At 40.1% G+C, this 70,943-nt stretch overlaps 6 protein-coding genes across 7 annotated transcripts; 4 read left to right on the top strand and 2 right to left on the bottom strand.

Moving 5' to 3' along the window:
* The first annotated feature begins 19,601 nt into the window (after positions 1–19,601).
* On the top strand, positions 19,602–23,453 carry LOC117466332 (protocadherin-8). The gene is made up of 3 exons (XM_034109533.1): positions 19,602–22,168; positions 22,274–22,472; positions 22,783–23,453. The coding sequence occupies exons 1-3, from the start codon at positions 19,712–19,714 to the stop codon at positions 23,094–23,096; spliced, it is 2,970 nt and encodes a 989-aa protein (XP_033965424.1). The 5' UTR covers positions 19,602–19,711; the 3' UTR covers positions 23,097–23,453.
* Positions 23,454–24,496: 1,043 nt separating this feature from the next.
* cnmd (chondromodulin) lies at positions 24,497–27,508 on the top strand. The gene is made up of 7 exons (XM_034109304.1): positions 24,497–24,576; positions 24,720–24,854; positions 25,395–25,535; positions 25,653–25,766; positions 25,876–26,029; positions 26,470–26,657; positions 27,281–27,508. The coding sequence occupies exons 1-7, from the start codon at positions 24,517–24,519 to the stop codon at positions 27,506–27,508; spliced, it is 1,020 nt and encodes a 339-aa protein (XP_033965195.1). The 5' UTR covers positions 24,497–24,516.
* Positions 27,509–34,567: 7,059 nt separating this feature from the next.
* Positions 34,568–37,737, bottom strand: ednrbb (endothelin receptor type Bb). Its single transcript, XM_034110460.1, has 8 exons — positions 37,658–37,737; positions 37,036–37,496; positions 36,760–36,872; positions 36,372–36,576; positions 35,930–36,070; positions 35,699–35,832; positions 35,494–35,602; positions 34,568–34,735 (listed from the first exon to the last, which is right to left on the bottom strand). Exons 1-8 carry the CDS (start codon positions 37,671–37,673, stop codon positions 34,568–34,570), a joined length of 1,347 nt encoding a protein of 448 aa, XP_033966351.1. The 5' UTR covers positions 37,674–37,737.
* A 503-nt stretch (positions 37,738–38,240) lies between these two features.
* Positions 38,241–45,160, top strand: LOC117467022 (glutamate-rich protein 6-like). The gene is made up of 13 exons (XM_034110578.1): positions 38,241–38,574; positions 38,659–38,710; positions 39,648–39,769; positions 39,879–39,955; positions 41,724–41,834; positions 41,991–42,107; positions 42,278–42,438; positions 42,700–42,752; positions 42,857–42,954; positions 43,876–43,955; positions 44,077–44,232; positions 44,524–44,746; positions 44,895–45,160. Exons 1-13 carry the CDS (start codon positions 38,304–38,306, stop codon positions 45,129–45,131), a joined length of 1,758 nt encoding a protein of 585 aa, XP_033966469.1. The 5' UTR covers positions 38,241–38,303; the 3' UTR covers positions 45,132–45,160.
* A 1,942-nt stretch (positions 45,161–47,102) lies between these two features.
* LOC117466876 (glutamate-rich protein 6-like) lies at positions 47,103–51,039 on the top strand. The gene is made up of 12 exons (XM_034110364.2): positions 47,103–47,218; positions 47,540–47,649; positions 47,741–47,808; positions 48,220–48,357; positions 48,620–48,757; positions 49,331–49,386; positions 49,484–49,533; positions 49,681–49,790; positions 49,874–49,953; positions 50,036–50,194; positions 50,391–50,619; positions 50,722–51,039. The coding sequence occupies exons 1-12, from the start codon at positions 47,115–47,117 to the stop codon at positions 51,022–51,024; spliced, it is 1,545 nt and encodes a 514-aa protein (XP_033966255.1). The 5' UTR covers positions 47,103–47,114; the 3' UTR covers positions 51,025–51,039.
* A 21-nt stretch (positions 51,040–51,060) lies between these two features.
* Positions 51,061–63,272, bottom strand: cog3 (component of oligomeric golgi complex 3). Of its 2 annotated transcripts, none has more exons than XM_034110361.1 (23): positions 63,077–63,272; positions 62,656–62,802; positions 62,492–62,553; positions 61,769–61,934; positions 59,963–60,037; positions 59,536–59,628; positions 59,129–59,254; positions 58,950–59,030; positions 58,825–58,868; positions 58,596–58,722; positions 57,866–57,957; positions 57,389–57,528; positions 56,479–56,639; positions 55,592–55,700; positions 55,376–55,494; positions 55,158–55,247; positions 54,433–54,553; positions 54,055–54,143; positions 53,811–53,945; positions 53,251–53,326; positions 52,991–53,118; positions 52,293–52,391; positions 51,061–52,127 (listed from the first exon to the last, which is right to left on the bottom strand). In XM_034110361.1, exons 1-23 carry the CDS (start codon positions 63,242–63,244, stop codon positions 52,098–52,100), a joined length of 2,478 nt encoding a protein of 825 aa, XP_033966252.1. In that variant the 5' UTR covers positions 63,245–63,272; the 3' UTR covers positions 51,061–52,097. The 2 variants fall into 2 exon arrangements, with proteins under 2 accessions (XP_033966252.1, XP_033966253.1); XM_034110362.1 differs by having other exon boundaries at positions 55,601–55,700.
* Positions 63,273–70,943: the final 7,671 nt, after the last annotated feature.

Here is a 70,943-nt window from a genome sequence, read left to right as displayed (position 1 = left end):
GATGCTTCTGTGTTACATGACGGTTGTGGCATGGAAATGTTCTAACATCAGGTTTCCTCACAGATGCTGCATCTTTAAATAATAAAGAAATTCACTCAACAGGGTTATTTGCATGATACACAGGTTTTTACACCATGATGAAATCTGAAAATCATCCAAGACTTACTTCTCTCATGTCTATGCTGAGGTTCTGGTTAAAAAGCTGTAATTATTCCGGTACTTGACCCTTTAATAATTGAGCAATCATTGCTGCTCAATAACTAAATAAACTCTTTTGATAACAATACAACCTTGAAAAGAGATTGACTTGTATTCCATGCACAGCATTTATTACATTTAGATAGGTAAAGCCTTTTTGCTTTGAGACTAGAAAGCCATTTCAGGCCAGGACCTTATCAGTTTCCTCATCTCACTTTAACCTTAGGTGCTCCAATAAACTGGGGGTATACATGTCACTGCTCTAAGCGTGAGGGTCATGTGGAGGGTTTAATCTCAGCCATTTGGGCTGTCTGAAAGGCAGATAAAACAAGATTATCCTGTGCTTGGTATTCGCCTTTGGTAAAACGAGGGTGGAAGCATGTGAGCAGCAGCTGTGGAGGTGCCAAATGCGCAGACTGGCTAGTGGTCTCTGTTTCCTTTGGCACCTCCTGCGGCGCTTCAGGCAGATAACCCCCCAACCACAGCTCATCCTCACAGCCCTCCAACTGATTACAACTGGCCAAATGTTTAACATACTGTCCCTAATCACACCTCACATTCTGTCACAATATGCCTCTAAATAGCTTTAAAGGCCATAAAACACAAAGGTGCTTGTAGCCTTGATGTTATTAGGTCTAATTGTCTTTTTCTTTCTGTGAGTTTCCTTTTTTTGTTTTGCTCCAGCTCTGTAATTAATGCATTCGGATCATTTCAGGAGGGATTAAATCTCTTTTGCACAGCTACTGAATTTAGGACATGTGGGGAGCAACTTGAAAATATTTATTTGTAAAACAAGGGACTAATATGGAAATAAATGCATGACACAAGAATGTCATAAAACCGGCTTTCTATTTTATTATAAATTAATTAGTCTATTAGGGCAAAGCATGAATAATAAAGGGTTTCCCTGTAATAAGATCTCAGTGGACTCTACATGTTTAAAACAAATCCAGAACATTAATATGGATGCCGTGTAAACATGTTTCTAAGATTTTTTTCATGGCCACAAAAGGCTATTACGAAATTTGGAAAGACACATTTTGTTGTTTAAATCTCCTAAAAGCCGAGGCAGATCAAAAGAGGCATTAGTATTCAGAGACAAATCATGTTTGGCTGAGGTTCCTCTACCCCCACTCAACTCCAACCATTCCCCACTGTGTAACTAGTGCTCGCTGCCTGAGAACGATTGGAACAACAGTTGCTAGCTGCTCTTCATTATGCATAAGCATTTTTAAATAAGCTTTGACCATATCACCACATCAGGTATGCAACTGTTGCACACGCATTTCTGTGATAACAAATGATGCCTTGATTAAAAAAACCTAAATTCCTGTCAAACGGTATGACAAATACCTGCTAAAGGACCATAATGACAAACAAAGCTAAATAGATGTTGGTGTTGAGACGAGTCGTTTAAAAATAGGGAGTCAACCCTAAAGGGGTGGATTAAACCCAGGGATGATAGTGCCATCTACAGGTTGAAATGTTGCCATGTTGACATGAGATGACTTGCAAGCAATAATAAATCCTGAAAGCATGCACATGTTTTTTACAAACACAGACACACATCATTAAGGCTCTAGGTGATAAATGCGTGTTTTAACCACCTGTTTGATGGACAACCTCAAAGTCCTGACAGAGCATCTATCAGGCTAATTAGAGCAGAGACTAGCAACCTCAAAATAGTGCATCAAAGAAAAGCATTCTTCTAAAAACCAGCCCCCTCCTGTTAGTGTGAAGTGTGGCCTTGGTGTGGGCTTTTATACTTTGTGTTGGTAAAGGATCCACTGCGGGTTTCAATCCAATTATGACGACTACTTCACATGTCATGCTTCATATTGAGTTTCACTGCCTAAAGCTACATGGATGAGGGCCCCAAAAGATCAGCACGTTAACCTTCAGTAGTGATATTCGGTGTGAGACGATTGCAGGCACATATTTGACTTGGCATATCCCTATCCAACTTTCACTTTGATTTTCATTTTCCACGTCACAGCTGAACTGGTCATTGTACTGCGCTGAACATCTCCTTGTTTCAGTGCGTCTGCAGCGAGGATGTATACACTTGCAATCCATATTCCTGTGGCATGTTAGCTGTTCCAATATCAGGTAAATGTGTTCGGTATACCAGGCTGTGAATACATTAGGTTCTCTCTTGGACGGTTGTAGTATTCAAAGCAAGATTAAGTATAGCCTCCTTGCTCCTTGTGTGTGTGTGTGTGTGTGTGTGTGTGTGTGTGTGTGTGTGTGTGTGTGTGTGTGTGTGTGTGTGTGTGTGTGTGTGTGTGTGTGTGTGTGTGTGTGTGTGTGTGTGTGTGTGTGTGTGTGTGTGTGTGTGTGTGTGTGTGTGTGTGTGTGTGTGTGTGTGTGTGTGTGTGTGTGTGTGTGTGTGTGTGTGTGTGTGTGGTGTGTGTGTGTGTGTGTGTGTGTGTGTGTGTGTGTGTGTGTGTGTGTGTGTGTGTGTGTGTGTGTGTGTGTGTGTGTGTGTGCATACGTATATTTGTATTTGCCTCCAAGTGTGTGTGTTTGTGTGTGTCTGTAGGAGTTTATGTGTGAGTCAATGCTAATTTGTGGTCCAGGTCCCCTCTCCTCGCCTTTCTTGAATATTTCATATCTCCATATTGCCATGCCATCCTAGGATGTCGCCTCCTTGAAGCAATTTCCTCCTCGCCATTATCTGATGGGTGAGAACCGCTTCCTATTGGCAGGTGCAGATGACACTTGGGCTGAGCAGGAGCTGGCTGTTAAACGTGGGACTGGCTCCTAACCAAGCTCCAGTCTGCCTGGTCCTGACAGCCCCCACAGGGCTGGCCACTGGGGGCGGACTGTTGGGCCAACTGGCCGCTGAGGGGTATAATCACTCCCTATGACATATTTGGCACAAGCTATCCATTTGCTCCACAAAAAGCAGAAGCCTGCCCGCGTGAACGTCTTGCTTAATACTGTTGGACCAGGAGATGGCAACATTGAGGTGAGAGATAAACATTTGAAACACATCCACCCTGTGAAGGTTCACATCACACGAGGCTGAAGACAGGAAGGAGGGATTGAAGTGTGATGACAGTTTAGGGAAAATCAGATAAAATAACCAACACAATAGTTTTCCTCTTAACGGTCCTCTATATGATTGTATTTCTTTGAATGTTATATTTTCACCTTTTAGAGGAAATTGTGTATTAACTGGAGAAAGAGAACAAAAACAACAATTAATATAATAGTCAATTCAACACAAAATAAGACTCATATGTTACAGCAGTAAGTACATTGAGAGTTAGGCTTTACAAGTATAAAGCCTAATTTAGGACTATTACATTAACATTAGTGGTGCACACTGTACTGTTTCATAGACAAGAAAAGCTTCTTAGATGGGGATGGTTAAATATGCAGAACGCTCCCTTATTTTTCAGCCTTTATTTCACAATTAGGAATGCAAAATTGCAACAAAGGCACTGAAAAGGAGCCTACGGTGTCTAATGTGTGCGTGCATGTGCACAAGTGCATGAGTGGAGCAGAGAGATAGATTAATGTTGAGGGGCATCAGCTTAGAGGATGTTTTGTTTCCCCACTGTGTGCCGAGTGCAGAGGGGAGTTAAGGGATTCCAATCTGGTCGTCTAGTCTTGCGGTGCGAAGAATGTTTAGAGTGTGCTTGGTGATAGCGGACTCCATTACGGGGCTGAGTCTCAGGGTAGCCTGCCATTGTGCCGGCAAGCGAGGAGGTTAATCAGATCCCAGCGCCATTATGAATGCTTGCTATTTCTAAAGGGCTCTATGAATAGAATACTGTAAGCTCTCGTAAAAATGAATCTGGGCTCTATGCTTTTAGGGAACAAGGCCTGATAAAGAATAGTGTTGGTGTACATTTGAAGAGATTTCACATTCTCTGGAGCAAAACCAGATGAGTGTTTTATGGGGGCCTCGTTATTAATTATCTGAGATTAGGGGAAAAAACTATTTCCAGCTTTGCAGCAATGTTCCCCATGTTAGCTTAGTTTTCTATAAAGGGCAGATTATCTTAATTGATTTTTAAAAGTATTAAATTAATTTCATATTGTGAGTCAATGACATCTACTGGCACAACTTAGCTAGTATGTTATCAGTCTCTACGCATAAAACGGGGGAACACATACATATACTTTTTAGGGATTTCTTTTGTTTTAGCTAATTAAAATTGTTTTAAATTACCCCTTTCAATATATCTGTTATGTAGTAGCTCAATTAATTAGCTTTATTGAATGACTTTGCTTAATTGGCAGATCCTTACTTGTAAACCTCGACACGTATGGTAGGCAGTGTTATTATCGAACATGGTTGTGTCTTTCCAGATTGCTCTCATTGGTTCTCTTTAGAGCTGCTTTGAGCATAAAGCAACAAAGCATCAGTAAAGGCAAGCGCCTACTTGATAACACTACTGACGTGCCTCTACTCAAACACTCAGCTGTAAATCTTATAGATTAGGAGGCTGGTGAATGGTGCTATTTGTCTGATGGTCCTGCAGATTTATGACAGCTGATGTCCTGTATCTGAAGGTTTTAAACCTGACGATTGTCCTGGAGTCTGGACTGTGGTCAGGCTTTCTATTGTTTTATTGCTTTTTCCACTTTGTTTATTTGTTTTGGGTCATTTTTCCATGGTAGCTCTTGTCTTTTTGTCTATTTCATTTATCTGGTAAATCACTTTAAAGTACAATTTGAAGAGTGCAATATAAATAAAAGGGCATTAGGAAGGATACAGTGACATAATGGGCTTTTGGGACCGAAAATATGAACTATGAATCACAACCCACGACCTCACAATGTAGCATGTCTGAGTAGATGAGTGAATGAAGACGACAATAAGACACGACTCGGGGGAATAATGCAAACAGGAGATTCAGCAGTCTGCCATCGAGCAACTCACACTAACTGGGATGTACAGAGCAATACACGTATGCCTAATAGGACAGTTCCCATTTCACACTATTTGTGGAAAATCTAATTTATTTGAAGGCAGAAGCTAAAATTCAACTAAGCTTTGCTGAACAACGGCAGTCTTATATGGGAGGAAATGTGTTAACAGGCTAGACAGTCCTATTCTCAGCAAAGAGGTATTTAAGTACTGAAGATGAAGTGAGATGGAAAATCTCATTTCCATAAGAGAACAGGGAAAACAGTCTGGCAGAAGGTGGCTTTTTTTCACTGTTGAATTGTCAGAGCAATCATGGTGGAGCCACAGCCAGGGCAGTAGACTAAAAGGAATGGGGGTCGGGTCGGGGAAGGGATGGGAGGGGAGGGGGCTGAGCCCTCTTTCTCAAAACACATACAAATGAACTTGAACAATCTGAGGTTTGCACATGCACACGCACCATGCAAGCGTGCATGCACCCAAGCGTACACACACTCATACACGCACACACACACACACACACACACACACACACACACACACACACACACACACACACACACACACACGCACGCACACACACACACACACACCCTCACACAGCAGTAGAGGCACATAGATGCAGGGATGCACAAACAGTGCTTAGTCTCAGAGGAGCAGACAGTGAGCACATTATGCAAACAGAGGCTTTGTGTGTATGCCGCTGTACGTGCCTGTGTGTTGGAGAGAGAAATTAGACTGATTAAAAATCAGGGGAAAATCACAAACTGTTAGATGGATCTCCTAGGGGCTAATTAGTATGTTGAATCTCGAGCCAGAAACACAATGTTTTACAAATCTGGAAATGTAGATGTATTCATGATCTATTTTCTCAACTCCATTTTATACGTTGGACATGTTTACATTTGAAATGTAAGCCTTGGCTGCATACGAGCAATATAAATGAGCAATGCATTTCCACACCATCTCACCCCCCCCCCCCCCCCACACAATATTGCTGTTGCTGTGCCGAGGCTGAATATGTAATGCAATGCGTCTGTTTTCCTTTGGGCTAAGAGTTATAGGAGTTACCAGTGAAGCATAGTGTGGACGAAGAGCAGGACTCACTCAGAATGCAAGACCGTGATATCAACTTTCATGAAACTCAGGTAACGGCGAGAATAACTTATGGTGCTTCAGGAGCAGGAAATAAACGATTGTTAGCGTTTCCATTGTGAGTTATGTAATAGAACGACTAGACGAGCCTGCAGGAGCAAAATTGAAATGACCCTTCTCACAAAACAGAATAAATATTTAATTGAAACCGAAGAATAGAATATCCCACAATGCTTTGTCCATAAGCTGAGGCCTGGAGATATTAGTTCAAGGGCGAGAGCAATAATCAGTGCACAAGCTGAATCGGTTCGCCTTATAAAAGAGAAATCGAATGGCTCCCTGCTCTTCTATCTATCATTTATAAAGTTGAGCTTTTTAATTCACCTGCTATCAGCACAGTCAGCGAGCCCATATGAATATATTCAACAACACACAGAGACAGCTAACAGAGGGAGATCTGTTTTATGCTTTGAGTACGGCTGGTTTAATATTTAAACCTTTTCTACAGTCTGGAGCTTTCAGTATATTAATTTGGCTTGTCAATGCCTACTCCTCATGTTAACAGAGCAACGGTACGGCAGGTTGAATAGTCACGACATGACAATCAATTGCATATCTGAAGCTCAGATGAGAAAAGCTATCGTCTTCCATACATAATGCATTCAAATACTGTGAACAGTACAGTGTTTCAGACTAGAAATATTAAGAATTAATAATACACACTCATTTTAGTTTTGCAGCAACAGTTCCAGCTGTTAGTTCACAGGTCTCCAGCATGCATGGCAGGATAAAAGAACACTGTATGTTGGAGAGCACTAATAATTCTCCAGTGCTGTGGTGGAAATGCAGTGGGTCATTTCATTGGCTGCCTGAGTCTCTGCTGGGAGCTGGTGTCTCTAGTTAAAGCTGTCTGGCCACCAGGGCACACAATGAGCCTCGAAAAGAGCCACGAGAAATCCAGCAGGTCAACGAAACACACCTGTGCATAATTAACAGCACGCCTGTGTGTGTGAGTTGGAGTAGAAACAGACAGGACCAAACAAAGAGCATACACCACTACACAAAGCTGCCACGACAACACCCTTAACCAAGCATGTGGATCATGTAGTTAAAAACAAATAATGTATGAGAGCAATGATTTAAACATTGGTACCTTTGGCCTTATACCCCTTAATATAAAGGATTGTTTCATAAATGTATACAAAATCAGATATTTAACTAAAGTGCTGTTCCAAGCTGTTTTATTGATTGAGCAGAGAGTCTGCAGGTACTGCAAGAAAAGAGAGACACTGACTAGATGTGTACCACGGTGAATCAAAGCACTTATCCTACGTGAGACCACATTTCCCACGTCACACCGCTCCTCAGTAAATGTCATGTGCCACGCCTAAATGGGAACTGTCCCCAGTGCCCCCGCAGTCTGCCACCAGGAAAAACCCTGCAGAAGAAGCAGCCTTCAAATATTAAAAACCAACAGTGCTAAAAACAATCTAGCAGATAATAATCCACGCTTCACTGGGAATAAAAGACAGTGACAGTTCGACAGGAGTACAGCATAAAAGTAAATTATTTCACATGCCCTCTGGCTTGTACATACTGTCTGTTTGGCAGATATTCACCCTGCCCCGCCAGCTGCAGGTCGGCATGTCCTCGAGGCACAGTCAAACGCTACACAAGTAACAAGACATTCAGCCAGCCCTCGTTCACATTTGCAACATATTAACTAATACTTCATGTCGTTTCTCCACAACATATGCTACCACGAGATAGCTGTCACTGATTTGTAATTGCTATATATATTCCTCTCAGTCCTCTTACAAATAATTAGTATCCGTTTAAAATAGTTTTTTCACCTGAGGCTTATTTAGGGAATGACTTGCCTGCCAAGGTTAACGCTCACTATGCACTATGAGTGTTTTGGACAGATGTATGAATTATGCAGAGTAACTATAGGCACTGTCTCTGGGAAGAAACGTTTCCATGGAAATTAAATGTTTCCATTCTGATTGCACAAGTGAAAGTGGATGTTTGAAAACATGAAGCCGAATATGTCTGTATGTCTAGAATCACTGGATATTAAACAATAAGGCTGCCGATGTGCGCCCATGCTGTTTTGGGAGATTACTTGTTCCATTTTGTTGACCTGTTTACACAAATGTGTGTCTGTAGCGGGAACAAATTAGCTTGTTGCAGAGCGCCATAGACACAGTCGAGACACGGACTAACGCACTGATAGTTCTTGTATTTTCATTGGATTGTTGGCAAAAAATATCTTTTTTTTGGTTTGGTTTATAATTTTGATGATCCAAACTATTTAATCCTTTCCGTTCATGTGTGGCTACGGGGATACTTTGTACAAATACCCGAGGCAGATCTCTCCACGGTTGTTTCGTCACAAAAATCACAAAAATCGTCACAAAAATCAAGCAGAGAACACTCTTGTCAGCCCAAATCACTTCCTCTGATGCTCCCTCATGTTCAGCGTCGCTCTCGCTCCCATACAAACTGCTGTTCACAGCTAGATATCGTGGAATCTCTGCGGTTTTGCTTCGGCTTTGTGGACACACTGTCAGAAGTGTTGAATCAAACTGACAGTTCAGAAATTCAATAAAAACACCCCAAGATTTTGTGGATAAGGACTGATCATCTTCAAATCCAACTGTGTAAGTGTGTATTAAGCAATCTAACCAGTAGGGGTGTTAGTCAAAAACTCACATTTGAGGGCCTTCCTGTCCCCCCCCCCCCCCCCCCCCATAGCTGTTTGAAGAGCACGTAAATCTTCTCAACACCACAAGACATTTCAAATAAATTCTTCATTGACCTGTCAAAATGCTTTTCCTCTCCCTTCCACACCAGCAAGAGACTACCGTGATGTACTATGAAATGGCCTCATTGTGCAGGGCATCAACGATTTCTACAGCTCCATCTGCGGGTGTGCTCTGAACTGTGAATTTCAGATTCAGACAACCCAAGGCCCAAGGCCATGAGCCGCCAGCGCTGCTGAAGCACTCTGTTGCTTCGCACGTCTGAAATTGGCTGACATGTTTAAGTTAGCCGCACCTTTGCTCAATCTTCGAGTGATTGCTCTCAGGGAACCAAGTGACTCAAGACCTACATGTGTCAGGGCAATGAAGTTCTCCCTTCTCTAATTTTAGTCTGCATTTCCAGAACTGCTATATACGCGCTTTTTTGATAAGACTTCTGGTACATACAGACACATCAGCATGTAACTTGGTAATCTGAGAGAGGATATTTGACAGATAGTTTTCCATTTGGTTTTAGTGGTGCTTTAATCCCTTAATATCTTACCAATAACTATTAAGGATTTAATGTCACTCGTACTCTGTTGGGGTGTCATTTGATTTCCTGAGCCCGGGACACAGCTGACTGACTGAGCCCATGACATCTTTAATGTCTCCATTCATGGGTCACAGAATAAGCCTTGTAGGGACAACATTTTCAGAGGCTGTATAACAGGATGTCAAGATGACCATTTCAACCTGAGTCAATACATCCATGTCAAGTTAGCCTCCTTTGAGTCTCCCTTCTGTTGAATATGATAATAAGACATGGGGTATAATCACATTTTAACAAAGTAAATGAAAGAAAATGATTACTTTATCTTGACTTTTTTATTTCCACTTGTTTAAGTTACTACTGAGTTAAACTATATCCTGTGGAAACATGTAGATCACCCCAGCCGAGATGGATGGTGAAAAAAATACTCCACATTTGTGGGTCTCCTGAAAAACCGTGCAGTTAATTTTTCATGGCCGTACCTTTTAAGAGACTTGTCAGTTTGATTTAATGTTCGGCTGACAGTTATTGGTTTTCGGTGTTTACCTCTTATCACTTCAGAAAACTGGGGAGGCCAATTTATACTCTGGATGCACATAAAGCGGCATCAAAAATGAAGATCTTGACGCCCTGCAAACATTATAAAAGCTTTCTATATTTCTCCTCGGTGTGTAATTGTGTGATGCTTTTCTTGTGTTTGTGTTGTGTGTGTTTTAAGAGGATGGCAGCTGTTAGAAATGTTATCAGTATTTTCTCTTTTCTCCGTTTGGACTGACTTATCCCAATATACCGTAGAGACATTTCTAATGCTCGTTTTTTTCTCCACAAACGCATCATCTGCAGCTTCACTCACACACACACTCTTCCGTGGACAGTTTGCATCTGAGTGATGGTGTACTCAGATGCTGTATGTTATTTATTATTTTACTCCCATTACCACTTCCCTGAGTTTCCTCATGTCAAGTTATGATTTTACACAATAAACAGCCGAGCTGCCATAAGTGTTCATCGACGCATATGCTGGTGCATTTGATAAAGAAAATCTTTTAAAGGGGGGCTTAGAAAATTGTCTCAAGAGGTTCAAAGGATTTGAAGTGGAAGAAGAGAGGATTGATGTTTGCGCTGCGAGCCCCTGAGTAGAACTGGCCCAAGGTCTAATCAGAGACCAACAACGCACCCCCCCCCCCCCCTCCCCCTCCCTTCGCACAGCCATAGGATTTTCTCTCACTATTCAGAGGCTGATAGATGAGCCTCTCTTTGTATTTCAGCCATGCACTTTCTTAAATCTGAAAAGCCATCTTGAGCAAACGCAGGAGGAGGGGGGAATAAACGAGAAAACTTCAAAAGTCATTTTTTCACTCATTGCCCACACTCAAGTGTCATTCAGGAGCTCTCTAAGCACTTTGTCTTTCCTTCATTAATTGTCCCTGTGCTTTACCCACGTCACGTGCCCTGAATACCACCGAAGCTGAGGAGATCGCACTGTAACTTGGCTATTCCCCTCTTGTTCTCCAAGTGCACAAGGCAAGGAGCTGTTTGCACCTACTCATTCATCGGGGGAAAGATATCTGCACAATAAGGAGGGAAATATGTTTATGTTTCGTGATTAATCTTTGCTTTTCAGGTATGCGCTTTCCAGATAATCGGGCACGCTAGTTTATATACGCTTGCTGTCAAATATAATTCAAGCATTTAGAGGGCCAGACGAATAAGCGTTGTAATAAATCGTGCTTTTTTGTGTAGCAGGGATTCATAGAGGCAGAGAGGCTTTTTGAAGTTCTGGCACTTTCATTACACACATGTCAACAACACGTACACAGTTTAATGGTTCTGTCGTGAACTCTGTTGCAATATTTTTACACTTCAACTGGCTAAATGAAAGAGCCAGCTATACAATATACATCACCAGAGTATATATTTTTAAATCCCACAAATGTTTCACTGAGCCCATGTGTTGAGAGAAACGGTGTCATGTTTAATTAGCAAACTCTCACAGCGAATGTGGACACCTTGTTGACACATCCATTCCACATGAGCTATTGCTGATTCCTTTGAATGTAATTTACATAATTATACCTCTTCCAGTCCTGTGGAGCACATGCCTCAAACACCGTGTTGCTTGCAGCATAACGGCACGAGGAGAAACTGCCATATTAAAGCTTGTGGCATGAAAACACTAAATGTTGAAGCCGCCTCCTCCATCTGCATTGTATGAGGCATGAGGGTCTCGCTGCATTACAGATATGACCCCCAACCCCCCATATGTGTACACACTTAACACCGCCTCCTCTTAAAACGTACACACAAAAAGAGAAAATCTCACTGCCAGAGAAAGAAATGATGACCTACATTTCGACAATGCTTTTCACTTACTGTACATATTTAACTTGATCTGCAATATGCAAAACCCATAGTGTATCACCTCATTCTGAAACATAAATTATAATTGACTTGCACAAGGTTGCAATACGTGGCTCACCACCAATGAGTCTATAAGCTCCATGGTAACATTCAAAGTCAAACAACACCCATCCTCCCCACAGAACAATGAGGCATGACAGTCTGAATTGCCCAAACGTGCTGTCAGAGGGCTCCTCTAAAGCTCTCAGCATTGAATTTCCCTCTAAATCTTGTCTTTCTCATCTAATAACTTTGTTTATGTCTGCTGCGGGACATGTCTGGAGAGACACCTTGAACACTGGGATGCGGCACTCAGTCCAAACATAAAGGGAGAAATGAAATATTCACCCGCCTGATTGTCTCCAAACTCCAGCAGAAGAATCAATAAAACATAACATTGGCTTCTTTCTGAGTTTAAGGCTTTCGATGGGTTTTGAAACCCCCTGGTGACGTTCCGAGGCTTTACTCCCGCATATGAAAACACCAGAGTTTTATTTTGATGTTTGAATTAATCAGCTGAGAGCATCTTCAGAACAAAAAGATCTGATGTTGCCTTTGGGATCTTTGGCCACCTGAGATTTCACAGCCTGTATTTAAAAGCATGTTTTGAAGAATGTATTTCAACAGCCCATAATAAGACGATCTATACTCCCTTTCATATCTGTTCTATAAAACTCAGCCAATCTTTGTATCCTTACGTTGGCACACCACAGATTTTTGATGTCCTGATTTATCGCTTTGGTGAGTAAAGCTGACTTCAAAAACGTGAGTTGAAAATGATTGTTGACTCGATAACCCCACAGCATATAAGGTTAAAACACAACGTGCATGCCAAGGTGAAGCCCTTGTGAAGTGTGTCACTTGTGTCAACACAATGGGGCAATTATGCAAACCGGGTCAACATATGTACCAATGGAACACAATGGACAGAAAACAGGAGGGGACTGTGACCCCATTACCATGTTATCTCAGAGCTAAAATAAATCCTTTCAGATTAAGATGTATTTATTCTAGACTGAGGGTGTCACGATATAGGCGGCCCTGATATTTAAAAAGAAGAATATATGATAAGATCGTGTACATAATAAATCACATCTTAAACCATTTCTGCTTTGTCTCCCATCCCCAACCAAGATGCAGACTCTCTTAAAGGTCCCATGTCATGGCCATTTCTACTGATCATAATTCCATTGTTGAGGTCTACTAAAATAGATTTATATTGTGCAATTTTACAAACTCACATTGGTTTCTCATACAGCATCTCTGTATAGTATGTGTATTCACTCTCTGTCCTAAACGGCTTGTTGGAGCTCCTGCCCCCCCCCCCCCCCCCCTGTGAGCCAGTGTGCTCTGATTGGTCGGGACGTTGCGAGGCTCGCTGCTGAATGATCTGGCTTACTGGTGTGGTTTCCGGGTGGGCGATACAGCGAAAACTCATCCTGAGCACACACAAACACTCACAGCCGAAGTAAAAAATTAATATATTATTATTAAAAACAATAAGTGTGGCTTGATATTGAGTAAGAAAAAGGTTTATAAACGCTGTGAGAATGGGTCTGCGGAGAGCATTTCTCCGCGATCCCAACTCGTCTATTACCAACCAGGGACTCCCTGTTAGTTGAAAATGTACTGGTGTGTGAGGAGCTCCGCGGATTGGTCCATTTTGGTTACCGGAAGAAACAAATGGAAAAAGAGAAATCTCCAACGAGGCGTTCTGGGGCAGCACAGACAGGTCTTTTCTGTGTTAGAGTTGTACTCGCTACAGGGTGTACTTTGCGGGCTTTTGACTCTGCAGACCGTTGACATGCAGATACACCTTCATAACTCACAAGGGGACGGGTAAGAACCAGAAAAGCATGACATGGGACCTTTAAACTCACTGCATTGTTTTTGTAAAAACGGAGTACAAACATTGAACAAAACAGAATTACAAATAATTGGTAAACAACAAGAAGATCTTTCGCACAATCTTAGCAATTTAAACAGGCAGAACATTAATAAAAAAGCATCAACTGTATTTTAAGTATAACTATGGCTTGTCTTTCTGCAATTATAATGTAAATTGAAAACTAGATTGGATGGTTTACAAAGTGTTTTGGCAAGTATTTCTCCTTTTTTCACCAATGTTTGTGTTTTTAATTAAAGCACAACATTATATTCATCCCCAAGGCATTGTCAATACATAAATTACCAACGTTACAAAACCTTTTATTCCTTTCCAGACCTTTTCATCTTCCTGTTATTTTAGGAATTCTGCTAATAGAGACCTTATGAGTACAAAAAGCTCAAGCATAATGCCTGTTTTCACGTAGATACCTTTACAACTAAAAAGCCATTTTTAAATTCATAATATCAGTCACAAGATAACTATGGAGCTCATAGTTCCACCTCGACTCATCTGCTAGCTTAAGCTCTATCATATTATCACACCTTCTAACCAAAGATTTCACCACATTCATCTCAAATATACTGAACAGATGTCATCGATATGTTCAAGTGAAATACAGATCTTATAAATAACTCCATAAATAACATTTCCACAAAGAGAGACAACAGAGTAGAAAAATACCTCTCTACTATCTGTACCCTGAATTTGAAGGCACCCGGCCCCCGCATTTGAAACCACCAGAACAACATTTCTTGTTTAAAAACTAAACAATACACCTAAATATTTCTGAAGACATTTAAGCGAAGAAATAGTCAATGCAGTGAGTGAGCTTTGATTCATATTTGATCAGCGCTGCCTAGTTTAACAGCTTGATCCGAGTTCACTAGCAGAGATTAACACTGCGTATGAGACTCCGCTGCTATGGATGTGTTTCCTTATGGGGGAGGTGGAATCCATTAGAAGCAACAGGAGGAGGCAGATGAATGATTTATCAAAGACTATGAGTCTCACGCACAGCTGTCAGAATATAGTGAGAGTTTGAGAAAATATTATTATATAAATCTATTTTTATAAAAGTTAATGAATCTTTAATGCAGCTTATTATATGAACATAGTGTTGTTGGCTTACGTCTCAAATATGCTTTTAACTATTCCTTCTAAGCAGGGACTTGCAACTAATTTTGCTTATAACTATTGATGGTTCGTCAGAAGGCCCACTAAAACTCAATGTAACTCACATTTTATAAGCTGAACAACAAAGAGTTTGATGGGCAGACGGAAAGAGGAGAGTGTCTCAGAGACGTGGAATATTCAGTTCTTTAAGGGAAGTGATCTCCAGCTAGAGAGAAACCGAGTTGAGCTGAGCTCCACCACAGTAGCCTATAATTTGCCTCTGATTTCTAATCTTTATGAAAGAATGCAAGGCTAAGTGCCTTCCACAAATGTAGACTATCAGGGCATTTCTTCAGGCACATTATGGACCAGAGTGATTAGAGAACTTAAAATGCAAAGGCACCCCTTGAAACTGAATGCATTTACAATCCCATTAAATATGGAATTGTGTCTGTGGGCCAACAGTACATTTGAAATATCTTTCCCTGCTACAGTTTTTTTCTTCCTCTCATACATTTTCCGCGTGCCGCTTGCTTCCTTCGCTCTGTTGGTGAATCTGTTGGAGGCTGTGAATAATTTGCCAGTAACTTTCATGGAAATAGACACTCGACACAATTACAGTATAAGATAAACCAGGAAAATGCTATCATGCTTTTCCATCAGCATCATGCAGACGTTTTTCTGATGATTGTGATAGTTGGTTGCTTTCACCCTGAATACCAGAAAAGGTATAGAGATTGCCACAAATAAATAAAGTAAACATATTAATGTGAAATGAAGCTTGAATGCAGTGCCTTGGATGCAGTATTAAATCTTCCTGGGAAAGTAACTTTGAGCATATATATATATATTTTTTCAGAATAATATTCAGCTGTCTGTGTTGCTTTCCTTTTTAACTATGCAGCATTGCTTATCTTAAAGTTAGACATCCGTGCAGCTTGAATATCTGAGTGGTCATAATGAGCAGAAAATCAATCCCTGCAAAAGAAATTCCATATATTTTATGTTTCCAATTGTCCCCCAATTCACTTTTATGTTACAAGTAAATAAAAGCGCTATAGCCAACTGTGGAATTTGCCCACCACAATAAAAACAACCATCTGCTAAATAACCTTCTCAACCATAAACAATCATTTACTTAACATAAATGCACATAAACTCCTCCGCGTCCCAGTTCAAACTAATGCTGTATTGTAGTATAATAATCCATCTATCACCGAAGCCATTTGACCCGGTTTAATGTAATCCAAAGAGAGTCGCCCACGCTGAGTCTATGATCACCTCTATTCTCATTAAAGGGAAAATCAGCCTACATAACGCGTGGATCTAAATTGAGCTGAATAGAAAAAAATGAAACAAGTGTTTAAACTATTTAATGATTTTCAATGCTTTCCACTTATTTCCTTCCTGCGATAAATGTTCATATTGTTATTTTTTGCCACGTTGGCATTAAATCTATGACAACAGTTGTACATATTTCTCCGGGCGTACAAGACTGAGTGGAATATTATCACAGCTATGCAGATATGTCTCCCTTATCCATTATGTTGATGAAGATGATATGTAAACAGCTTTCCGCTATGATATAAACTCCAAAGAGAGTTGTCTTTGGAAAATGTTTGTTCTTGCTATTTCAACTAAATGTAAAAACAACACTGACTAGACCTTACAAAGTTGCTATGGCTAACGTGTTGCCTACTTACACATCCAGCAGATATGCAGCCGCATTGACCTTGACTTGGAGCCATGTACTTGTGTCCACCTGATGAATGTAAGATCAATATTCACTCTCCTTTAGGCTCTGTTTTGATCTTCACCAACTCCTTAAAAAAACCTCTGGCTCTTTAGCGGCCAAACACTCCGCTGTGTTGACCAGTTTCTAACTTGGTCTGTCTGCTGTTTGGTGCTTTTTGCTCAAAATAGCTGCCTGCTGCAAATGGAAACGACACTGGTGAGAGCAAAAAAACAAAACACTCCAGGAGATAATTATCTGCCTTGTCACTGCCAGCGACACCTTGCATTGCACATGAACATGTGATAGATTCTACTTTGAAAATACTGCTAGGTCTTAATTGTAACCAGTTTTCTCACAAAATCACCCCAAGTGTGCCGTTAACAACGCACATGTGTTCTCAATTTCACCCTCAGATTTAGCCTCTTAATGAGACCACAAGTTCAATATAAGAGATCTCATCAGGACACGTGGGAATTTGGACCTTTACAGAACTGTAAAACCCAGTAAAAAAAATGACTATGTCTTACCTTTCACTGATTGATTGGGTATTACATTTGCTGCTTAAACCTATACCGAGTGTTTTTTCTGCATGGGAAGAAGTGCATCAAAGGATGAACCAAAAAAAGGATCTCACGTTCCTTTTTTAGCATATGTTCACCTCTGAACTCGAGCTATACTGTACCCGATACAATATGTTTGAAATCTGGAAATGGTAAGGGTTAATTTGTAAAGTTTTGTTTCACTACATTTGAATATAATTAAACTGCCTTATTTACAGCAATTGAAATATTACCCTATTCTCAAACATGATCAGAGTTTATTTGCAAATGTGATAAACGCTGCTGAAAGTTGTTGTTCTCTCAATTAGCTGGAAGCTTATAATATAACATTGCCAACCTACCTGTTTTGTTTACTGCAGCCTTTTCCCTTTCCTTGTGTCTCTGTGGGCTTTTCACATCGTTTCAGATCATTATTGCTATATTGTTAGTATTTCAGATGATTGTAAGTGCACAGCACGCTGTGCACTGTAGCCTATGGCTGACTAACACATTGTTATGAGCAAAATAAACACAAACTGCTTACAACTCTCCTCCACGCCCCATTAGGATATATGGTCGCCAAGATGGGGAAGTTAGAAGTAAATAGTCAGAGATAAATTGTAAGCAGAGGCCAATAACAAGAGACTATCCAGATGCTGGGTACAAGAACAATTATTCTCCGTTTATATCCAATGTGCTCTCCACAGCAGAAGAACAAAGAAACGCAAACTAAACAAACACTTGTGTTGGAATAAAAAAAGACTCTAGCAAATCTAATAAACTCTTCTAGAGTTTGGACAGCATATCTAAACAGGAGTGTTGCACATTGAGACACAAAAGAGAAATCCATGCGTGCATACGTTTACAATGAATTGCACTTAATTTCATTCTGGAACTACAGAAACACATGCACCTCAATGCAACGTTGCTGCATAGGTTATTATTGGCTATCTAATGAATGATGCCTATGAACATTCCTAAACACTCTTAAACTTGCATTAAAGAAAAAATATCGAAATGTCTGCATTTTAATCCGCAAAACACACTAACTGACAATACTCTGCATTGAACTGAAATCCAGAACAGTTAATGGTGTTTACTGTGTCCATGAAAAGCAGTTTAATAAAGAGCTTACATGGCTAAAAGTTTGTGAACAACCTAGCATTAGATCAATTAGTGAACGCAATTCGAACACAGCTGTTGAACTTTAATACAAAATAAATGTTCGCTTATTTTTAGCCACAAGAGCATTAGTGAGGTCTGCTGCTGATTGGGCAATGAGACCTGCAGTGGTTTTGGACTGGGACTGTGATCAGGGCTCTATCACGTTCTTTACCACCACACTCTGAAACACATCTCTTTGTTGACTTTCGCTTTGTGCACTGGGATATGGTCATGTTGAAACAGTAAATCCCTGCCAGGAAGGTGGTAGCACACTATTGTTTTAAACCAAACCAAAGGGCTAAGCTCCAAACAGCCTCAAACCAAAAATGAAGAATCAAAGCCTAATAATCATCACAGGTCCACCTACTTTTGTTGATAATGTGTTTCTGTTCAATACTGTTCTGTTCTTTGTAGACTACATGAACACATGCAAAGATCATGGTGTTCATAATGTAAATTCAAGGAGATCTAAACAGACATTTGGAGGTTCAGAGATGTTATAGTCAAAACCCAGGAGTTAAACATATTGGCTTTGAAAAATAAAATAAAATAAAAAAAGGAGCCCAAATATGTTTCCTATAATCCAGGAAATAAACAGGATATATTTGGAAAAACAAACCTCTTGATCTCATGAGATAAGGTTCTTATAGAGACTAATGATTTGTTGTTTCAGATAAGGCTACAAGCAGATGGTGTCTAGTGATATTTTAATTTAGTAAAACCTCAAAGAATGCAACTGCCACCACAGCTCCTCCAGAAGTGTTCTGGATGTTTTTACTCTCAGAATTTATTTTGTTAATTTACTTTTCTAATGCGCTAAGCTTCACCCCGAACAAAACGTCGCTCAGTTTACTAAAAAACAAAACAATTGAGCTTGCCTTGTACGCATGCACGCACACATGTGCACACGCGCGCGCACCTACACACACATTGTCGTGCCGAGGCACGCTTAATAGACAATAAACTGAACATCAGAAGAAGAAGAAATAGGCTCTTGCTAAATAAAACCATCACCCGGTAATGGCTGTAAAAAGACGATAAACAGATCATGGACTATCTTCAAGCAATGCCATATCTTTCTGCCCTTTTCTTCTATTTTGCAACTTCCTTCAGCGTAGGCTATACGCTCTCAAAAACAGGCTTAGAGCTTTTTTTCACAAGGGGGTATTTTTAATTCTTAGCAAGGGATTGGTCACACTTAGCTCATTAGCATGAGGAGCTGTATAAACCCCGCCACTGCAGAATTGTGAGCTGTGTTGAAGGGGAGGCAACAAGCGTATCTGCTGGCTGCGCACAAGGAGCGAGCAACTTTCACTTTCAACACTCTTCAGTTCAGAAAAGCGGGAGCTGTATGGAGAGCTCACGCAGGAGGTGAACTGGTCTCATCTTTTCAGCTAACAATGAAGCTGCTTACCAAGGGAAACATTACTACGGAGATGATACGAGGAAAATGTATAACTTATTGTCACCGGTGGATTTTCTTATTTTTAATCCATCCATTTTTATTTGCCTCACTGGTTCAGTCCGAGGGAAATACTATTCGTTACCAGAGCTATGAAGAGGACGCACCAGGTACTGTCATCGGAAACCTTGCCAAGGATATGTCCTTGAGTCTGTCTCATTCCTCCAAGACCAATTTCAGGATGATGAAACAATTCAATGATTCATTCATCAGGGTAAGAGAAAGCGACGGGGAACTCACTGTCGGGGAACGAATTGACAGGGAAAGAATCTGCAGGCACACTCCACAGTGTCTCATCACTTTTGACGTTGTACATTTCTCCAAAGAGCGATATAGATTGATTCACGTTGAGGTAGAAATAAAGGATATCAATGACAACTCTCCGGAGTTTCCAAACAAGGAATCTGTAGTGGAGATCTCGGAGAATGCAGCAGTGGGGTCCCGTATCCCTTTAGACCCAGCCGCAGACGCTGATGTTGGGTCAAACTACATCCAAAGCTATCAAATTTCTGTCAACAGTCATTTCACCATTGATGTGCTCCTGAGAGCGGATGGGGTTAAATATGCGGAATTGGTGCTAATGAAAGAGCTAGACAGGGAGACTCAGTCATCATACACTGTGGAGCTGGTCGCTACAGACGGTGGAAACCCTTACAGATCGGGGTCAACAAAGATAACTATCAAAGTCACTGACTTTAATGATAATAGTCCCGTTTTTGACCAGAATAGTTTTTCAGTCAGTTTGCCAGAGGACGCACCGGTTGGCGCAGTTATACTGGACTTGAACGCAGTTGATGCAGATGAGGGTTTAAACGGAGAGGTCGCCTACGGGTTCGGGAAACAGGTTTCTCATGAGATACGAGAACTTTTTCAAGTGGATAATAAATCAGGTCGGCTGACGCTCCGGAGCCCTGTGGATTTTGAGGACAAAAGCACATATGAGCTAGACGTGCAGGCGACTGATCTGGGACCAAACCCGACCCCCTCCGTGTGTAAAATCATAATTCACGTCACAGACGTTAATGACAATGCCCCAGAAATCAGTATCACCCCAATGACCTCCATCTCGACTGGCATTGCATACATCAGTGAGTCTGCAGAGAAGGACAGTCTGGTGGCGCTGATCAGCACCCTGGATAGAGACTCGGGTGTTAACAGCCAGGTCCACTGCACGTTATACGGCCACGACCATTTCAAACTCCGACAGGCTTACGAGGACAGCTACATGATAGTTACGGCAGCAGCCCTAGACAGGGAGAGGATCAGTGAGTATAACTTGACGGTCATGGCTGAGGATTTTGGGTCACCCGCGCTGAGAAAGATCACTCAGTACACCATTAGGCTCACCGACGAGAATGACAACGCCCCTCACTTTACTAAAGCTGTCTATGAAGTTTCAGTGGTGGAAAACAACGCCCCGGGCGCTTATATCACCACAGTGCAGGCCAGCGACGCGGATCTGAACAATAATGGGAAAATTACTTACAGACTTGTGGACAGTGTTATCATGGGGTCCCCAGTGAATACCTTTGTGTCTCTTAATTCAGTGTCTGGCTCCATATATGCACTGAGGAGTTTTAATTATGAGGTGATGAAACTGCTAGACATACATATCAAAGCAAGTGATGGGGGGTCACCACAGCTGCAGAGCACAGCTGTCATCCGACTAATAATAGTTGATCAGAATGACAACCAACCATCTATCATAGAGCCCCCCCTTTACAAAGGATCTGCTGGGATTTTCCTGCCCAAAGATGCACCTGCAGGATATGTTGTAACTCAGATAAAGGCCACGGATGCTGATGAGGGTATTAATGCACAGCTGTCCTATAAAATTACAGACGGGGGTCACCTGGGATTCTCTGTCAACAAAGACACAGGGAAAGTGCACGTGAGCAGACAGCTGATGTATGATCTCACAGACAATGTCAAAGTCACAGTGGCGGTCAGTGACAATGGATCCCCGGCACTCTCCTCCACAGCCATTATACACTTCAGCTTTATAGAAGGAACCGTACCCAGTATGCCTTCCATGGATCAAAATGGCAACGCGGAGCTTTTTGAATGGGACATGTCCATAGCCATAATCATTGTCCTGGCAGGGAGCTGCTCTCTCCTCCTGCTGGCTATCATTCTCATCACAACCATTTGCAGCCGCCGGAAAAAGGAGACAAGGGATGATGATAAAGAAGACATACCAAATGTGGAGAACGTGGAAAGTGGTCATGTTGATTCATTGATTGCCAATCACAATGGAAAAGTGTTTGATGCCCATCCATTTCCAGAGAACCCTCCATTGGCCAGCAGTAACACAACAGAGACAGGCTGTGAGGATGGCAGGCCAGCAGCAGGCATATTTGAGTCAAACAGCAGGGTGATGGAGGGTAAATTAAAGGTCAGTCATTATTTTTCAGAGATATTTAAAGTTCCTCTCAAACTAACTTTGTCATCTTTTGAACCTTGACTCAAAATGTGTGTCGATTTGCTTGTGTCTTCACAGGGTTATTCTACGCTACCGGGCTATGGGAAAGAGACAGTCAGACCGATAACTATATGGAAGGGTAATTCATTCACAACAATCTCAGCAAGAGATCCCCACATCAGTGGCAAGGACAGTGGAAAAGGTGACAGTGACTTCAATGACAGTGATTCTGACATAAGTGGAGATGTGCACAAAAAAGAGTCACCACCAACAAACAGTGAGTGGAACAAAGGCATAATAAAATATAATATTACAGTGCAGATTCAGATCACTTAGTCAACAAAACAAACATGTAAAGGTGAAATCCATGCAGTGGTGTGATTTTTTGCTTCTGATAGTGTGGTTCATATTTTAATCTAAGCCAGATGGTACCCTCTAAGGTACAGCAATGTATTTTCTAACACACTGGACATATTATGATTGATCTTACCTGGGCTCACTGGAGTCTTTCAACACCAAACGCCCTCCAGCAGGTGAACCAGAAAATGTATTCGTATAACACCTGACAGCCCTGCTGTTTTCCACAGGTCTCTGGGCATGTACAAGCGAGTGCAAAGTGTTGGGACACTCGGACCGGTGCTGGAGCCCTTCGGCTACAAGGCCCAACACGAGCATGGCATGCGGACCGCATCTGTCAACTTTCAGCAAGACTGCTTCACTTCCAAGGAACACCGGAAGGGAAAACTACTACCCAGCTCTCCTACCCAAAACCAACGCGCTGCAAAGTGTGTACGAAAAAGTCCAACACCAAGAATTTGACTATATTCTCGTTGGTCCACAGACACCAGCCAGAATACAAGAGACAGATGAGACGTCCATTCCAGAGTACACAAACTCTTAAAGATTAAAAAGTCATCAAAAGGGATCCCGTCTTTGTACTGTACAGTACTTTTATCTTAATTGACTCTATGTTGAATGGTTGCAGTGTTTTGTAGTATGTCATGTGTCTTTTGAATCATACAAGACTGTTCATTGTATCATGTGTAATATGCAAGATTTTGTACATTAATAATATATTTTTCATAATGATGCAATGTAAAGAAGAATTTTATTATGAATTTTCAAGAGCATGTGTTACTATTTAAGGGGCATGACCTATGGACTTTTAGGCTGATGGGGCCTTTCTGTTGTGGAAAACAATCAATATGAAAGATTACCATGTTTGTGGTAGATTTTGTCGCATTGTTGCACAAATAAAGAGTGAAAACCGAAGATGTTTTGCTGTTGAACAAGAGTTAAAAAAAAGTTTTAAATACTTTTATCTTACATGAAGAGTACAACCTATTAACTTGAGAAATAGCCAGAAAAGCACAGGCAATAACCCTAACTAGCCAACTGAATGCAGTTCATTTGCCTGAAAGGCTTATAAAGCACAATAAATAAAATGTTCTCAATATGCATGCAAATACTGCATTTCTAATCAAATGCTCTTATAATTACACATTTCTTCGAGGTCAGAAATTCGCTCACCTTTTCTGATTGCCTCCAAGCTAACCAAAAGAAAATGTATCCAAAAATGTGGTTCAATCTGTTTCCAAGCAACAGCAGCACTGCACACTTCATTTTTTCTGTTACTATGTTTCTTCTTTTTCAGTAATGATAAGGACCGAATAACCTTGACCACAAAACTACATTCCTCCCACTGTCAAATCACAAAATTAATACTGAAGCAAAGGTTGTGTCCGTGTGTTTGGCTTTGCAAGTCAGGGCTGTCTTCTACAATTTTGTAGGAATATAAAGACCTAAGAAGACACGCTTCTGCATATAAGTATTACCACAGGGAAAGCAATCTGTTCCGTTTCTCAACAATTGCCAGAGAAAAAATGGCAGTAAATCATTAGCATTCATATACATTTATATCATATTTGACATCAAACTATTAAGACATGGATAATTAAATGAAAGGAACAAAGTAGAAATGACTTGAATATAGCTGTTAATGTTTTATTCCCAACAATGACTGATAATTAGTTACAACCTTTCTTCCACCAATAACAATACTGACTGCAACATATGACACAAAGCAACCTGAGTTCAGACATCTTTAATAGTCTAGTTTAGGTTTGGTACCACAGGATGGCCACATTGCTTTAGGGGACTCACAGGTAACATTTTGATGAAGAATTTAGCTCAAAGAATTTATATCAACTGTGCGTCATTCACACTCAAATGTCAAAAATCCTCCTGGTGGATAACCTGATTCTCCGAAGAGAAGCATCAGTATTAGTGGAGGAATTAAAGAGGACATCAGAAGAGGGACTATGGAAAAAATCCAATATACCACTCGTGGATCCGGCTGTTTTGAGCACTGCATGCCTCCGGTAAGAAGGACTTAAAACCTTTTTTATGATAAATATAATTGGCATCTGTGACATGTTAATAAAACTCTGGACTGGGAACGTTTTCGTCACATGTTATGTGATGTGATTGTCCAGTCTCTAACTTTGAATCTTCTGAACCAAAGGAGCAAAGTGCACCAACCTCTACCTCTGTCAGTCGCCTCCTGAGATTTGGGGCTGCTGCTCTTATTGCTGGTGCCGTGTTGATGCTGTGTGCATCCATGGCTGCTCTCTACCTGTGGAAAGTCACTGATAAGAATGTAAGTCCTGACTGGGGATTATGTTGTATTACAGCACTGCTTCAATAGCATATTTATAGTGACTGCAAGAATGCTTTAGGATATTTTTAGCTGGAAAAGAAGATCCTCTGATAATGAAAAAACATTTTATAGGCATTATAGCAAAGCTAGGCATGTTAATACCAGAGAAAACGTATCAATATCAATTCAGACTGTTTCATTATTTTACAAATTAAATACAAACTACATAAATTGTTTCCATTTTTGTACTCCATTTTATAAAAAAATCATGTATTGTTTAAATGTCGTATTGGGAGCACCTGTAGGGCAATCTTCCCATTAAGGTTTGCAACAGCATATCCTGTGGAGCTTTGCTCAATGTTCACCATGCTTAACATAAACACAGGATTTCTGTAAGAGGAGCAACAAAATGACTGTGCATGGGGATTTCATGAGCACTATTAAGCTTGTTTTCTGTATCTCATTTCAATTGTGTGCTACACTGTGATTTACATAACTTTAGAATCAGTCATGTTAACGTTTCTCCTTGAATCCTGCCAGGTTTATAATGTCCGTTACAGTATGAACATCAATGGGAAGGGGAGGCAAGGCTCCGTGGAAATTGATTCAGACAACAACGTGGAGAGATTTCAAACTGGAAGTGGAGCTGGGGAAGTTGTGGAAATTCATGACTTTCAAATTGTGAGTGAGTTTGTCCTTGTTCTCGCCTCCTGAGGAAGTTCAGCTGGGAGTTGTTGTGTGCTTAGCAAAGTAGCAAAGCTGTGAGTGTAAACATGGCATCTCTGTGATTTGGTGCAGGGAATAACCGGAATCCGCTTCTTTGGAGGAGACAAGTGCTATATAAAATCTCAAATCAAAGCCAGCCTTCCACACATGGGAGCCCACAACCAAGAGTCGCTGATGTTTGACCTGGTATATGCACACCACTTAATACACAACATTAAGACAGCGTTAAAATCAAGCGCACCCTCTGCTCATACCTCTATCATATTCAAGGACAATGTCTTTTTCTTCTTGCCAGACAGATGAAGTCATCCCAGTGAGGTTTGATGAGGAGTATCTCATATGGGTTTCCGCTGAGCAGCCGCTGAAGGACACCAGCTTCCTGAGCAATACAATTCTGAATCTTTGCGGGGAACTCCCCATTTACTGGCTCCAATCTACCTATCCTAAAGGTTGCTCACTTTTTCATATTATGTATTGATTTACTCTATTCCAAAGAGTCTATAAAACTCGCCTGCCAACACAGGTTATGGTGCACTCCATCTAAATGTGTGGACATTCTTTCATACTGTAGTTTATTTAAAGCTTGGTTGTGGTTGCCCTGCTTCTCTGCTGACACATTTGTAAATGTAGAGCCTTGTCTAAGAAGTTGGTGAAACACTGGAACATCTTGAACATTCTCCACATTTAGAGTACACCAAAAAAGGCTCCGGTCCTGTATTAAAAAAGAATGATCTTGAAATATGCACGACTGCTTGAAATCACTGCTGCTAATTTAATTATTCAGGGCATCTGAGACAGCTCCGGCAATGTAGGATTGAGCTCTGAGGACATGCATGGCGTCGTGTGGATGTTGACCCAATACTCTTGCCTCTCGTGGCTTCTGTAACAGATGGGGAGAGGAGGAAGAGAGACACACAGCGATCCAATCCGCAGTTTAACATGGAGGAGTTGGAGGCAGATGCTGAGGAGAGGAACCCGGTGAGTCACACAGTAGATGACACCTCCAGAGTGGTGGAGGAAGAGGAGGGGGCGCAGTCTGCTGGGGGGTCAGCATACAATCCCGAAAACCCCTACCATGTGAGTACCAACTGCATCAACAACACTGTTTGTAATAACATCATGTGAGTACCAACTGCATCAACAACACTGTTTGTAATAACATCATGTGAGTACCAACTGCATCAACAACACTGTTTGTAATAACATCATGTGAGTACCAACTGCATCAACAACACTGTTTATAATAAACAAAGCTCCAGAGCTGGTGAATCTTTTATTAACTATCAAGAGGCGCACAAGCCCTTAAGCAACCCTTAAAGTAACGTTGGAAAAGTTTCTCAGTTTTGTCAACACTTTTTTCAGATGACTTCATAATGCTTAAAATGCAAGTCTTGTTAAAAAATTAATCTTCAAAGAAATAGATGTACTTGTGTGGAAATGTGCTAACCTCAGCTAATAAACTGCTACAGCTGTTGAGTAGGTGTCGTGTTAGTGGCTATGATTGCAGGTCACTGGGGTAATAGCTTTAATTTCAAGTTGATGAACTTATGAACTGTAATGAACATTTCCATTGGTTTCCTTAGAGAAATGTGGTCACATGTTTTAGAGGATGGAGGAAATATTTGAATTGCAAATGAGTATGTGTGAAAAATTAAATGAAAAGGTTGCTCTTAAAAAACAACATTGCTTTAAAACTACAGCGCAACGAAGGGGTCCAAGAGGAAGGCGCCATGACCTTTGACACCATGTTAGACCACCAAGGGATCTGCTGCGCAGAATGCCAGCGCAGCTACACTCACTGTCAGAGAATATGTGAGCCTCTGAATGGCTACTGGCCCTGGCCCTACAACTACAGAGGATGCCAGGTAGCCTGCCGAGTCATTATGCCCTGTCGCTGGTGGGTGGCACGCATTTTAGGGATTGTGTAACACATCACGCAACACTCATGATAAAACATATCTTCTATTTTCTTGGGAAAGACCGGCAAGGTCTCTAAACTTTTCTTTTGTGTAGTTATGCATGCAGATATTTATTTTCAGTTTGACTGTAAATACTGCCAGAAAGCTGTGCCTGTTAGCATGAAATGCTGATCATGATGTAAGAAAATCTATAGTATATTAAACATAATTTGACAAGTGTTTATCCAGAAACAATATTTGACATATAAACAGGCGCTTTCTCTATGTATGCTGCTTCATTCTGTACAATACAAGTGGAAAACATGAATGCCATATTCCTATTTGTGAGCACATTCATTTTTGCATCATGTAATACTAAAGCTTAGTGCGCTGTATGTTTAATGGAAGGTGTGGGACTGAATCCAGAGCAGATCAATTATCTTTTTGACCGAGCAGGCTTCAATAAATTCTAATTACAGTATATGCTGGCTTTGATGTAGATGTTTTTGGTGTCACATCTTGTTTCCATGGTTCCACTGGGTGCTTTTTTGATAAAACTGAAGTGACAGCAATGGTTGCCATAACTTCCATTCACAGCTCAGAATCTGTTTGAGGGCAATGTGTGCACACTGACATCTGCATTGATGTGAACTAATGTGAGATGAGTGTCACGGCAATGATGGAAAATATTTCTTTAAAAGTGACATTTTTATTAAATAAATAAATCCATGTAATTGTCCTCTCCCAAAAAAAACAGAGTAGTCTGGATAAGCTACAAAATAACGGGATCACAGAGACAGGGCTTTTTTGTACAGCTGTTCTTGGGGATTGTGGTGTGACTATTCTGAATACCTCAAAATCAAAAGAAGTCAGATTAGATCTCTTAAGCCATATGCCAACTTTCTAAATAATTGAAAGGAGCCATGTTGCGATCAAGACGATTTCACAGAGGGTGATCCAGGCACATCAAATTACAACAGATGTGAAATTGCACCATATCTGCCACTAAAGCCGCATTGAAACTCTGAAGCAGTGTGAGAACACAACACAAAGAGATGCTTGTCTCTTTGCTTGGAGATCTTTCCTGGTGTTCATGGGGGTAGAGGTGCTTATCACATCTGCAGTGCTGATAAGACGGCCTCTGTGCTTCCGTAGGCTATATAATATTAATCCCTCTCCCACGTCTGCCGATGCACTTAAAGGAAGGTGACAAGCATGACATATCCAGGACCTCCTGATGGCTCGTGCTCTGCAGTGCAGCCGCTAAAAGAGCCTCAAGTACCCTCAAGTGATGTAAATTTGCAGGGGGAGTCCAATTTCCATCACAGCACTGTCACTGCCATGGTCGTTAAACTAAATCATCCCGCTGTGTGTCACACAGCTCCCATTTTAAAGTCCCCTCAATAATGAAGTTATACTTGGACTGCAGATTGCAGCACAACAGTGAATGTCTGACCTGACAGCAGCTGGAAGAGCACCCTGCACATTATTTCATCTTCAGAAATCACACACAGACAGTGAGTATGGAGGTAAGAGATGCATTGAAATGGTTGATTAATCAAATGAGGCCTTTTATATCTAGGCCGTGCTAGCTGGGGTTCAGTAGCTATATATATATGTTATATATATATATATATATATATATATAACATCTCTGAAGTTAGTAACTGCAGCTGAAATGCAAATATGATGTGTAATGTGCCTGTTGCTGCCGGCGGTTTCCTTGGGTTTCACTCAGAATATGTTGATACAGCAGCACAAGACAAAGATCTCTGAGTCTAAGCCAGAGAAAATGAGATGAAAAGCTCAAAGCAAAAAGAAAAAAAACATATCACCATAAGCAACAACTCAAAATGGCATTTAAACTAAGAAAAAACACATTAAAAAAAATGTGTTTCCTTTTACCATTCGTCTCCTTAGAAGATAAATGTAGCCCCATTGAGAAGAAACAACGAATGTGTTGGAGAGAAGCTTCAGTGTTTGAGACAGTGGTGCCTTTTTGTTTGTCTTCCCTCTGGAGCCAAGCTTACCCTGGGAGCCCTGCAGGCCAGGGAACAAACGGAGCTTTGTGAGCACTGACCCACTGTGCCCAGCAGCCAGACTGCAAACCTGCACTCCTGTGCTAATAGGAACCACAGAAGAGTCCGCAGCAGCCGAGGGAGGGGAGCTTTCTCGCATCCACCTGCGCTTTCATCACTGCCCATCAAAACGAGCACAGCCAGGCAGGGGTCTGTGGTACTCTGGTGACCACTGAATCAAAAGCTTTCCCACCAACATCCTGTTGGCAACAACACTCAGCACAATACGTTTGGGATATCTTAGCTGGGGATTTATCTTGTGGCATGGATTTGTGCTAATCAAGCCCATGCACTCAATAGAGCTGCATATAAAAACATAAATGTGCCTGTTGTTGCCCAAGAGGCTTTGGAAGTGTGAATAGGAGTGTGAAGTGAAGCACTCTAGTAAACGTGTCCTACATTTGATTGCATGTTTTCCATTACATCCCGACATGAATGAAATAAGCAGTAGTGACAGTCCATTTTGCACCTTCACCAGAACACAGAAATCCTTTTAGACTAGCTAGCTCATTATGTGTTTCTGCAAGAAAGCACTGCAACATGTTTATAGATGCTGGCATCCTGAAGAACCTGTAACCTGCAGTTTTGCAATAACAACCCAGGCAGCAAACATTTGTCTTTCATTCCTCCTGAATGGCTAGAAATAACATGGCTGAATGAGGGGTGGGGGTTTGGGGGGTTTGGCGGGTACAAGGCTTAAATGCGTTTTAATCCCATGGTTGAGTGACCACTTACAGCACTGTACAGCAGTCTGACTCTGTTTGCCATTTGCAGGTTTCTCTGAAGTTTCCTTGCCATTGGCTCTCTCTCTCTCTCTCTCTCTCTGTCCCTCCTCTTTAGTATGCAAGCCCATAATGGCCATGAATTAAATGCCTGCTGGTATTAATAGGGAGCGTGTCTTGTTTATTACCTGTAAATATGGTCTATATGTTGTTATTCAGGTAGGTCCGGCATTAAGTGAATAACACTCTCCGTCATGAAACATTATAGAAATTCTCCCCGGGTGACTCAATTACTCTCACTGCAGGGATTTTTTTTCCCTGTGTATTGCACTTGGTTGCATTGTGTCCTTGTTACACTCAGATAGAAAACCTGTGGTGTGGTGTCGGTCTAAATTGGACAGAGTCCTGGAATTTGCACCATTGTTTTCTTAGTAACGCGCTGTATGTGTGACAGTTAGTGTAGTGGAGGCATCCAACCTGCAGCGGATGTCAAGAGTTCCTCACAAGCGGTGGAAAGTTATTTTTACAACACAGCAGGCATGGTATTCTCTCAGAAGACACGGTACAGTATATAATAATCCTTATAGTTATTATAGCGCTTTATCAATGACTCTCAAAGTGCAATACACATTACACATACAGATCACACATACATGTAATGGTCATCTACTGTGGACAATACCCACAGGAGCAAATTTGGGTGAAGTGTCTTGCCCAAGGACACAACGGCCTGACGGAGTGGGGCGGGTTTTCGAACTGGAGTTCCCCAACGCCCCCTTGATCTGATGATCAAACGCACAGACCACTGCGCCACCCGTCCCTGACAAACAACAAATCAAATCAACAACAATTATTTCCACCACTGTATCGTAATTCTTTTTACCCTGACAACTAATGTTCATGTTGAAGAGCCACGGCATACCTCATGGGTAAAAGATTCTTTATCAAAATATGGAATTTGTCAAAACTTCAGTCACCACAGGTTGTACCCAAGAATGTACACGTCGTCTGTTGAGGTGTTTAAAAAGAGCTATACATAGCTCAAAGCAGAATCAAATCAAGACCTCACATCTACAAACTGTAAAAAGAAAAAAGGGGAAGAAAAACAGATCCTTCTCAAAGCAATGTTAGGAGGCTTGCCACATGAAAGCAGAAGTTGTCCAAAGAGTTGCGGAAAGTACCAACAAAGTTTAGGAGACAAAAAAGTAAATGTGTTTTAATCCTCAGCTGCCCGTGCAACAATGAAGGAGCCTGAGCCCTGAGATATGCCACACCGGGGGCAGGCGCTATACTTAAGGCTTACAACAGCCTCATTATCTCCCTCAACTCACATCAGATCCTAGCAGCAGTTTGTCACAGGCAGGCTCTTCTCTGCCAGTAGGCATCAGACCAATCCTCCTGCAACACTACTGTACATAATTGCCATATGGACAGCATTTTGAGCCAGACTGAAGACTAAAAAGCCCTCCAGGCAGATTCCCCAGATAACTAAATGAATATTTTATCTCATTTCTATCTAATTTGAACCACATTATTATACAGAACTGAACATTTTAATTAATTGATAGAACAGATCAAACACAGGTTTACACTTTGATTTTCGGGAGCTGTTATGTTGATAATTTGCATGACTTTTTTCCCATGCCAAGCGTTTTAATCTCCCTGAATTTCAGCATCTCTATATAGAAACACTATAATAACACATACAGCAAATTAATAACTGTCACCACACATGAAATGCTTGTCTTGGTTGTGTGAGCAGTGGCAGTGAGAAGTCCTTATACCTGCCACCCCACTCATTAATTAATTGCACACTGTTTAATTAAATCCACAGTCTGGGCAGCTCCGTGGGGAGCCCTATCCGAGCCTCGTGTGTACAGAGATGACTAAAGAAGGTCTAAGTCACCTGCTTTCTCGACCATGTTGACACTGACGTCGACCTTCTGTGGATGTGCATGATTGTGTCAGTGTCATTCGCCAGTTGTGAAATGTACTGCTGCGGACATGTTCGCACCACACCATTTGTTAGTTATCTGCTGGCATTTACATAAACTAAGGAGAGGATGTGACTGAATTTGACTCAAATTAGTATCTGACAGAAGTGTGCCACTGCAGTTCAAGGTTCAAGGCTTTTATTCGTCATACGTACATAGCTACTCTGTAGTTATGACAATGAAAATCTTAGGTCACAAGCTCCATCAACAGTGCAACACAATACAACTGAAAAGCAGTGCAAGTAAATACAACAACAAAAACGTTTCTTAAAAGTAGGTAAACTTTGGATTTCCATTTAGTCATATAACTGTACAAATAACAATGAAAGCCATCGAAATTAACATACACATTTGATATTAAATTAAATGAGTCTAAAAATGTCAAAATAAGAAGACCTATTAAAGAAAAGCAGGACGGATTTCAAACAGTGCACAAATAAGACAACAAATACATGGACCATGTTGTGTGAGATCAAAAACAATACGATTTGGCTCCAGCACAAGTGAGCATATTGAACTCGCATATCCTGTCCAACAGAGTTGTATCCAACAGTCAAAGCCTGAGAGACACAGAGACACAGCCTCTCATGTCAGAACAGAGAGAGGTGCATATGTGTGGAGCGCAGCAGGACATGTGACTGTGTGGGCTGGAAAGCACGCACTCTCTCTGTTCTCTTAAAACATATTTCTGGCTCCTCTAATCACAAACACATTTAGAGTCAGATGGCTCACATTTGTATTAACAGCACAACTTTACAACAGCTTGATTTTATGGATACATTTACAATGTTGAAGGCAAAGCTTGTAAGCGATGCAGTGAGATTTTAAATGATATCACATTGAAAAAAACTCTTGTTTAATTGATCTAGTGTGTGTGTGTGTGTGTGAAGGAAAGCAAGGATAGCCGATTAGGTACATAAAGATGTCAGACTGCTGCTTTGATGAGATGTGATGTGCAATCAGCATTTCCTTGTCCTCTCTATTCAATATGCCAAGAGCTATTACAGCAACAAACACATTTTACAATTGCACTCATGATATAAAACAAAGCTGGCATTTTTATGTGCATGGTATTATGAGAACCATTGATCAAAAAGTGCATGGCTTTATTTATCCAAGGTTTAAATAAGGTATTTTTCATTCAGACATGTCTATAATACATGTGCTTAAAATGAATGTGTATTACTATGATATCAAAGTTTAATTTGAGCAATAAAGAGTACTTTACTGGAAAGTTAGTTAGAGAAAACACCACAAGGTCATTTCAGTTTTACACGTCTCGTATTTATAAGCCTTACACACATCACAAGCTTTTATTCAAACAAACAACTGGATCTTCAAACAGCTGAGAGTATTCTCTTTACTTAGACAAGATAAACTTTTAATAGGCATTCCAGTGCACAGCATCAAGACAGTTGTTCAGACTGATACAGCGTTAGCGTGATGAACAGCGCTCTATTTGTGCTTGCCTTGTCCTATGACAGAGAGACCTATCAGGTGCTCATCTCACCCCCCCACCCCCCTCCCGCTCTCCTCCTGACCTCATTCTGTCATCTTCGTTTTCCTTCTTCCCCACTCTCAGGTCTTTTATAAAGTGTCTCTCCATGCATTACACATTTAACAATGCATTACAAATAGGCCACCATCAATCAGTCATTCAGTGTTGGAGACAGAATCTACTTTTGGCACCAATTTAATATGTTTCTCAAGGTTCAAGAACCAAAGGAACGCTATAAACTCTTTGTGCACGGGGAAACTTAACAGATCCAAACAGGCATTGATGTGCTAATAATACACCGTTCCACATGAAACCCACCGTAATAATCCTAAATTCCCATGTGCTTGATTTCGTACGGCAGAGTGTCTTACGAGAATCCAGAAACAGATTTAAAAGAAATACTGTATGCAGGCGGTAAGCCGTGACAAGATTTCTGTTGATGGGTGCCAGGTTAACATCGTGCCCAAAACAGTGATTTGAGGAGCTGTGATGCATGATACAGGATAGGTAGTACTGTAGGTACTATATGATGTAATGGTTGGGAGTGAGTCAAGCCCCGGGGGCAAATAGGCTGAACAGTCTGACTCCAGGTTGCTCATGCTAAAGCAGATGTTCAACTGACGACAGCACTCCAACAGACAGTGCTGCCTGTCATTCAAATGGTGATTTATTGTATTAGGTTGGCATGTCAAGGTTGCTGAGCAACCATTAGAGGTGTGTTGGTAACTTTGATTGCCAAATATGCACGTAATAAAGAAAAAAAAGAAGAACTCACAATACATTTTCTCAGAGTTTTGTTAACACGGTAAGGTGTTCTCCTGCTCAGGTAGAGGTGTGGACGTCTGCTTGTGAGCTTTGATGTTGCTGCTCTCCTCCGAGGCTTGATCCTGCATTCTGGACTTCAAAACAGACTGCGCATCGTCATGAGTGACAGCTCCAAGACGACAGCAACCGCACAGACATGCCTGAGGGACCACAAACACGAAGACGTTTGGCCAGAGAACAACAAACATCAACTTCACATTTATAAAATGGCCTATAATGAAGTGTATCTGTGTGTGGAGCCTTCACAGTATAATCAGAGTGCAATTTTGTTTTGCTTGTCTTTGAATAATGACTCTTCTTTAAAAGCCCTGCTGCAGACTTCAGAGAGGGTATAATAGAAATCAATTCTGTTTAATGTCTGTGTAGAGATAATTGTTGAGAACAATCTCCAGTTGGATTGTCTTTTAATTAGAGGAAAAAGGATAAATTGTAGCGGAAAACACACGATAATAAATAAATGGGAAAATGCCATTACTAGATGGGGAGAGTAGTTCTTCACGCACTGTCGTGTGCACAAGCCAAAACAAATCAAAGTATGTTTTAGAAATGTCCTTCTGAGCTCGAAATACAATAAAGGCTTTTAAAGACATTTTCTTTTGGAAATTGCCTTGAAGCTATGTGTTCTTCTCCCTCATAACACATCACTCTGATTCAGTGACAAACTGCCTGGTGGATTGCCAAGTGTCTGCTTTTTTCTGACAATGTTTTTCCAGACCATTTTCACTTATTACTCCCTCGGGTCATTGCTTTCTCCAGACTGCCGTTTTACAGACATGACTCCATATGGCCTTGATGACACATATGATAGCTCACCCGATGTGGATCACAATGCCTTCAGCCTCACTAGATTTGTGTAAACGTGATTTGTGCCATACATAGGAACACAAATCTAACTCACCTTGAAACATCTTTTAAACCTATTGCTGACGATGTACAATGCAATAGGGTTGATGCACGAGTTGAGGGATGCCATATTAATGCCAAAGTAGTCCAGGGTAAGAAAGACGCTGAGAAAGAAGAATAAATAAAATATGAATTAGTCAAATGAGAGAGGTCTATGTGACGAACAATGAGAAACACATTGTTAAATCGGTCATGCTCACCTCAGTAGCTGACACCTTTTAGGATCTTTCTGATCATACATGGTTGATTTCAAGATTCTGCTTAGGTACAGAGGCAACCAACAGAGTGCAAACACGATCACCAGGCAGAAGACTGTCTTTGCAACCTCTCTTCTCTTCAAAAGGAAAGATTTAATCAATATTAGAGTTCAGTTTATTTAAAAAATATGAGAAAAATGCCCCAGAAATGGCCAAATGTATAAAAGTAATAACCTGCTTGGTGTGGTCGCTTAATGTATTCTCCGAATGTTTCAGCATTTTCCTGGTCATGAGTGCATAGAAGACGGCCGTCCAGATCAGGGGCATGCAGAAGTAGAAGCCAAAGAGCCACCAGTCCTTCACTGATTTATAAAACTGTTGATTTAACATGACATAAGCCCACAGTCAGTCGCTGCTGCAGATGACATGATGTCCGATGGTTGCTATGTTACAGCATGCATAAAACAATATCCGAGACACACGCGTTAACAAGGGCATCCACGAGAATGTGTTGGCATCTGTTACATGAAGTTATGAGAAAATCATATTAGAGCTTTTATTCCTTTCATTTCCTGTCAACACTTATGAGTGTTGCTGTAGGTTGGATGTGAAAAGACAAACACGTGTTGATCTGTTTGTTGTGTCCTGTTGCATAGTCTCGAGACGATTATATTACCTGCATGAACGGTGTGGCTTGCATGGGATGAAGCAGACATATTCTCAGATGCTTGTCTTTATAGTTCATTGTTATCAAATCAAAGCCGACGACTTCAGGCACAGCCAGCAGGATCGAAATAACCCAAATCAGAGTTATTTCGATTACCGTCCACACTGGAACCCCGATGCCTTTGATTCGATTCCAGGATACTACAGCTCGGTATCTGCAAAATCAATGGGGAAATGTAATGGCTTTGGGGACTTCGTTTTTTTTTTTAACTAGAATATATTTTTCAAGAATATTTCAAGGACTCATGTTAAACAAATCCGTCTGCTTGATGAAATACAGTAAGTAGCCAGCGAGCACTATTTCCTTAGGCCCAGGAGAGAGCTGTTTAACTCCGTACCTGTCGACACTCAGAGCACATAAGCTCAGCACCGTGATTCCAACAGTGCTCTTCTGTATGAAGGGGACGAGTTTGCACAGCGCTAAGCCAAATGGCCAATCTTCTGCCATGATCTGAAGAAAAACAGCAGAGAAAATGTTCAATGTGAAAACACCCAAAATCAATTCAAGGTGAGATTGAAGTTTGAAAATGGATAAAAAAGAGCAGAGAACAGAACAAGGGGCAACATTGTTTTTCTCATTGTAATTGTAACACAGCGCTATGTGATTAACTCACCCTGTATGCGTTGATGGGAATGTCTATCACAATGTGGATTAGATCCCCCAAAGCAAGACTGGCAATGAGAATGTTTGGTCCGCTTCTCATGCTTTTGTTTACATATATGATTTTCAATAAAGCTGAATTTCCCACTATTCCAACGACAAATACCACTAGAGAAACCACAGTATGGATGTATTTGAAGGCGTCTCTGATTCCAGCTGACTCCAAGCACATAGGAGGGTGCGGTGCTTTCGCTCTGTCTCCCTGAGGGGGATGAATTGAGCTGTTGGATTTCTGTTTTTCCAATATTAAAAGACCAGGGGATGTCGTTTCAGAGCGTTCAATTACAGGGAACGGTTCTGAATGCTGATCACCGGCCTCTGCTCCGATGACAATATTCCCCAAACAAAGAACGAGAGCAATGGTCCACATTGTTGATGATTTCCTCAAAAGGCCCTGAAATGGTTTTTGCAGCACTAGAGTGAAAATGAAAAATAATTAGCACGGCATCTCAGCCTTGAGATTTGCATCAAAGCATTTAAAGGTGAGGCAAGTTATTAATTGAATTCGCAGATCAAAAGGCAACAGTGAATAACAGCACTGAGACAATATGATAAACTGAATTATGCCAGCTTACCTTTAGATGTACACATACACACTCTGGATGAAATGATACCTACAAAATAGGCTGACTGTTCAATACAAAAGACGTCTATACTTCTGCTTCGTTGCAGCGCCTGCTATAAATGATAGAACCCAGCAGAGGGAAATCAGGGTTTTATAGACTAAGGTATTGTTGTCAGCCTTAGTCATCGATCTGTCAGTAGCGACTGTAATTACTTCCCCTGATGCATCATCCTCAATGAAAGGATGGCGTTGAAGTGTATTGTCTGTTATCACAGAGTGAGATCATTTTATTGGCTTCGGTAGGGATATTATGTTACAGTGTTGTCTCAAACTCTGCACTCAAAAGTTGGCCGTTATCTTGTTTGACATAAATCTTCCACACAAAATCTAAGTGTAGCAATATGTCTATTTTAGTAAAGAGCTTGAAGCCACAGAGTCTCTATCAGTGCACTTGGAAGTCATTATAAGTAATGTAATGAGAACAGGAACGCTTGTCTCTGTGACTTTATGACATTTTGGATGTACTTGGGTTTGATGCAAAACTACTGCCGGGCAACTGCACTTGAACAATAACAGAAGTGATACAAATGGAACTGTGCAATATTCAGAGAGTCCTAGAGATGTTGCTTGAGTCGACATATCACGTTTTATAAGAGATGAGTCAGTCTCCAACCTACCAAAGGGATTCTGCCTCTGCATCTCCTGAGAGTCCGAAAGAAGGTGACTTCTCCCCTCGACAGCTTTATGACAACCTGAAGAGCCTGGAGGAGCAAGAGACATGCGACAACCAGAGAGATCCCATTGTCAATATCATAACCGACAACGACTCCAGCTCTCTTTTGAACGCTGAAATCTGCGCTCCGCTAGTGGCAAATGACCTTGGGAAACTATGTGCTGGCACACTTCCACAAGAACAACTGAAGAAAAGTGAGTTGGGTGTGAAAAAGTCTGATGACTGTTAACATTCAGGCTGTCTATTTATTTTATTATTGTAACTTATCTTTTCCATAGGCCATTGGAGAGACCCAAGACGCTTCAGTACATCGCCTATAAAAGAGAATCCGTAAGGAGCATTGCTAATTTACAGTGGCATGACAGGAAGTCCAATAAATATGACAGTAGCATTCATATAACATTCCCTTAAGAATTCACAGTGTATTATTTTTGACTATACATTTGACCAGCATTGTAAAACTTTAATCTGCAGCAGTTTTTTTTGTTTTAATATGATATGCTGTGAAATTGATCTGTTACAGTTTGTGATGCTTGACTTTTTGTTTATGATGTTTTTTTATTGTCATATTATTGTTGGTGAAGCTGGTCAACGGGGTCACACAAACTGAGCACTGTCACTGCTCTACGATATATATGTAGTGCTCTCGAAACCACCATTACTGCCGGGGAATAGTCAAAGTGAATGCTATTTCTTTTGAAAACCGGGATGTTTTGAAACGGTTGGCTATCGCCCACTCTGATGGAAAAGGTATAGGCCTAGTCCCAAAACATGAGCATGAAGTTAGGGTATGACATTGGCTCAAGGACAACGGAAACCAAAACCGACAAATGATCATTTCCCTTCAGCGGTACTGAAGCCAGCATTTCATATCAGGGCTACAATGAGGCCTTAAAGCTTCACTAAATGTATCTTCCTCAACTGTAGTGTCTTATGTAGTTAGCATCGAAGCTCAGAAGGCAGCTGTTTTCACAAATTAGCTTTTATATGCTAACAATCCCTGAATGGTTGACTGGTGAATGCAGTAAACACCCTACATTAGACTGTATACATAAATACTCAATACTAGTTTTTGAGGAGCGAAACAGAGTTAGAACTTGACTTAAATGACTTCATGAGATGATATAAGGACAGGTGTGTCTTTTTGTTTCCTGCTGAGGACTTCCTATGCCCCCAAGAGGACACAAATCAATTACTGTAGCTTTAAGATGAGTAAAGCCATTCTAGTAGGGCATTGCTGTAACTCTGTCTTTGTTCATCTTTGCAGTCCAGGCTCACCAGAGTTCATGGAGGTTCTCTCACTGGATGGAAGACTCATCACGTTGGTGGGCGCTCAGACCCAGACAGATTGGGAGTGGGTGGAGCAGAACCTCTTCTTCAGCTGTCAAGGTAAACCATGTCATCAGTTTGGGTGGGAAGGGGTCACCTGTTCCTGCCCCATCTTGCCTCTCATGACTTAGACATCTGTCAAACTCCCAATTATTTATTTTTTGTGCAGTTCAAAAGGAAACTGAAAATTCCCCGTTGTTGCAGGCAGAGGTGGTGAACATGGACGCTGTCGCCGATTCTTCAGAGGTATCCTGCTCAAAGCAAAACATGTGTTTTAACTAAGCAGTCAAGTTAGGTCAATCTTCTTCATACAGCACTAAGCCGTTCAAAATCAGTAGTTTAACTAAGTACTGTAGTTAAGTACAATTTTGAGGTACTTCATTCAGTATTTCTGTCTTGTTACCTTTTACTTGCAGATAAACAATGATTAATAGAAAATATAATCAAGAAATGAATGAAAATGAAAAGCAGTATACACTAGCTACTTAAATTTGTTAAAATGATCCCCAACTTAATTAACACATAACTTGCATCAGCGGCAAGTGATGATTATAAATCTATGGATCAATAATGACAATCCAATAATATAATACACTGTATGTTATACTGAAACTGGCCATTCTGCATAAGAAGTGCTTTCGTTTTGGTTTGTATATTACTATAATATATTTCATGGTAATATTTGGTATATTAATTAGTCAATGAGTAATCATTTCTAGAGAGTATATTTTTTAGATAAGGGTTTTGCCTCAAGAATGGAAAGAGTACTACAATGTAAAACTCAAGTAAAACAACAGTTTTGTAAACAAAATGTACGTAAGTAAAATAGAGGACGGTTAAAATGTTGGAGTAAAAGTTACTGGGTTAAAAGGGGGTGGTTAATAAAGAGGTAATATGGTGATAGACCTTTAAGTTACAAATACATTGCATTAATAACAAAGGATATGTATTAATTATTCAACTGTCTTCGTCAGTGTAGACCAAATAATACAATTAAACAAAAATTACAATAAATAAAAAGACCTAATAACACCTGAACGGGTGCAACAAGCAATAGGTGACAACAATTAAAACGCCAATTATGAATAGTCAATGCATATAGAATCAACAGCAGAATAAAACATCACCCAAGCAGACAACACAGAGGTGTATACAAAACTGCATTCACAAACACACATATAAGCAAAGGACAGACTGTTTTACACATTGTGTAGCGCACACACAACGGTTGTGTCAGGGCCGTGTTGCTGACTTTGTCCACTCAGCCTCTCTGTCTCAATGCATTACTCAAAGCTCTCAAACACTTTGAGCTGGATAAGAGTTTGTAGTCAAAAACAGCAAAATGTCTTCACAAGAAAAAGTTCCTGAGTGACACCATCAAAAATCATTTTAGCATTTTGGCTAGACCAGGGTTGCAGCTGTTGGTGACACAACATTGTGGCTGTGTTACAATACGTGCATTAATGCTTGCCATTCCCGTAAGGTTGTGATGCTTACTCACAACCTACTGTGGTTCTGAGTCATTTTAAAGTAAGTACTCTTTACTAACTACAAGCCATGCCCATATGCGCCAGTATCCCAGAATCTTCCTGCAGTCAAAAACACACCTGCTTTAGCCAAGTAAGCTGCTGATTAAGCTAATTAATTTTTTTATATCCACACAGGGTTTATCGTGACTTTTAAATTCAACTTAAAAATTGTACTATGCAACAGTTGCAGAAATACCCTACGGTGTACTATAAATAAATAGTCACATTGTGATTTTTAAACATGAGAACATTCTGACCGTTTACAAAATGTCCATGTTATTTTTTTACTTCCAAAAGATTTTAGCATTTTTGCCACCACCACCAAAATCAAAAATGTTGTCTCTACAAAGCCATTACAATATGTGCAACAAACAGATTGAGAAGCTTGTTAAGAACATGTACAAGGTTAATTTGATATAAAGCCGGCTGTATTTTACTTGAATTCAACAATCTGTAAGAGTATTGCTTTTTTGTATTCACATCAGGAGCCAGGAGATGAAGAGATGGCCGAGATTGAGCACAATATACCGAGTGTGGGTCCGCCTCGTCTCATAGCACACAAGCCAGAGCCAAAACAAACTCCTCATGTTGGAGAGGTATTGGTGATTTTGTCCTGTATCTCTATATTGCCGATAGTGCCTGGAAATGACAGTGATGGCCTTTTTCATTTTCCACAGTAATAGCAGCGAGTGGAGGCTGTAATATCAAAGGTGGAGAGGTGATTGTGAGTCTGTTTTTTTTTCCCACCGTAGGTTCCACAGGTTGAATCTAAACAGGGTGGGCTTCTTGCACAGTGTGACTATTGCCAGCAGCTCTGTCAGCCCGTCATACACGGTGAGATGTTGGAAAATGAAACACACTTTAAGAGGGTGAGTGTAGCTTTTTTTTACCTCCAACAAGAAATTGAAAATGAATGGAAATAGAGTAGAAATCAGGACTGTTCGGCTAACCTTGACAAAAGCATGTTGATTTGTGTTTAAAGTGAGAAGCATTGCAAATAAAAAAGAATGTGTTTTGTTGTAAATGTTCCATTATTCAGCTCTTTTGTTGCAAACAAGCTAAACAAATGAGAGAGCTTATTATGGGAGAAAGAGAAAGATTGGCACAGAGGGAGTCAGCTAGGAAGATTGATGTGAAGCCGCATGATCCTGTCATGAGTGAGGAGGAGAGGGAAGCTGCTAAAAAGCAGGCTAAGGAGAGGTGAGTAACATGAATGCCCCGTTCCCTTCTGCCTTTATTATATTTGATGGATCGAGTGGCAGGCTGCCAAGGACAAACGCATATTGCATGCATGTTGATTTTGATTGTGGCATAGTGCATGCCATACAAAAGCCATATTTCTTATTGTTACCAGTAGCATGAGAAATCAGGTGGCATATGCATTTAATTATCATACCCTTCAGGTGTTGGCATTGTTTTTGACATATTCCCACTCAAAACAAAATATCAATTTATATACAGGTTGAAGCTTTTGCGACTCTGGAGAAAAGCAGGCAACTTGATTGTAGACGTTGGTAAGTATGCAACCTGGGGCCCTGAATTACACAAATAAGTATACAGTCTTTCATGCTTCTCCTTGAAAAATATCAATAAATGGATATCCTCTTGTTTCCGATAGACAACAACAGTGAGCCTTCAATAAAGCCTCCGATAAAGGTCAAAAACAAAACTACTGACTTGTTCTCAGTAAAAGAACAAACAGACGGTGAGCCAAAGGTATGTAAGAACGCACTGCATGTTTTAACAATATCTACACTGAACACAAATATAAACGCAACACTTTTGTTTTTGCTCCCATTTTTCATGAGATGAATTCAAAGATCTAAAACATTTTCTATTTACACAAAATAACCATTTCTCTCAAATATTGTTCACAAATCTGAAAAAATCTGTGATAGTGAGCACTTCTCCTTTGCCGAGATAATCCATCCCACCTCACAGGTGTGGCATATCAAGATGCTGATTAGACAGCATGATTATTGCACAGGTGTGCCTTAGGCTGGCCACAATAAAAGGCCACTCTGAAACGTTCAGTTTTGCTTTATTGGGGGGGTCTGGGGGGGTCCGAAAACCAGGCAGTATCTGGTGTGAGGGGTAGGATTAGGGTTAGGATAATGTTGTGAATTGAGTGGCCTGTGTTCGTCGTCCATAACATACGCCTGCCCATACCATAACCCCACCACCACAATGGGCCACTCAATTCACAACATTACCCTAACCCTAACCCCAGACACTGCCTGGTTTTCGGACCCCCCCAGACCCCCCCAATAAAGCAAAACTGAACGTTTCAGAGTGGCCTTTTATTGTGGCCAGCCTAAGGCACACCTGTGCAATAATCATGCTGTCTAATCAGCATCTTGATATGCCACACCTGTGAGGTGGGATGGATTATCTCGGCAAAGGAGAAGTGCTCACTATCACAGATTTTTTCAGATTTGTGAACAATATTTGAGGGAAATGGTTATTTTGTGTATATAGAAAATGTTTTAGATCTTTGAGTTCATCTCATGAAAAATGGGAGCAAAAACAAAAGTGTTGCATTTATATTTTTGTTCAGTGTATATAATACTCCTTAACAATACCTATTCTATCTTCAATGTATTTAACAGAAATATAACTGACTATTTTGCATCACAGCTCAAGGAATTGATTAGGAAGTTCTACAAAAGTGGGAAGGGCTTTCTCACCCTATGTCCAGATGGAACCGGAAATGTTTTGTATCCTTTTAAGAAGTGCACAAAGTGCAAGATCAAGGAGTACATCCTTAATGAGAGGCTACACACTTGTTCCCTTTGATGAAAGGTTTGCACGGTGTTAATGATCCTTAATAGACACAAGTTACCCTTCTGGGAAAGCAGCCATTATAATATCCTCCTCAGAAGGTGCGGACTTCACTTACATCATCTTGGAGGACAATGATGTATCGCCCAGCATCAAAGGCATTTTCACAAATAAAGGCCACGCCACATGCTATCATCGCACCGGAATGATGTGGTAATTGTTACTCTATTATAACTGCTATTATAATCATTCAGGCAAATGTCTTACTGAAATAAAGTCTTAAAGGAACAGCACCTCAATGTTCTCATCTAACCGTCTGCCAGAAAGCTTTTAACTCATACAGACAATTACCAATCAAATACAAATCAAAAACGAATCTATTGTATAAGACACTACATGGACTATAAATGACCTTTTGACCGAAGACACTTTTTTGATTAACCTGCTGCCCACACGCTCCAGGTGAGGATTTGTCTATTGCTAATCTCTGTGGTGTGTCTGAAGGTTGAATTTGACCCCTGGTGGAGGTCTCTGCTTCAGTGAGACAGGAGCTTTGAGGAGGCGTTGGAATTGGTTGTACGGTGACCCGCATGTACGTAACCTCCCTTTCAAGCCTCTGACCTTTGCCCTGGCCCCACACATCAGTGTGCGCATACACTCACAGGAACGCGTGAGCATCACCTTCGCACATAAGCAAAACAGAGTGCACTTCAATGTGGGGTCAAAGGTATGTGATATGAAATGCATGCAGTGACTGTACGTGTTCTAGCACACCAAACTGTATGCAGCAGATTACAGCTATCATTAACGCTTTGCAATGTGTGCCGGGATTTATTTTTGAAAAGGGACAACTTGTTATTTTTCTTTCATTGCAGCTCATTTCTCCAGAGAGCCATGGCAAGCTGGGGCAAGACGTTCTGGAGAGATATATCCAAATGAAGAGCTCAGAGATGCACTCTATGCTTGGCCAGATGCAAACCTTCATGTCCCACCACTCTGCGAGGCTGAGGAACATTAAGCCACATTACAGTTTCATCGCCCAGGTGCAGCGGCTTAGCAGACAAATGGAAAAGGAGGAGTCACCTGAAGAGACAAAGGCCCATGTGAATTAAGTGAGAAATACAAAATTGGAAAAAAGCTGAAACGGTTATGGCTGTGTTCCAGTTTATTGCCTTATATTATTTAAAACGTCTTGAGTATCTGGTGCTTAGTCTTTCATGGTTATATTCTGAGTGTAAAGCTTGAGCTCGATAGAAAAAGATTTATGGACGATTGGTTTGGAGAAAATCAAAATCTCAGTGAAGAAGCACTGGTAAAATGTCTTTCTACCGTTTATCAAATATCACCACAAAATAATTCCTCCAGATATCAGTACAGTTATCTTTCCTCTGCTGTAAATGGATAGTTTCTAATAAAAGAGAATATCTACAGCACATAATTAAATGATGACCTTCAACATTTCAGGAAACCAAAGTATTGTTTCCAACACCTGACTTATGCTTATATGCTGTAACTCTTTTCCCAATTTTGATTTTTTTTTTATATACTTTATTCATATCCAATTACCTATTCCTTGAAATGTATTTGAAATCCAGCTACTGAAAAACACCCGCAGTTAATCTGCCTGCATACATTTTACATTAGTCTATTTATTTGTTCAGTCAGACACACTTCCAAAACCAAACCTGATGTGTACCTATTCAATATTTAAGGTTTTTAGCAAAGCCAGTTTAGTCAAAAGGAAAAAGATCAAGATGTGTTTTTGGATTTTGAATATTATTTAAAATGTCATCAGAAGATACACATAGAACAATACTTTGTGGTGTATTAAAGCTTAACAATACTCCCAATGTAAGAGTTACAATTATTTCCATCTAGTTTAACTTGTTATCTAGTTGAAAGCACAATCAAAAGAAATATGATAAATGAATATCCTTTTTAAAAAGCAAAATGTAGAGCCCTTCATGCTGCATTTAAGGCAGGGAGACAGAGAGCGATAACCACGGAATGTTTTTGATAAATTCACATTATCATCATCTCTTTTTAAAACTGAATGCATCATAGTAATAATACATGGGATTTTTAAAGCGTTGTTCCTAATGCTCAAAGATGCTTATCGTGCACATCAAATAGGCTTTTAAAGCACCATACCAAAATACAAAAGAAGCGCAACTAGTTTTAGAGAAAAATCAGTCAGATCTTTTTTTCAATGCATTTCTTTGACTTGTAGGTATCGGAAACAACTGTAATTATTTATTTACTATATGCTCACTGTTGGACGATTATTCCCAGAATTAAAATGATCGTGCTCATAGAAGTCGGATGTAGACAGTTGGCTTATGTACACAATTACAGAAGCTGCAAACACATTAAAGTGAAATAAATAATATTCTCTTTCCATAATTTTCTCTTATATTCTCAGATTTCTATTTGCTTTAGCATTAACCCACGTATGTACAGCATTGACAGTATGCAAAAGAGCAAGGTATGAATCATGATAGATTAGATGTTTAAAAAAATAAAGTACAGCACATTGGTTCTACTACCAAAAATATGATCGTGTTATTACGCAGATGAATAACACCACTATGTCATTTCGCTTGAGACAGTATTACATGTTATGTTTAAGTACAACACTGGTAGTGGTATGTATGTATATTCCATATTTTCATATTGTGCCTCATTGAGCTCCTTTAGCGAGACACTACAATATATAGGCTATATATTTTTTTTTGATACTCCAATTATTCCCTTCTCACTTTATCCGTACGGATTTCTGTCATTGCGCTGCGACAACACCTGCATTTCCCGTCTGGAGTTCACTCAAAGGCTTTCCTTATGTTATCTGAAGAACTGAATGTAATGGCAGTGGTAGGAACTATAGAAGAAAATATATCAAATGAAAGAAGAGGCGTACTGTGAAAGTACAGTTTCCCTCTTCCATTTCTGTTAATGATTCTGCCATAGAAACAGCATGCTTATTGTTATGTGGTTGCTATGGATCACTAGGGTGCAAAACATTCTGTACCAGATTTAAAATGTTTTTTTATTAATTCTTTCATTTGTGTTTTTTCTCTGCTCACCTCTGTCTCACAATGAGTCAAGAACATGAAGAGGATGAAGAACCAACACTTGACTCGCCAGGCGGATCACCTGAGATGGATTCGGCAACAAAACATGGACTTGAAAACACACAGAGGTTTGGAAAGAAATGCCTCAAATATAATTTAGTAACTGCATCGTGAACAGTAGATAAACTAAACACGGCAATCCTGAACAGAAAACAGAAATCTTGCTAACATGTGACGCCATTTAAGATGAGGAAAAGAGAAAATGTAGTTATACATTTAAACATGTTTCCACTGTCGGCCTTCTTTAAACATTAGGACTCCCATACAGTTATTGCAGGGAAGTTGTGTAGGGTTGTATCATATTCTGAAGGCACTTGAGTTATTGCTATGGCATCTTACCCCTGCATGTATTAGGCTTTCTTAAACTGATAATTAAGAACTGGTTCCAGCACGAGCTCACCTGAATATCTGACGATCCACGCATCTGACGGGAGAGTTGTCACCAGAATCAGCGCTGGCACACAGACTGACTGGAGACATGAGGAAGAGGAAAATCCAGGTACAATTTCTTCACATTTCATGCCAATTATGAATATCTGACCTTGGTTGGGAATGTCTGAGATGTATATAAATATATTTTGCATTTGCAGACTATAAATACTCCAACGTAGGAACATCACAAGCACCTCATAAGAATGTGGCGACTGCATCTGAGCAGGTAAGGTGCAGTAACCTCGAAGATTGTTTAAGGTGACAAACTCGCAATGAGGTATTCTTGCTCGTAAAATCCCTTTTCTCTCAACTTTAGTGATGATGTCCTTGACAAAGTAAAAGCTTTATAGGACAGATAGTAGAATAACTTTATGTCATTTAACTAACATTTGAAGGAGACTTTATAGAGACACCTTAGACAAATGATGTAATTAGCATATATGAAGTCTGTGTGTGTTTTAGAGAAATACTGACGTTTTCATAGCTTTGTCTTTACTTGTCACAGTGTGAGTTTGATCTTGTGAGAGATGATATGACATGGTATCAGGAGACATGGTTTTGATGTATTCATGAAGCTCAAGTTAAAGACCTCAAAGAAGTTAATACATTATGAAGTGTCTTTGTTTTTTCTCCTCAGAGCGTTCCTAAAAACATGAAGTCTGAGTTGGAGATATCCCCAGATAATGAAGTGTTGGATTCGTTCAGCGAAGGAACTCCCAGAGCTCCCGCAGCCTGCCAAGGAGAAACTGAGGCGTCTTTAACTAATCTGGACAAGGTATGGAGATACAAGGTATTTTCTCTTATCGCAGAAATACCAATTCATTTATGGAACATGCAATTAGTCTGCGTGTGTCTTGAATCAAAAACGTTCCCGTCATCGCTGTAGCTCGTTTCAAAACATGCCAGACTATAAAATGCTTTTTGAATACCTCATTAGCAGGAATATTTGGACGCTATGTATTTGTGACAAGTGTGTTTTTAAAAGAAAATGTGATTTAAGAAAAAACTGAAAATGCCTGTCCAATGATTTCTTTCAGATCTCATCCTCAAGTGGCTCAGACTCATCAGAGGAGAAGCTGCAGACTGTGCTGAACATTCGCTGCGAGCACTGCCAGCAGCCTGAGAAACCCCCAGCGACCAGCCATCAGATCGCCAACAGTGTCGACCCACGGGAGGTGAGAGAGAGCAGGCAGCTAACATTTGTTCATATGGTGACACGCTCATGTTAAATACAAACTGACAGAACTGGCAAAAAACGTGCTACTTTGCTCATGTTGCTAAATGAGGAGTTGCGTTTAGTGTCAACGTGTGCAGCTTGGACTTGTGATGATTATGGAAGCCATGCAAATGTGAATATTAGTTCTAGCTTTGCATCTAAATGTGAACGATAAACACATTGATGTTTTTCTTTTGTGACTAATGAACGGCAATACGAATGTCATTCCCCTTAGCCTCAGCTATATGTTGGGCTTTGTGCTAATTATAAAATGTTGGCATGCGAACAAACTAAGTTGTTCAATCAGTAGTTTTAGTTCCATATATTACATTTTTACTTCATAATAATTGAGGCGAAAATAATTCACACTAAATATATCATCTTTATATCTATAGAAAAATACATTTGAGTTTAGGAAGGTGGAAAGACAGTCTGCTACCAGAACTGTACAAAAGCATACAATACAATGTTAGGGTCTGAATGTCTCTACTTGAGCAACCTGATTAGTTAGAACTTTCTGTCTTTGTGGCAGGTCTTCTGCTGCGAGAAGGCACGGAATAGAGACCCGGCGATGCGGAAAGATCAAAGGTCAAGTTCAATCGTCCAATTCCACCATTGGATGCTTTTCAAATATAATTTCTTTGCCCTAAATCTCTGATGTTACATTTTCCTTGGCACACCGCAGGTTAAAGGGTGTGGAATATGAAAGCTCAGATCCTCAGACCCCTCAAGCAGGTAACACACTCCCACACACTCACACACACACACCATCTACAGGCAGACATATCATGCTGGTTCTTGTTCTAACATTCCCCGATATCTTTTACTACATTACAGAAAGCTAACAACAAATATGTGCCCCCCAACTCAATATACTCTCAGGTGATGCTGTGACCACCATGATGAAGGTGTTATTCCCTGAAATAGAATATATAGAAATCGAGGATTCTGGAAACACTTTCTCTTTCAATGGACAAAACGCTGGACGGCAGGTATACATAATGATATCAATGTGGAACGCCTTATTAAGCATAGACGCCTTCTCGGATTGTTAATGTTGAAATTGGTTCAACAGAGGACGTCACCCCTTGTGAAACACTACAGCAATGGTCAGATATTTATTGTGATTTTTCCTGATGGAACTGGGCATGTGTGGTATCCTTTAACCAGCAATTTACTGGCATGAGATCATACATACTGAGTGTCTGAATGTTTTTACCTTAATCATAATTGAAAGCTATCCATCAGGCAGGCTTGCTATTCTTGTATCTGCTGCCCAATCAGCTGACTGGTGCTGTGTGTTGGTCTTGGAGGACAAACATCCACGGCCTTGCATTCAGGCAGTTTTCACCACTGAAGGGCAGGCAACCTGTTATCACAACAATGGCTGTATTTGGTATGCCTGATTATTGAATCACTCATCATATATGTATATAGCCAACATAATTGTGTACAATCACCAGCTATCCATAGGAGCTCATTTAAGCTTTTATCCATTTGTATCAATAGAATTGGCAGAAATGACAACCTGTGTGGGTGAGAGGATTAAACCCTCTGAAAGGCTTAGCTAACGACCTGCTTCTCTTTCTCAGGGTGAATCTTTCTCCATGGGGAGGCACCTACTGCAGTGACACAGGTGGTTTGAAGAAACATTGGGACTGGCTGGACAAAGAGCAACATGTTCATGCTCCGCCCTACCGGACCCTCGCTCTGACACTGAGCCCTAACCTCAACATCCGCATCCAATCCCAGGAGCACATCTGCATCGCTTTCACCTCGGGGAAGCGGAGCATACAGCTAAATGTAGGGGCAAAATTGAAGGTAGGTTACCGTGGTATTAATATTCATGGGGAAATACTGAAAAGCTGAGGAAAAAGACCCCATTGTGTGACTTTTGGGCTTTACTTTATATTGCTGTCGCAGCTGAATCAAGGCAAAGGGCTAACGCTGCCGGGGCTCGACATGCTCCAGAGGTATCTGCAGCAGAAGAGTGCAGAGATCAACGCCCTGCTCCAGAACATCCAGTCCCTCATCCCCGATCAAAAGACTGTCAGTCCACGGAAGGTCAAGCCCCAGCCAAGCCTCATCTCACAGACGGAAAGACGGCAGCTGCCAATGAAACAGCAACAGTCTGCCAAGAAGACTCCTAAAGCAGACAATGGTCATTTGTGTGAAGTGACTCAAACTGTACTATTCACATCATTTGATTTCAAGTGCTTCCAATAAAACCAAAAAACATCATTAACCTTTTTCTTTTTTTTTTTAATCAGAATATTCATAAATAGTTTAACTGTACACGTCATTTTACATGGGACACACCAAAGTAAATGCCACATTGTTAGAATATGTTTTACTTTTGTTAACTTGTCGAAGACCACCATGAAACACAACCCACAAATCATACAGTACACAGTGCAAAACTGCAAAGGTGCATTATTTTTGCAAAAATAAAAGCATATTAGTTTTAATCAACCTATGTATAAAAAGGAAAAAGTATAAAACATAAGATTTCATTGTATTTTTTTACATATTTGCAACAGAATAACAAAAACATTCAGGAGAGAAACGTGGAAGAGACTTTAAGAAAACGCCCGTAAAGATCAGCTGAGTGGACTCCGCTATGATCAGAGAGGAAACCTATAGCGTCCTACATCAGACCAGCGAGTTCGACTGAATGATACAAAGGCTGTTGCATTTTAAAATAGAGGAATAAAATATTGTGCTGCTTTTTTTTCTCATTATCCTTCCAAACCTATTGAGGGAATCCAGGCATCTGAAGCCCCTTTACTGGCCCTTAGCTACCAGGCTGAAGAACAACCCTTTAGTGCCTCCTTTTGTACACTTAAAGTGTCCTTGTCTGAACACTCAACGCAATTCAACCCCCCCAGCCCTCACATAGTGTGCAAATTGGTTTTATCCAGAACAATTTGGTGTTAAGAGAGACACAACTGCGGTCATGAATCCACCCTTGTCAAATAATGGATTTCTCCTACATGAAAACAACCCTAACCACAACACCAGATTTGATTTAAGTTGAGCAAAATCATCATTACCCAAATAATACCCTCCACTTCCTAGTTATGGACTTCAAGAAGAATACCTGAACCTCCACATACGTGTAGCTACTTGAGCCTCCGTCGAAGAATCTTTGGCCTTGTGCAGGTATTTTCTCTTTCAGTTCACCGCTCCCAGTCCAGGTTACAGTCTCTGTTCATCGGCAGCGTCACATCTCCTGGTCATGGTTGGAGTTGCAACATCCCATGGCTACTCTATCCAGACGGTGTTTCCAAACTTGGACGTTACTTCTTCACAGACAGCAGTAGGTTAATCTGAAAGAGAGGCGTAAAAAAAATGATGTGTTCACCGTGACTTAGCTGGGATACGTTATCTACCGTTTGCCCACTTAAGTTGCTCTCAGCAGTTTTTGGAACTTGCAGCAGTATTATTAAAACTATGCGAGGTGCCCTTGGGCTGTGACAATCCCAGTGCTGTACCTGCTCCATCGATGGACACGCGATGATTTGTAGGTCTTCTCCGCTGTATTCCTCCTGAAGCGAGGCATGCAGTCTTTGGAATACCTGCTGGATGTTAGTCTGTGGGAAAAAGCCATCATATTACTGAGTGCTGGAGGAAAATTAATACAACATTTCCATCTGGCCTATGTCCCCTCACTATCTTGTTTCCATGTCAACGGCAGAATTGTGTTACCCTCTCATTCAGCTTCACCTGGCACCTTGATGAACAGTACACAGGCGGCACACAGATTTCTCTATTAGAGTTCAATCCCGCTGATCATTTATAGCTAAAGGCACAATCTCAAGTCAGATTTAAACAAAAGGGTCGGTCCAAGAGTAACATCAAGATTCTCATCTTTACCTTGACATATAACTGATTGAAAGAGCTCTAACTACAGTTACTTGCTGAAGTATAAATATTAGTCACGATGATTTATGGTGCTATGAGAGGTTTGTTTACATGTCTGCACATACCAATGCACAACAGACCTATACTATTCAGTTTAATTGGAATAGCCTCTAATTTACATATTTTCAGAAAATTACTTATTAGACCAGTGACTCAAGCGCATGGTATTTCTGTTTTGAAACCACCACATGAAACTAAATTAATTACATATTCTGAGCTGTAACACTTTTAAAGAAACATGCTACATCTTAGCGTTTCCGCCACCTACCCGGACAGGCTTGAAAAGGATGAACTCCGTGTCTCTATTGGATAAGTACAAGGACATGCTCTGTAAAGTGCTTGGCAGCTTGCTCTTCATCACCCGGTAGGTAGCCATCACTATATCGTTGATCTTTGCTGAAAAGAGGGAAGGGAAAAAAAGGTATAAGGAAAAGCAGAAAAAACATTGACATGCCCTCTAGCATGCGCTATACACGTTTTGATGAATTACAGTATGATGCCAGTGGCATTCCCTGAGACAAATCTTACCTGGCTGTGCCCAAGGTTGCTGAGACAGGCTGTACGTGGGACCACCTTGGATGGCCATCGTTTTCAGAGCTGCGACCTGAGTGCACACACAGCCAAAACAGAACAATTTGAAAAGACTTCATTTGTACTGGTGCCGCTATAAGCTATACAAACAAGCACAACAAGCTGGGACTCCATTCTGGCAACTTCAATTCAGTTTTCAATTCGACAAAGAGCTGTATTTACTTAAATAATTATAGATAAGAGTGGGTGGAAGCCATAAAGCAACCAACAATTGCAGCACAAATACTGCATAGAAAGATTCCAGAGCACAATACATGATTGAAAACACATGCATATTTACACACAGTAATAACTAGCATTATAATTAAATATCCTGGATGAAAAACAGCAATGTTGTCTCGAGTTTGCAAGAACGCTATGAGACCTTCAGTGAAGAGTAAATGTGAATTTCCCTTTTTTCAAAAAAAGGTTTTTAAGGTGAAAACTAATGCATGAAGGTCAGGATGAGCTTTGGCTGCCTGAGGCTAAGTCTGCCTTCTAAGTGCTCCAACTGTTACCTTGGTAAGGAACTCCTCAAGGTTCCCCACAAAGATCTGAGTCTGCTGCTGGATGAACTGCTCGCAGCTGAACTTCAGGTGTCGGTCCACATCCTTCTTGGAGTCAATGTAGTGCTCCTTTATCTCTGGCGTTCCCTGAAGGCCACACAGACGGAGGCGTTAGCACTGTCAAGCGGAGAATTGTCTAAGTACATTACGTTTATGGTAGGTTAAATAAAATGGAAGAAAAAAATAAAAACACTACCTCCAGCAGGAATTCAAGTATGGCGTTGTGACTGTTAAATCTGAAGAATTTGGGAACAGCCTTAGGGTTGAGGATTTTGAAGGCAGCATCTTCACACAAAGCAAAGAGATTAAATCAGCGCTGGTGTAGCATTAGAGTGCCCTCTAGTGCTCCAAATCTAATATGACCTTGACTGAGATGAGGGTGATACGAGGAGCGGATGTGCCCTGTGAGCCGTCGGTTAATGTTCATTATGGTGTTGGATTGCACTGTACTTTCCACATTAATTGTTGCCACTGGTGCATGTGATGGGCACAAGTTGCTTAATGAGCATGAGAATGTAATGACTAGCTTTATGGAGCTGAACACCAATGTTCCCGCCATCTTTAATTATCTTACCTCGCGTTTTCTTCAGGTCCAGTGAGATTTCCTTGATGGCAAAATCGGTGTGAAACGGGGCAATCTGTTCACGCACTATCAGCAGGTGCTTGATCAGGAAAAGTTGCCCATCTATTTGCGTCTACAGAAAGTGATAGCACAGTGTTAAATCCACACTGCAGGCTGCCAACACAAAAGGGCATCTGCCGACTATCCAAGCTACACAAAAAAACAAAAAGCACCATCTCAGAGACGATAAGGGAATATGTCTAATGATAACCATAGCTAGAAAGGGACATATCACTGTGGTGGAAAAGGCAGCTGAATCATTAATTGGTCAGTTAAAACATTGGGAGTAAGACATCATCAACATGGGGTAGGAAAACATCCTCTGAGATTGATGTTGCCGCTTTAATTTGAAGTGTTAGGTTGAAACGGGCCAGTTAGCACAGAGAGACAGCAAATGTGAAGGTGAGAGAAGCCCATAAATAAAAGATGGTCTGCTGAATACTCTGTAGAGCATAATAAAGCATCCATTAAAATAAACTTTACATGACATCCCAGCTGCTTTAGTTAAGGAGTCTGCAGCCAGAAGGAATTGTAATAACAGAGCACATTTTATCTTAAGAGGGAACTGATCGTATTAATTTCAACGTCAAAAGAAAAGCACATTTCTAGCTATTTTTAGAATTATAATAATCTAAAAAATGCAAAACCACACTGTACTCTTAAGAATGTGTGCCAACCTTGTTTTTAAGGATGATATCTGAAGCTTTAAGCAGCGACTGGATGCAGGCAGATAAGGCTTCTTGAGATAAACCCTGGAAGACTGCTCTCTGGAAAAAGACCAATCACAGACAGAAACTCAGGAATAAGAAACACAAACTAAAATATATACCAAAAATCCTGCCATATTTTAGGATAGAACACTATAAATCAGCAACGAAAAAGAAAGATGACTCACATCTATACATCTGTAGAGCTTGGACAGACAGACCAGCGTTCGCCTGACAGTGGGGTACCACATGCCGTGCAGATCAGCAGGAGAGATAGATGACTGCAGGCGCGATGCTTCGACATTCCCTGCATTCATGGAACAAAAGGATGAAGTGCGGGAAACAATAACACCAATTGTTGTAGAATGTATAAAAAGGGAGGGTCACAGTCTGAAAAAACAGACCAGCATTACTGTTTCTTCTGCCATCAGGACTCTCAAGCTGAACATCAGAAAACATGGCCTCTTGTGACATCTGCTTCATCTGCTCTTCCTTCAAGCTCTGAGCTATTCTCTATTGGGTGACAGAAAGGGACAAACATGATTTAAAAAGATAAAAAGCGTTTGATTCTTCCTTTTCTATCAACAAGTTTTAAAGTTAAAAAACAACAATTCTAGCAGCAGAAACGATGATTTGGAAGGACAGAAATCCTGGACGTTTCAAATAAGGAAAACTGTGCCAATATAAGACATTTAAGAGATGTTAAATATGGGTTTGGAAGATATTAAATAACAAGTACAGATATTCACAAGACTAAAGACTTTAAGGCCCTTCATCTGCACAATGCATTATCATTTGGTAAAAGATGTTGTTGGTAAAGTTGTTTTTTTTCCTTTCTTGACATACATCGAGTAAAATAAAACATTGCTATGACAACAATAAAAGAAATATTTGCATATTTATTTATATGTGCAGCAATTCCCAAGCCTGATAAAGCTCACATTTACAGTAAATTCAACTTAAAACATTTAGCCAATAATAATACATTAAATGTATATAGCACTTTTCCTGGTGCTCAAAGCGCTCAAAGGGATACAAATTAAAATAATCTTAGGCTCTGGGAACTTTTCACAGGCATTATTCACTGATTTTCGCATTTCATAAACAACACGATCAACCCAAAAATACTGCATATATTAACAACTAATTAAAATATTTAGAAGTCGCAGCCATAATTAAATCCATGCTGCGTTAAGCCGGTGGAGTATAAACTAAACTGATTAAAATTAATGGAGGTTTTGTGTCTAAAGATTCTACAAAACAACATCCCTTCAAAGCTCAACAGACTCACCTCCATCATCTCCAGTTTGTCGGGGTAGGCCAGATCCCCCGGAGCCGGGTTGTAGCCGGTGATATCAGTCTGGATATAAATGTGGGTCCGGTACACCAGCCTCTCCTGGACATCCTCCAGCATCTGCTTCACTAATCCATCAAAGGATCCCAGCTGAGAGGCTACATAAAAGAGGTGACAGGTCACTTTACAGTTCAACCCACTTTAATATGTGTCTTTTAGTCCTTTAAAACATCAGATTAAAGTTATACGAGGGTCTGTGATGTGATGGGAAATCAGAAAGCAAGGTACTGCCCCAGGAAGTCTTTGTTTAAAAAAAAAAAAAAGTAGAAGAGTGTTTACTTTCACTGGAGCTTGTGTTCGCTACGGCTCTGAAGTCTCTACATTAAATATTTAATTACTGAAAGCAGCCGGCTAATTTAGCTTCGACCAAAGACTGGAAACTGAGGAAAAAGCTAACCTGGCACAATATCAGCCTATTAGGGCCTCTAAAGCTTACTTATTTAAAGTGTGTATCACAGGGACTCTGGTTACAGTGCTACCATACAGACGTAACCTCCCAGATTTGATTAGGACCCTGGAACATTTGTTGAGAGTCATAAACCTCCCTCTCCCGCTCCTTCATTTCTAAAAGTGAGTACTGTGGTCTGTCAAAAAACGGAAAAAACGCCCAAGAAATTAATCTTATAAAAACGTGTTTAATCCATCAAGCACTTTAATGTTTGCACACATTTTACATAATGACGATTCCAAGGAAAAAAATCCTTTTATTAAAAGTTGAGATTGCCCAAACTTTTCTTCGCTAATATTTCAGTCCAGACTCCAACCGAGCTCCATCCCTGTAACTCAGAAATTACCTCCCCTGTGTGACAAGTGAGATGCTTTGAGGAGAACAAAAGCTCTGACCTACCGTTGTTATGAACATGGTCTTCAAGCATCTCATTCTTGAGGATACTGCAGAGCTCAGACAGGGTTTCCAGGTGGATGATGTGGATGATGAGAGGCCGCAGGACATCATACAGGGACAGACATAACTTCTCCAGCAGCTCGCTGTCAGACATTAAACAACATTTAATTGCTTTGTACAGCTGAGAGGAGTCTGAAATTACACTTCCTGCTCATTTCATGCTCAGACATTCTCTTCAAGTTAAGAAAGAAAGAAAGAAATACGCAAACTGTTAAATCGTTTACCCATAAATGGAAATACATGCTGTGTAAATTGTTATTCAAGCGCTTATCATATCAAACCAAACTTGGAATGGCGTTCACGCATTTTGAATTGTCACGCCTTAAACCAACAAGTGCTGCCTGCATGCGTGATGCAAAACCATGGCTCGCTCCGTGTGTGTTCGCTTATCACGGAACCAAAGAGGCGGGAGGTACTCACTCCAGTGCAGGTGTAGGCTTAGAGAAGAACTCGTTGTACAGTTGGTGTTCGTCCTGGCAGACATGAACCATAAAGGCACAGCCACTGCGAACCTGTACAAACACACAAAATGATCGCTTACTGCAGTGACTCCCGATACCGGGGCTCCACTTCAAACAAGCGAGTGAAATCCTATCACATAAATAATGCAGGCTCACATTACAGCAATGATTAACAAGATGCGTAACCTTTCAAGTTTCATCAAAAGGAATATCCCGGACAGGTGCTGCCGCTATTATGACATTCGTTGTATGAAATTCTGACCTTTAAATGATAGCATCCCCATCAAGCCAATTAGTGAAAAGTTTGAAATGCCACAGCAGCGTCAAAACACATACGTCTGCTGCCAAAATGATCTTTGAAGTATGAGTTACAATTCAAAGATTGAACTTCAAACTACAGCAGTGTGCTTACTAGAGGTCAGTGACATGTTTGAACAGTTAAGGAACTGCCACTGCTTTATAGATGAGGTATTACAGAGTATATAAACAACACTCTGCACTTTAATTCAACAAATTAGGAGTACGATTTGGGTGCCTGCTGTGCAATGTATCGTGTGCACAGCTATGTATGCACCACACAATCCAAGAAAACATTCCTGAGGGAGCATAGTGGGCCTTTTTTTGCAAGCGAAAATGTTACCTTCATATATCATAAAGATCAGTCGTGCTTTGAACCCGTCATGCCTTACCAGAGCGCAGTGGTCTTTGCTGTTTTGCTTGGTCAGGTCAGTAATGGTGGATGTAATGCTGGGACTGAGGAGCAGGTCTCTCTGGTCCAGGTAGCACTGGTGGATTTCATCTAGGAGCTGATGGTATCTGTCCACATCAATATAAAGGAAAGATGGGTCGATTTGGCACCAAAAACAAATATACAACCGGAATAATGCCCGTTTATTCTGGAGAGATGCTACCACTCACTCTGGGATCTTCTCTGCTCGTTGTTCTATCTGTTCAATCAGAGACTGAAAGAAGAAAAAAGCATCAATCAATGTTTTATTACAGACAAAATGATATGTGTAAGTTCAGTGGATAAAACAACTTACCCTGACTTTTGGTGCAGCTGCTCTATACCTAACATAGTAAAGAGTAAAGGCACTGTCTGCGTTGGTCAAGCCCATTGAGTCCTGGGGGAGAGAAATATAATATCAAGTGTTGACATTAGACTCTCCACTTATGGTATGAATGCCTCTTATTTTTGACTTTGTAGGAGAAGGAAACGTACCCTTTTGGTTAACTGGCTGGTGAGATTCTGCATAGTGTTTACAATGTGGATCTTCATGAAGTGCATAGCTTTGGAAAGACATTGTTTAAACTTGGCCAAATAAACCGGATAGTCCTTGAAGTTGGGCTGCATGAACAGAGATAACAACTGTTAGACGGCTGTTATTGTGATCACATAACGTAGATTGCGATGCATGAGTCATATAGTTATGCTAAGTAAACAATGTGTTGTCAGTGACTTGATTTACATTTCCCACTTATATAAATAATGCATTAATTACACAGAAGGCATTTGAAAAATAATTACTGCACTTTTTTAAGAACATATATTTAGTAGCTGATTATTACATTGCTGGTATTTAAATGAGATTTGTAAAAGCAGGATAGGAATGTTGTCAAGCTACTTACATTTGAAGAAACATATTCAATGCAGTCATCCAATTTGGACAGCATTGGTATAAAGCCTTCACTATTTACAGACAATGTTGGCGAGTTCAGTTTCTGCAAAAAGACAAAGAAATATCGAGTTGTAACGTAATTACAAACAGTTACAATTATAAACTTCAAAAACTATAATCAAAATGTGTTATTTCATGGGTTTTTAAGCTCAAGCCAAAGTATTTATAAAGTAATTAAACATTTTAGAAAAAATAACATAAGATATGTTGCTGACATCCAAAAAAAATGTTTTAATGTGGGGAAACAACTGCTGATCTTTAATAATAATAATTTGGTTAACATGTAATCATTACTTGTTATGTACATCATCTACAATGCATACATGTTTTTACCAAATGTTACAAAATGTCAAATAAAAACACAAAAACCAGCATACCGTGTTTATGTTTTCTAACTCATTAAAGTATGAGAGTTTCTGCTGTATGCTTTCCGCCAGGTCGACAAGTTCTGACTGCAAAGAGAGAAAACAACAAACCACAGTTTACACAAAACAAAATGACAGTTTCATTTCAGCTCAAGCTCTTCCAGAGGTCCAATTGATATACATTTGTGAACATAAGCAGCTGTTTGTGGGAAGAAATTGAATCCTGCAGCTCCGATAAGAAATGAAATATGCCACAGAAAGAATGAGCAGCTGAGGTTTTTGGAGCTGTAGAATGCTTGCCAGCTATCTTATATTCAGACAAGCTTACAACTATGTCACACTGTCTGAACCAGATAGTGTACTGCATTCCTGGGTCATCTCCAATGACTACTTTGAGTGTTATCATAGTTGTTTTTACATGATTGCGAACAGCTCCATAGTCCAAATCATTGAGAAAGCTAATTCTGAAGCTTCTTGGTTTGGAGTGATTTTATGCTTTCAAATAATATGCTGCTATGACATGATGCTATGGACCAGTGGTTCCCAACCTTTTTTCCCAAGAGCCCCCCCAAATGACTCCTGTTGGGCCCCCCCCCCCTACTTTTATGTGGATTCAAAAGTCGTAAATAATCTACAAAATGGAGGAGACCAATCTGATCGGAGTAACTGTGACAAATAATCCAACTGAAACCGGCATGGACAATGACTGTTTTAAAAATGCGCTTATCCAGAAAAGCCTGGTTTGGACACTTTACGGGCAGAAGAAACATTTCTATTAAAGAAAGAATTATACATTTCTGTATATTTCTTTATATGCCTATAATAGCTACTAACTTGAATTTTTCTTCAAATTAATTAATAAATTATTTTTTATATTTTATTGTAATATAGACTAGAGACAAGGCTTTTAGTGACAATCATTTATTGCGCTACAATTATGTACAAAATAAATAATATTTGGCCTCAAATCATCTGAGCCCTGGTTCCCCCCCTGCGATCGTTGGCGCCCTCCCAAGGGGGGCGTGCCCCTCAGGTTGGGAACCACTGCTATGGACAATCTTGCACTAATGAATGTTCCCAAAGATATTGAAGTGACTGTTATTTTGTATATATTGATTGTTGTGTTTTTATCTTAAAGGTAGGGTAGGGAAAGAATGGAGAAACCAGCTCGAGTGCGCTAGAATTTGAAAGTACGCAGCCGAAAAAGATCTGCCCCTTCCTTTAGACTTCCTTACAGAGCCCCTCCTCCAACACACACGAACGCGCACATGACCAATGAGGGCACGAGATAAGTGTGTGCACAGATGGGAGGCTGACAGGCAGGTAGGCCATCCAGTTATTTTAGCCGGGCCGGTGAAAATGATTGGTTATGCTTTTTACATCGCCACGGCTTCCACAGATGACATTTGTTTATGTATTTATTGTCAAAGCATTTAATTTATTCATTGCTATCGGGATGTTAAGAGCATTCCATGGAATATAACAAAAAGTGTTTCTGAAGTGAATTACCTACCCTACTTTTAATGTGTGCATATGTATACATGTGTCTATTGATTGTGTATATATATATAGGATATACATATTTTATACATATTGGTATTGTTGTATTCGGGATTGTGGGAAACGGTATTCCAATCTCTCTGTCTGTACCATGGTCTGTACACGCAAACTGAAAGATTGATAATAAAGTTAACTTTGACTAAATACCCAGCATGTGCTGTATTTCAGGAAAAATACATTCAGTGAAATTAGAATTTAAACCTATTATAGCTTTTAGGAATCTGCTGTGTGGCTTTTAGAGAGCAGCGTGCAGCTTACCTGCTCTTTCAGGAGCTGTTCACAGGCTTCGTGCAGGGTGCCAGTCTTATTGGACACAAACAGATACTGTTTCTGAAGAGAGTCCAAGTGCTCCAGGGCGGCACTCACATCTTTCAGAATAGCATCGCATTGTTCCTGGTAGCAGTTTAGATCATCTCTTGTTTTCCTGAAGGTGAAGCAGAATTATTATTGTTGCGCTTACAAATAGAAAACAATGATGCTTCTTGTTTGCAAAGCATTTAGATAAAAGTATTAACAGAAAAGTTGATGTACTGTTGTTGAAAGTGTTTCACTAGCTGTCAAAGGCAAAATACTGGCTTTGTTGTCAACAATGTAGGTGTGGCCGGTAATGCAGAGTAAGAGTGTAACCAATAGGGCAGCATAGTAGCAGATTATGTATGGATGTTGTTAATTTGATCGTAATCTGATGCCCTGAGATTTGAAACACCTCGTGCAACTTTCTTAAAACAAAATGAATATGTCTGTAGATATTTCTGTCACTGAATTATGTCAAGCTAGCCTTCGCGGCATTCCAATGTAGAGCATTGAGTTTGCTTGACATGAAGTACTTATAATAGTAAAGAACACAGTTTTGCCTTGTGCAAGTGAGTTGGTTCTGCATAATCCTTTCAAGAAGTGTGTTGTTAAGACAGTCCTCCCCTAAACACATGTACAGTAAATACATTCAGAACACTGTAGAAAGGGTAAAGCACTTTTATTCACCTGTATTTTGCGTTCTCATCCTGCTCCATGTTTGCCTGTAACTTGGCAAACCAAGAAAAAAACTGCAACACACAAATTGGCACTGTATTAACAACATGTATCTTACTGTGATAGTGTATGTCTGATTCTCTACAGTACTGCTTCCTGCTGGCAATGACAGTCACCTGTTGTGCAGTGTCTATCCTGTCATTCTCCATGTCCAGCATCTGGAAACCCTTGAGCAGGACGTCCTCTGTTGACTGGGGAATAGTCGCTGTGAAGGGGGACTGCAAGGACCGCGACGAGAGGCTGCACAAATCCTCGATGGGAAGCTGCAAAACAAAGCAAAGCTCTCTGTTTTTAAACCTACCCAAGCTGCCTCCTCATGAAGCTAGCTGGGTGGCTTGACGTGGCGGAGTAAGCATGCTAGTTAGCCCACAAGCTAACATCCCGTGATATATGAAGGGTAACATCATGTTTACATGGCACAGAGCTGAGCTAAATTCACAAAGAGGCAACTTCTGGTGTCATTTAACCTCACTGACTTTAAGAAAGTAAGTTAGCAACCTCTGTTAGCATGCTAGCTGGCTCAGGAATCACACTTACCTCTGCCGGGACAGAGAGCGTTTCTGCGGCGGCTCGGATCTCCAGGACAGCGTCCATTTGTTTCTCCGTGAGGGGAGCCATGGCATCGGTCCGTCGATCCCATAATGACAGTTTCTCCCGGGTGTCTTTTTCTGTTAAATCCAAGAGGGACTGATCTGTGGACGCCATCGTCACTTCGTACAGCAACAACGTCAGCAGCGGCGAGCAGGTACTTCCTGTTCCGGGAGGGGGCGGGGCTTGGTAAGGTGCCCGATGTCATGCAGCTACTGGGAATTTAATATCATCTCAAAACTATAGATCGAGCTTGTATGATTCTTTTGAACAATTCTTTAGCTGAATATTGTATTCGTAAAAAGACAACCCCCTTTAATAGATTTAACCCGTTTGGGACTCACTTTGAATATTAGGTATGATGTTATTAGAGGACAAAAGTGTGTCAAAAAAACTGGAATAAAAAAAAATCTACTAATATAGTAATATACATTTTCCACTTTCAATATGTAACATATGTTAACAAACAAAGGTATTTCTCATAAATGCCTACCCCTTGTACTGTTGTTTTTTTCTGAAGAAATTTTCCAAAAATAATTGATTTATCTATTCATATTATTTGTATACTATAAAATGTATTTACTGCAACTTTTATCATGACTAACTGAAACATCTATGCTAAATGTAGTAATGCTGTTAAATCCTCTCAAAAAACTTGAAAAAGTACTGTGCCTTTCTTTACGTTTATGCATATAACATGTTTGTTTTTAATGCTAGCATATACATATGTGTTTGTTTTATTTTATTTCATTGTGTCTTGATATTTACATGTGTTTTATTGTGTCTATTGTTTTCTTTTGTTCTGTAAGTATGTAAACTGTTAAACGTGTGTTATATTACAACATTCAAATCAAATAAGTCACTTTATAATAAACCGTCCATAACTGAAATAATTTAGCAGGGTTATATTTTAAAACATTAATAAAAGATAGATAAACGATGTGTGTTGTAATATTATTTAATAATTATGTATTAAAACTCCATATAAGTAGCCTATCTTAATAAGTGATTCACTTCACATTAGTCTTATTCCTGACCAAGAAGCAATTGTATCTTCAGTTCCCTTGAGTGTATAATATGCCTCATATAGCCTATCACTGGATGTTAAACCCCAAGCGGGGACCCTGTTTTTTTTGTTCACGACACTGTCTCTCAGGGGATCTTAATATTTAAGAACCTATTAATGTGTTATACCAGATTAACGGAAATAATCTCAGCTAAGTGACGATACAAACCATTTTTACCAAAACAAAACACAAGTCTCATAAGAAGCATCTAAATGACCCCTTAGCGAAAAATGCTAACGGACATTGGCACAGAACTCAAGATAAAAGTACCCTTATTACTTATCGTAGCTGCACATACAAGATATCCGATTAAAGCTGAGGTTCCACAGATTATTTAGGTATATAGTATCATCACTGAGTGATCCGAACTCGCAACAGGGGAAGCAAACACAGACATCACAACACGTACAGTACCTTTACGGAGCTTCTAGGGAGATCGTCTCACCGTAGCTGTCAATCAGATCAAAAGACGTGTTCAATGGCATTAAAACGTGAAAAAACGCGGCTGAATCGGTTAATCCATAGGTTTTTAACGTCTCTGTATAAAAAAATTATTTCATTTATAATCCATAATTCCATTTTTATGTAAAAATCGCAGAGCAAAAGTTAGCTGCTAATGGTAGCCACCAGAGTGGATGCTGCTTCCGGTCTTGGCTATGCGGCAGTCTAACACACACACATTACCAAATAAGGACTATTAGTCCATGGGCCAGACCAAATATTGGTACCACCCGAGGTGGCAAAACATTTGTGGTACCATTTTGTTCATAGGGTCCATATAAGTACATTAAGCCATGATAGACTTTCCAACTGTGTAGTTTAGCGGAGTTAATTGCAACCTGATCTCACCAGAATGCGTGACTCCACCACGACTCCTTAACACCACAATGCGTAGTGGAGTGACGAACTTTGTTACATTTGCGTGTCGGCACCACGCAAACAACCCCAATGTAAAGTGAATGAGGCTCCATTGTCGTGGTGCACACACGCATTTCTACAACGTGCATTGTGTGTAATGCAACTGTTAATTTTATTAAATTAGTTTGTTTTTAAGGAAGGCCAGAGCTTCAGCTGTGTCAAATAGATTGTTCCCTTTAGTTAACGTTATTTAAAAGATAATGATCATGTCTTGTATTACGAGCGTCCATTCCCATTGGATAACGGAGAATTTTACACCCGGAAGTAAGTAGCCTATTCTCCTTACTGTCGATTGATTTTACAGTGATATCTGCACTACTCATCGACTAAAAAACACCAAATTGTCCTTGTTAATTACACAACATTGATTGGTTTGAATTGTGTGCAATGCTTTTGTATTTTCCCCCTTCGATTCGGAGAAACAAATATTTTTCGGAGTTTTTGGACGGAGTTTTTGGACGGCAGAAGACACTACACTACCCAGAATCCTCAGCTATCGTTTGGGACTACACCATGAACCCCGTGATCAGTCCTCAAGTTCTTTGATTGGTTGACCTCCAACTGCATTCCATATGAAAAAAAACGTTTCGTAAAAGAGAAAATCATACTTTATTCAGCAGTGCTTGCTTTACTCTTTGATAGTCATCACATGAATGCATTGTAATAAATGGTTTGGCTGCATTAAATATTACACATCTGTCTTAGTTCTTTATTTATCTACAGAGATCGGGCATCAGAATACACCGGAAACTATTCTTTTACCGTTCTGTTTTAATTTCACAATAAAGTTAGTAGTAATATTTTGTTTTGATATTATTGTTTTTTATTAACTACTAGACGACTGGGTCATGTTAAGACCATCTTTTTTTGGTTGCTATGGGTTTTTTCCATCGCTTTTGTGTTACAAATATCAAAACAATAACAAAATAATATTCGTCGTAAACTAAACCAGAAACAGCAGTATATTTTATTTTGTTAACACTGTAAATTTGACAGCCTTTTAACCCAAACCACCTACTGGTTAAAGCACGTTATTGCACGTTTAGAGTAATTGCAATGCAGGAAGATTGTGTTGCTTTTTAATGACTGTTTAAAATGCCTTTTTCTTAATGTCTTTCATTTTTGTAACGCACTTTTGAATGCGTTATATTTTATGAAAACATTCAAATATTAAGAGTACATAGTGGGAAAAGTAGAAGGTCAATTATATAAATATAGAATAGAAAATATCAAGAAGATACTCAAATGATATCTAGAGTAAAACAGTTTAGTGCCTGATAGGAGGATGTGCTAACTAATAAGGCTTTATTTAAAGAAATGTGCAGAATACGACAGTGTAATGGTGGAAGTATACACACATTGATAGATGTCTTGTAATGCACTGTTGATGAACCTGTGACCCAAGTTGTTCATTCATTGCATAACTACACTGTTGTGTATATGATATGTCAATAAACCTTAGAAAATCTTGAAATCTTGAAAGGGATGTGCAAAATAGCAATTATATACAGTCTTTAATGAACTATTAGAGAATAACGAGTAATGAATATGCTTTAAACGGATCTGCAGATAAATATTTAGTCTTCTCAAGCAACCAACTATCAAATATCTCGCCTGATTGTTGGCACTTGACAATCACCTTCACTGAATTTCATTCAGGTGTAACTAAAGTCTGATTTAAGGGTTGTTTATATTTCACATCATTAATCCAAATCTGTAAAGTAACTAAAATAAATGTAGTGGATTAAAAATACCAGGTTAACCTTAAAGAAAGCCCTCAGGATTATAAAAGACCACCATCACCCCAGCCACAAACGGTTCTGTCTGCTGCAGTCTGGCAGGCGGTACCACAGCATTCGGACTAAAACCACCAGACACAGAGACAGCTTCATCCCACAGGCCAGAAGACTATTAAACACCTGAATTTAGAAATAACATTCATCTGGCTGCTACTTAGAAATTATTTATCTAATATATCATATTCCAATCACTTGTATATAGACTCTTATTGCACTATTTTTTCTGTGCATCTGTTTTATTGCGTAGCACTGTTGGAGGAGCCTGTGACCTAAGGGGGGGAGGGGGGTAGGACACGTTCGATTCCTGTTTTGAATAGTGTGCCGTCGATGGGTTTCATTCCATTTCAAAGTCCTTTTGGACGCTCTGTGTAAACGTCGCGCATCCAATCACAGAGGTTGAGGACTGATCACGGGGTTTGTCAAGCTAAGCACATGGTGTAGTCCCAAACGATAGCTGAGGATTCTGGGTAGTGTAGTGTCTTCTGCCGTCCAAAAACTCCGAAAATATATTTGTTTCTCCGAATCGAAGGGGGAAAATACAAAAGCATTGTACACAATTCAAACCAATCAATGTTGTGTAATTAACAAGGACAATTTGGTGTTTTTTAGTCGATGAGTAGTGCAGATATCACTGTAAAACCAATCGACAGTAAGGAGAATAGGCTACTTACTTCCGGGTGTAAAATTCTCCGTTATCCAATGGGAATGGACGCTCGTAATACAATACAGGGGACATGATCATTATCTTTTAAATAACGTTAACTGAAGGGAACAATCTATTTGACACAGCTGAAGCTCTGGCCTTCCTTAAAAACAAACTAATTTAATAAAATTAACAGTTGCATTACACACAATGCACGTTGTAGAAATGCGTGTGTGCACCACGACAAAGGAGCCTCATTCACTTTACATTGGGGTTGTTTGCGTGGTGCCGACACGCAAATGTAACAAAGTTCGTCACTCCACCACGCATTGTGGTGTTAAGGAGTCGTGGTGGAGTCACGCATTCTGGTGAGATCAGGTTGGTTAATTGCTACCCCATTATTGATCAAATAACGCATTTTGTCACTTACAAAGTTTGGTGGTATGTTCTGTGTTTGTCCCTCTTATGTGGAAAATGGTAATGAAACTTGCCTGAATGAATATTATATAAGCTTTGTATGTTCTATTTGGAATATATTTTCAGATTTTTGGGGAAGAAGCTCATTGTGTTGCTTTTCAGATAATGTTATTGGAGCCGCATGTTATTGCCATTTTACATGTTATCGGACACTGCGTCTGATGTACCGGTATGTAGACATACATTTTTTGTTAAGATGTATAGTTAAGATTAAGTTAATATTTCAAAGTGATGAAACTTTCTGCCTTCTTATAGAGCAAGAATGCAGACTCGTGCTCCGGAGTGATCACATGAGAAATTTCAAATGAATCATGTAATGAAAACTATTATCAACAGAGACGTACTACAAACTTAAGTGTAAAGACTCTATATAAGATAATACATGAACAATCATAACCTCCCCACGTTGCTTTGGTGTATTTGCAGGTTCCATACACTGCTACTGTCACTAGCAACTAACTGAAAATGGACTCAGTCCCAGAGCCAGGAACCAGCGGCACGGCACCAAAGCGGCCACGCCTGGAGTGCCTCATCCATTGCACATCTCAAGATGAAGACTCAACCCTGGTATCACCAAAACACATTGGTTCCTGGAAAACCCTGCTGAGAGCAGCATAAATCAGACAGCATGCACCGATCTTAGACATCACAAAGGACTTGCCAGATGATGTCATACCACCTGTCACCTACCATAGGAAGTGCAGAAGCATCTTTACTATGAAAAAGGACCTTGATGCTATTATCACCAAGAAAGACAATAACCCTACATCAGAAGGTTCAAGAAAGTCAGCCAGACAAACGCCACACCAATCAAGGGTATATAAGGAGGAATGCATCTTCTGTGAGAAAACCAACAAGTACTTGAAAGGCCTAAAGACAAGAGAGCCTTTGACCCAGTGTGCTGAGCTCCATGCAGATGATACAATCAGGACAGCTGCAACGAGCAAAACTGGTAGTATAGTTGACTTTGTCTAGTTGGCTGGTCAAAGCTAGACACTACAGACATGTACGTAACTATGTTATGCAGTTCCATGTTTTATGTTTTTTTTTTTTCAAGTAATAATAATTATATTTGGCTAACATATTGTCCAAGTTACTTTAGAATGACCTGTCTAACTAAACAACACCATAAGAACAATGCATTAGCCATTAAATGGTTGACTTCATGTTGGTATTTGAGTTATATGTACATTCAAGCCACATTTTACGCTTTCGAATTTGGCGCTTCGCGTCATTGTATTCAATAGCTGATTTCTATGACTAAGCTACCACTCTGGAATGTCTATCATACCAAAATATCATCTACTGTATAGATATATGCCACTTGAAAACAACAAGTGGAAATCCAGGTATGGGCCCATGGACTATATGTGTGAGTTCCCCTCGATTCCATTGGCTCTGACGGTCAGAAAAATATGTCACATGTCAAAATCCAGCAAGGGGGGCCAGAGATATGGAAAATCCACCCAAATGGCCCCAGAAGAGGGTTTTTTTGCTAAATCTGTCTAAAAAGGTCAAATGTCACTTGTTTTGCATCAATCTTGATACAGGGTACAGGGATAAAGCTTTTAGTCTACTAACCCATCAGCCAAGATTAGTGTCTTTTCACTATAAGTACAAAATATGTTCAATCTGAATTTTCTTTAAAATAAAAAACATCTATATTTATTCTGACTTTTCTACATCCAACTCACAGGTTTATCATTACTTTGAGAACAAAGATTATTAATTTAAACCTTTTAGAAGGGAAGATATGGTCATTTGTTCTGGGAATGTCATTTTCGAGCCTGAGACCTGAAAAACAGGCTCGGGGGTTAACAGGATTTATGTTGCAGCATTCAATCTTGATGTTTTGCACCGAGGACCACAATCTCTAGTTCCTCTACTGTACTGCACTGTATCTATTGTATGTATTTATCTTATCTGAAGCCCACTATATCATGATTACAAAGCTAACACCACAAGACAAATAGACCAATGTGATAGAAGGAATTTCTGGACGGGAGAGATATGGCATCTAGCCCAATCATTTATCAAATAAATTACAAATCCAGCAGGTGGAGCCCTGTGGCTCATTTTCAATACTTAAAATCAGTTCTTCTCATTACATCTGCAAATTGTTTTCTTTTCTTAAAGTACTCTTTAGTTTAAAGCACTTGATCAGACTTATCCTAAGTGTTGCAATCACACAAGCAAGGACACTTTTTCTTACCTCCGACATGCAGAGCCTTAGTTTAATAAATGCCTGGTAGCCAACTCTTTGCTTAGGCATGTAGAAGGTAAAACAAAGAAGAAAAAATAGGTCTCTTTGTGTAGATGTGTTCTTTACCACAAGGCTGTTTTTCTATGTCATAATGAAAAGCAGACACTGGAAACATGTTAGCATATTTTGTTATTTCAATATAAAGTCATGAAATGTTTGCAAACACATTACAATCTATGCTGATTTTGAATTTGAAATCTAAAACATGTTAATAATAAAACATCCATTTTGTTTTGCACTTTGATGCTGTGGTCTTAAGGCATTTTTAACAACCAAATGATTCTGTATCAACTTATTCACATCAACATTGTATGACAAATGATGGTCTTTAAATAATTGTTTCTTGTTTCAGACCAATTATTATCAAAACTATGCAGAGTTGAGAAAAATGAATTACAGTATCTATTTGTTACAGTAGGTAAACTCAGAATCCAACAAAAACCTGGTGGCATGACATGGAGGAGGGACTGTTCACATATTACAGATCTGTCTGCAGGCTGTCTCATGGGGAGGTCACCAAGAGTTCATTTTTTTCTTTTTGCTCTTGTCTACTTTAGTTGAAAGGGGATGCTACAGAATACAAGCCACGTTACTCCTGAACAAAAAGAGATGTCAAAGCAAATCTTGTCAAAAGGCGTATTTTGGTTCG

Source organism: Pseudochaenichthys georgianus, chromosome 21, assembly GCF_902827115.2.
Source record: "Pseudochaenichthys georgianus chromosome 21, fPseGeo1.2, whole genome shotgun sequence".
NCBI lineage: Eukaryota > Metazoa > Chordata > Actinopteri > Perciformes > Channichthyidae > Pseudochaenichthys > Pseudochaenichthys georgianus.
This window is presented reverse-complemented; position numbering and strand designations above follow the sequence as displayed.

Bases quoted from the DNA above. Each gene is read 5' to 3' on its own strand.
- LOC117467022 (XM_034110578.1), top strand. From the start codon at position 38,304: ATGAGTCAGTCTCCAACCTACCAAAGGGATTCTGCCTCTGCATCTCCT. The intron at 41,835-41,990 runs GTATTGGTGATT...TTCCCACCGTAG, and splicing joins AAACTCCTCATGTTGGAGAG to GTTCCACAGGTTGAATCTAA. The intron at 42,955-43,875 runs GTATGTAAGAAC...TTTGCATCACAG, and splicing joins AAACAGACGGTGAGCCAAAG to CTCAAGGAATTGATTAGGAA.
- LOC117466876 (XM_034110364.2), top strand. From the start codon at position 47,115: ATGAGTCAAGAACATGAAGAGGATGAAGAACCAACACTTGACTCGCCA. The intron at 47,650-47,740 runs GTACAATTTCTT...TTGCATTTGCAG, and splicing joins TGAGGAAGAGGAAAATCCAG to ACTATAAATACTCCAACGTA. The intron at 49,791-49,873 runs GTATACATAATG...TTGGTTCAACAG, and splicing joins GACAAAACGCTGGACGGCAG to AGGACGTCACCCCTTGTGAA.
- cnmd (XM_034109304.1), top strand. From the start codon at position 24,517: ATGGAAAAAATCCAATATACCACTCGTGGATCCGGCTGTTTTGAGCAC. The intron at 24,855-25,394 runs GTAAGTCCTGAC...GAATCCTGCCAG, and splicing joins GGAAAGTCACTGATAAGAAT to GTTTATAATGTCCGTTACAG. The intron at 25,767-25,875 runs GTATATGCACAC...TCTTCTTGCCAG, and splicing joins AGTCGCTGATGTTTGACCTG to ACAGATGAAGTCATCCCAGT.
- LOC117466332 (XM_034109533.1), top strand. From the start codon at position 19,712: ATGAAGCTGCTTACCAAGGGAAACATTACTACGGAGATGATACGAGGA. The intron at 22,169-22,273 runs GTCAGTCATTAT...GTGTCTTCACAG, and splicing joins TGATGGAGGGTAAATTAAAG to GGTTATTCTACGCTACCGGG. The intron at 22,473-22,782 runs GTGAGTGGAACA...TGTTTTCCACAG, and splicing joins AGAGTCACCACCAACAAACA to GTCTCTGGGCATGTACAAGC.
- ednrbb (XM_034110460.1), bottom strand. The intron at 36,873-37,035 runs GTGAGTTAATCA...GTTTTTCTTCAG, and splicing joins TTCCCATCAACGCATACAGG to ATCATGGCAGAAGATTGGCC. The intron at 35,603-35,698 runs GTGAGCATGACC...CTTCTTTCTCAG, and splicing joins AAAAGGTGTCAGCTACTGAG to CGTCTTTCTTACCCTGGACT.
- cog3 (XM_034110361.1), bottom strand. From the start codon at position 63,244: ATGGCGTCCACAGATCAGTCCCTCTTGGATTTAACAGAAAAAGACACC. The intron at 57,958-58,595 runs GTAAGGCATGAC...GTGTTTGTACAG, and splicing joins GCAAAGACCACTGCGCTCTG to GTTCGCAGTGGCTGTGCCTT. The intron at 56,640-57,388 runs GTAGGTCAGAGC...TCTTTTATGTAG, and splicing joins AGACCATGTTCATAACAACG to CCTCTCAGCTGGGATCCTTT.